The 72,089-nt window shown below is 37.6% G+C and overlaps 1 protein-coding gene and 2 long non-coding RNA genes across 3 annotated transcripts in view; all 3 read left to right on the top strand.

Annotated features, from left to right (window-relative positions):
• The window catches only part of LOC18430778 (protein neprosin), an 8,311-nt gene extending 6,183 nt beyond the window's left edge, over positions 1 to 2,128 (top strand). Inside the window, exons 6-7 of the mRNA XM_011623776.3 lie at positions 760 to 906; positions 1,458 to 2,128. Coding sequence (XP_011622078.2) covers positions 760 to 906; positions 1,458 to 1,835 — 525 coding nt within the window. The 3' untranslated portion in view covers positions 1,836 to 2,128. The remainder of the gene's footprint in view (positions 1 to 759; positions 907 to 1,457) is intronic.
• Positions 2,129 to 45,025: 42,897 nt separating this feature from the next.
• LOC148782760 (uncharacterized) lies at positions 45,026 to 66,444 on the top strand. Its single transcript, XR_016053115.1, has 2 exons — positions 45,026 to 45,522; positions 65,729 to 66,444. It is a non-coding gene; the product is annotated as an uncharacterized LOC148782760 (long non-coding RNA).
• LOC148782761 (uncharacterized) lies at positions 60,866 to 62,918 on the top strand. Its single transcript, XR_016052215.1, has 3 exons — positions 60,866 to 61,402; positions 61,495 to 61,784; positions 62,141 to 62,918. It is a non-coding gene; the product is annotated as an uncharacterized LOC148782761 (long non-coding RNA).
• Positions 66,445 to 72,089: the final 5,645 nt, after the last annotated feature.

Raw genomic sequence — 72,089 nt, 5'->3', positions numbered from 1 at the left:
ACACCCCCAATTATAACATCTTCAAAATGTAACTCCCTAATATATTACCAAGAAAAACTCATTATTAAAGTGAATAAAAAATTTTAAAAATAAAAAATCCTTTAAACTACTCCTTTGGCCAAAGGAAATAAGTTCGTGCTCCTGCCCGAGTTTACATACGTGCTCCAAACAAAAAATAAGTTGTTCGTGCTCCTGCCGGAGTATACATATGTGCTCCATACAAAAAAGGCTGCAGATACTCTGTGCTCCCTTAAAAGGAAAACTGTGTCAGCACTAAATGGACCAAAACTGCATTTAGAAACTCAAAATTTAAAATTTTTCTCTAAAATACCCATCAGTGCTTATAATTATGATGCCAAAATTTAAGATCCATAAAATAATCTTCAATTCATTTATAGCTTGAGTAAGTGTAGGTTGCACTCCAACAGGAATTGGTGAGAATCGGGCTTGGTTTAGTTGACGCCAAGCAAGTGCTGCATTGTAATCTATAGCAGCTTGCTGGCCTTTTCGGTCAGATGAGCTATCGGAACAGTCAAACAATATTGCATTTGATCCTATGCTGTCGATATACCTAGAAAAAAGAAAAAAAAACAGAATGTTGGGTGTTTTCTTAACATCAATCATTCATGTTTATGATGGGTGATAAGGTTGACTATTTAAAACAATCATATTTTAGGTTTTTGCCTTTTATATAACTTAATTATCTCTATTGATACTCAAAATATAATTTTTTTATTCTTTTATCTTCATATGGTACAGACTGATGCATATCAGGCGACTGGGTGCTACAATTTGCTCTGTTCGGGCTTTGTCCAAACAAACAACATGGTCGCCATTGGAGCGGCAATTTCCCCGACTTCGTCATATAATGGTGGCCAATTTGACATAAGTTTATTGGTTTGGAAGGTATTTCAAATTGATTACCTTAATAAATAAACTCTTTTCACAAGTAATTAAATGAAAAACTAACTTTCATAGAAGGTATTTATTTCTTGTGTCACAATTTTTTTGTGCTCACATTAACTCTTATGTGTGCATTATAGAAACTTCCTAACTCTTAAACCATTTAAAAAAATGGGCTGGGGCATGTCTTCCCTACTAAATTACCCAAAAAAAAAGAAAAAAGATGAAGCTCATGACTCACCAACTCTTTTTTTGCACTATTTAAGAAATCAGCCGGAGCACGTTTTATATGCGTGGAAATACTTTCACACGAAAGAGCTCTACTTTCACACGAAAGAACTCCCCCATAACTTCCCTGAGTCGAACAGGGTGACTCAAGCTTTGGACTCCTACAAGCCCGAACCCGAGCCCTTGGTTTTAATGAGTGACCATAACCCTATCAATGAATTGACTATAAATTGGTACTTAAAAAAAAAAACAAAAAAAAAAACAAAAGAGAAACCTATGGGTTGTTGTAGATAGAGAAAATGACTGGTGGATTTCGAATTTTGCAGGACCCCAACCATGGGAATTGGTGGCTAGAGTTTGGTGCAGGGCTCTTAGTGGGGTATTGGCCTTCATTTTTGTTTTCCCACTTGAGGGACCATGCGAGCATGGTACAATGGGGAGGAGAAATAGTAAACTCTCGCCCTAATGGCCTCCACACCACAACCCAAATGGGTAGTGGCCATTTTGCGACTGAAGGCTTTGGAAAATCCAGTTATTTTAGGAATTTACAAGTGGTTGATTGGGATAATAGCTTGATACCATTGCCAAATCTAAAGCTACTGGCGGACCACCCTAATTGCTATGACATTCAAGGTGGGGTCAATAGGGTTTGGGGCAACTACTTTTACTATGGGGGACCAGGAAGAAATGTAAGATGCCCCTAAACTAACTCTCTCTCTCTCTATCTCTATCTCTATCTCTATCTCTTTCTCTCTCTAAACAAATACAAGTGGTGTATTCTATTCATCTCATCCCTCTTTCTTAACCCTCTTTATTTTCTTTTAAGAGAGGGATCTCTCATACTCCCTGGGTATTGGGTTATTTTATTTTATTTTTTATTTCAAGTATCGGATTTGTCATTTTCTTTTTATTTGGGAGATTGGTTGATTTATACCTCCTTTTGATGATGTGTACATTTGAGAAAGAAAAATAGTGAAAATACGGTGGTTTGTGGCTCTCTCTGTCTCTTGGAACCTGTGTTTGACAATCCCTCTCTCTCTCTCTCTCTCTCTCTCTCTCATGGAACCGGTATTTAGAAACCGAGCAATATTTGAAAACCCAGCATTACGGATTAGGGATTGCTGACCGTGGTTAGGAATCTGCCGGGACCAAACTAGTTCTGGATAGAATGGGTATTGGCCCTGCCCATATCTTCCCTCCATGAACTCCATTTTGTATTTTTTCATTATTTTTAATATTTTTTGGGTCTCTAATGAGCCTGTTTCGGATCAGATCCGACATGGAAAAATCGTAGGAGAATAGACCAGCATTATTCATTATAATACAAGACAACAAATAAGAGGTAGGTTAGCCTGGTTTGTTCTTTATGGGCAAGTTTTTATTTTGGGGTAATTCAGTGGGGAAGATAGCTTTATCCGTTTTTTCAAGTAGACTAGAAGTTTGTTTTTTGAAGAAATTAATAAGCTGGTATTAATGGTAGGAATAGAAACCACAACGTGGTGACTAGGTGTGGGGGTGTTATCATCACGACTCGAACCCCTTTCTCTCTTTTTAGGCAATCTTGAGGGTGGAACCCTTGACCTCCCTCACGACGTTTTTTTTGAAAAAATTCAAGGAAGAAACTACTAAAATCCTAGATCTTATCATCCGTTGAGGGGATGGTTCAGAGACACTATTAATGGGAAAATCAATTTTGAGCATTGTTATATCTACAAATCAATTTTTATTGGAAAAATAAATCTTACGCATGAATAGGAGATGATTTTAAATTTTTGAGAGAAAACAAACTCCCCAAACAATGCATTGAGGAGCTGGACCATGTCCTGAAGGTGGTATTGTGAGACCACCAAATCTTTCCCCTTGATTAATTTGTACAATCCAATAGGTGCATGAACTTTAAGGGTAGAAACGGGCTGGGCCTGGCCTGGGTCCTCCCCTTGTCCCCTATAGGACCAACCCAAGCCCAAGCGGAAATTTGTGAACAATTTTTTAGATAATGAGAATTCGAATAACTTGGATTTCAAGGTTTACGCAACATTGTCACCAATGTTTGCAAAATGGAACTGGAATGGTTAACCGGTTATGAGGCTGGGAGCGGTTCGAACCGGAACCGAACTAACCGGTTAAGTGGATTTTTTTAAAAATAAATAGGTCAAAATCTCAAAACAAAATTAAAAACAAATATAAAAACTTAGATTTAATATGCACCATCATATTGCATATATTTATCTTATAAAAAAATTTGATACAACTTTTTATATAATTAATATTTGAATATTATGAAAATATGCAAGACAATTTATAATTTCACATAAATTCAATGGGTGAAGTTACAAAGTCCAACTAATATTGGATAATGCAACAATATATGCTTCCATATTATTTTAATGTTGATGTTGAGAAATGTTGTTTTAATGTTGAAAAACCCTTTCATAAGGTTTAGAATATATTATTTTTTTCTCATATTCATCACAAATTTCATATTTTTATAAAAGCAAAAAGTAATTTTATTAAAAAAAATTTGTTTTAAGAACCCTAAATCGAGCCAAAGAATACAAAAACTTTAGAGTCGAAATCAACTCCAAATCTTCCATTTTTTGAACAAATTGATATGGGGATATGATAGATACTTCAATTAAGATTCAAATGCTCCAAATTTCATGAAAACTTATTCACTATTGAGATCTCTATTAAAAAAATTATGAATTTTTTAATTCACAAAAATTTTAGGAAATAACGCAGCAAAAAAATATCGATATAAAAAAATTTAATCAATACAAAATCAAAATAACTAGTATAGTTGATAGATAAGGACTTTATGATCATTTTTCAATGATTAATTCAATAAAAATCGATTATCTGATCGATCAGAAATCAATTTGTTTGGATAAAAACAGTTCTTCGAGCAGCAGTACTTCGGGCCCAAAAAAACCTCAAATCTTCACTGTTTTGGAAAAATTAAAATATGTAAACATTGAATCCTTCAACAATCAATCAAAGCCCTCCATTTTTATGGAAATCTACGAGGTATTAAAGCTGCATTTGATAGAATGGCGGAAATTTCTAATTTTAAAAAATCCCCATTTCAATCCGCCAAGAACTCTTTGTTTTTCAACTGTTGATTCAATAATAGATAATCTATAGAAACTTTACCGTGTATAACATCAATATTTGACTGAAAAAATAAAAAAGAAAGTACAAAATGGAAGGGAAAAAAACTGCAAAATCTTGATCTATGAAAATAACGGGCTTCTGTCAAATAACGACTGTTATTTGATGCGTTATGACGACGTTATAACACACGAAAACAACAGTAAACCGGATTGGTTAGGAAAACCGGCCGGTTTTGAAGGAAAACAGCCGGTTCGACACTGAACCGGCCGGTTTTGGTTCCGATTCTTTTTAGAGTTCAGTCTTACCATGTATACCGCAAAATCGGCCCTAACCGGAATCGCCACCCCACCGGTAGCGATCTAACCGGCCAGTTTTGCGAACACTGATTGTCACACTTGTCTACCTATTGAAGTCAAGATATAGGTGCATCACTTCATTTTTCTTGGCAGAAAAGGCCTTATTGTGGATAAGCATTTGAATTTCTCTCTCTGTCTCTCTGTTTTTATTTTTTTTGACAAGACCACTAAATATTATTATTAAATTTCTGAAGCTATCATAATGACAACACTAAAACAAAGAAGTCGAAATAAACAATGAAGCAAGAAACTCTCATTTCTTAGCCAAGTCATTGGTAATTAGATTCATTTCTCTGTAAACATGGTTGAAAGTAACATTGCTCCCTAAATATAAGTCCAAAATTTTCAGCTATAATGATTGAAGACACCACAGGGGAGACACAACTTCACCAATTGATAACATTGATAGAATCCCCTTCTATGATCACAACATTCTCCAAATTTATATCCTTCCAGATCATTAAACCTTGTAACAACACGAACATTTTTGCATTATGGGCTGGAGCCTCCCCACACGGTGCAGCATAGCAAAAAATGATATTACCTTCATTATCCCTACACACACCACCCAAACTCTGCCCTCCCTGGATTACCATTAGGTGAACCATCAAAATTAAGTTTAAAGCATCCCAAAGGTGGTGCAGTCCAAATACATTGGGGTCTAACCTTAATATATTTTGAAGCCACCAAATGAAGTGTGTTATATTCAACATCGCTCCTAGATACTCCCCAGTCCTCCTTCGTAATTCGAAACCAGCTCCCAGTTTGAAACATGATTTTATTTTTTCAATTCTACCAAATCCATTGGCACCCCGTCATATGTCTTGTGGTTTCTTTCTAATCATAACTCCCACAAAATCGAACTCCTAAAGATGTTCGACAGCATACCTCGAGTCTTCGGAACCCCACATAACTTCAACAACGGCACCATAAGAAACACCGAGGCTAGTACAAGGCAATGCACCCTTACCTTCACCCTCGTTCAAGACCATAATTGTTGAGTATAGGGGTTAGCACCGCACCCTCTTCATCACTTTTGCAAAATAAGCACACATTAACATGATCTTTTCTTTTTTTCGAAGATTATCAATTGTTAAAATTTTGTTTTGAACGAGTACCCAAATAAAAGCCTGCACGTTATGGGGGATTTTCCACTTCGACACCTCGTTATTTACTCTTTATTTAAATAAAAGTTGATTCCTACGTACACGATCATGAAATAATTACTGATAGACAAATTTGACTGAAAAAACACAGCCTGTCTCAACAAAATTGGAGGTGAGTAAGAGAGATTCCATACTTTACTTGCCCGTATGAGTTATCCTGTCTCTATCCCAATGCAAATAAATATTGCACATCTCACTCTTTACTTTACTTGCCCGTATGAGTTATCCTGTCTCTATCCCAATGCAAATAAATATTGCACATCTCACTCTTTTTCTCAGACAAACCGTTCTCACTTATTATAATAAACTCTCACTTACTTAAATAACATTTACCACTTATACTAAATAGTGAATACTATATAAGCTGCCTCATTTCAATTCTAGAATAAAATAAACTCGTCTTTCTTTTAGGGGTGAGGTTTGCATAAGTTGCCCCATCTTATACTATAAAAATAAGGTATGCCTCTAAATTTTGCCGAAAGATATAATTTCAGTGTCAAATACCGTACAATGGTTTGAAACTCCATATTCAATTTTAATTATGAAATTTTAAATTTAAAAATAATACACATAAAACATAACTATAAATATTTGAAAATCTTGAAAATAAACGGTTCAAAAAACTTGTTACAAGATGTACTACTTTTAAAGCATCAAATTATCATTTGTCTTTATATCCATAATCTCGAAGTTGAGATGATGTTTTGTAAATTTAGAATACCCTTTTCTACTAGACTTTTGAGGTTCACACTCTTTCTACCGTATAAGGTTGCAACCTCACGTAAAATTTTTTATTCTTTTAGTTTTGTTTATTATCTTAATGAATTTCGCACTTGCTAAAAATAAAAGTAAAATATACTCGTGTGTTAAGTGGATACTAAACCATGAAACTCGCCCCAAATAAACAAGTTATATTTGGTAAGAATCGAGAATATATTTAAGGGGCTCTTTTAACGTGGACGGCAAGGTTGACTCGGCTTACAAAATCGAACTTGAAGAAAGATTTAACGTTTCGATACTTAGCGTGGTAGATAAGAAATGATCAAAGCCTTTATTGCAGGACAAGTGGCACTTGGTAATTGGACATTTTTTGTTTTTTCGACGTTAACCGTTCCGATGGTATTTCTTTCTCTATTCAACAATGATAATAGTCCGAGAAAGCATATCGAGATAATCAATGCGTACGTGGGGCGTTTGGTACACGTCATATCTTCACATGACTATAATAGTAGGTATAGTAGTGGCCGGCTCATACTGATTTTGTTTTTTTTTTGACAAATATTTAAATTTTATTGACATGGAAGCGATTACAACATACTTACATCATTGGAAATCAAAAGTGAAGGCAAATAAATGCTCCTGTTGGCAAGAGTATCAGTCAAAAAATTTGCCTCAATGTAAACATGGTTGAACGAAATCTTTAAAGAATTTGTCAAATCTAGAGTTTGACATCAAATGGATCTAAATTCTCAAAGTAGTCTTTGCTCGTTTTTACACCATTTAATTACATTTATAAAGTATCCTTTTACCGCACAATATACCCCCAAATCTTTGTCTTTGAAAGTCTTTAGACCTTGAAGAACCGCTTCAAATTCAGCATGATTGGCAGTTGCTGAACCCAACGTGCCAGCATACAAGAAAACCACCACGCCATTCCAATCCCTAACAACTCCTCCTATACCAGCTTCACCCAGGTTACCAACATAACTTCCATCAAAATTGAGTTTGAAACACCCTTGCAGTGGAGGGGTCCATCTACCTACCGGCCAGCTTTTAACAACTTTTAGATGAAACAAGTTAAGAAGATTAGGCAATACATCCACTTCCAAAACACCCCAACTCTCTTTAGTAACAACTAGACAACTATAACGATAGTGATTTATGTTATAAAGAACTCTATCAAAGGATAACACATCCGCATAAAAAGTTATGCTATGGCGTTTCTTCCACACCTCCCACAAGATGGCCTCCTCTCACTACTTTCTTGATTATACCACCAACTTCGGGCAAGGTAGGGAAAGGCAATTGAGTTACAATACCCATAACATCTTGAGACATAGCCACTCGCATCCCTAACTGCACAAAAAACCAATGCCATATCCTGAAAACAAAATGGTAGTGCACGAAAAGGATGTGCCCAAGACTCCCCATCCTCTTAACACATTAAGCAAATATTTGGCGTAATCTTTCCCCTCTTAATAAAGTTAGTAAAAATTTTATTTTGGACTACTAACCAGATAAAAACTTGAACCTAGTGAGGAACTGGACATTTCGAGATTTGTACAACTTGTGGCAAAGACCACCACCAACGATTATGAAACAAGAGGCCATATAACTACTTCACGGAGAACTGACCATCACTGTCAGCATCCAAACAATCTCATCTTCCACCCCTCGAGCAATGTTCATCATATTTAGCCTCTCCATCGCAGAACTAAATTGGGAAATCAGTCCATCCTCAATTATATTATATTAGACGCTCAAATTCCAGACCACCTGACTCCTAAAAAATTCATAAACATCAGCCACCTTAACGTTAGGTTGAAATTTTTTATCAAATAATTCTGAATAGGTAATTTTTAACCGACCATCCCCCACAATTTGTGATGCCAAAAAGATATTTGATTGCGCACTCCCACATACCATCGAATATTATTCACAAGTAGAGGCTCACACAAATAAATGGCCTTCTAAAAAATAGATCTACTCGAGCTCGCTCTACCCCTCGAACCCACATATCGTGCTTATTGACTCATGTTGGGTGTGTTTTTAGTCACCATGTAAGACCAAATATATTTTAACAGACGTTACATGAGTTAAAAGGTACAATTATAAGTTATGTCTAACGAACGTTGGAAAACAGTCTTAGCAAACAATGGATAAGATACCACAATTCAATAAGCATATTTACAAATGACATGCTCCAGATATTATATGAAGGATATAATATGCCGAGAACTCATTCAATGAATGCCCCAATAAGCCTTTAGAGCCTTGCTTCATCAGTCAACCCCTATATGTCTTGACTTACAACTAATAATAATGAGAGTTGTCAACCCATCTCAATATGGGACAAGTTCTAGGATACATATAATTCTAAGGCTCATATATGCCTATTAAGAAGATATTGAAGGAATTTGATGTTGTTTGATATGCTTTCCAATGTGACATTGGTCAAGTATATTCATCTTGACTTATGATTGAAATGATAGAAGATATTATTACCATCTCAATACATGACAGATTATGAGATACATAACTCCTACTGTCGATAAACTCCTCTCCAAATGATATCGGGGGAATCTGATGTGGAATGATATACTTCTTTATCCATCGTTAGTCACATATGTGCATCATGAAGGCCCATATATGCCTCTCCATATATGAGTGTTTGACAGGCGGAGCATAAGGAAACCTCGCCATGTGATGTCATAATGAGGTATATCCGTGCACACATATTGCATAAGTCCTTAAAAGTCTGTAGTCCAAGAATTATACAAATTAGGCATCATTCAGAAGTAGCTTAACCCCATTGTCCATATCCATTGACAATCAAGATATGCCTTGACTGATACCCCAAAACTGTGTTTAGGATTGAGCCGAGACTTCCAGGGAATCATGTTTGAGACATTATATCCCTCATCATGAAGTTTTATATCATTTGGAGTTGGTTTAACACATCATCTGTATCCATCGGTAGTTAAAAGCTTTATATGCAGTATGTTAAAGACAGAATGACCCTTGGTCACCAAAATTGATAGTTCTCTCTCGATATGAGGAATTTTCTTATGGGACTAAGACCATTGGATTTCTAACTTGATGCCCTATCACCTTTAAAAGTACGACATTATGATAATCTCTAAGGTGGAAGCGGTTGTATCTGCAATATCCTAATCCTACTGACGCAATTTCTAGTAGAGATGGGTCAAATCCAATGGATCAGACCTCTCTAATCTGTGGTCTATTTGAAGTGAGACTTGGACCATTGTATTTGTCTCTTAGTTATCTCTCATCTCTTCAAATTTCATGATCAAATGATTCGTTATAAAAAATGGTTGACGAAATACGAAGACATGCCAAAACTGTGCTACAGGAGCTTGACCGACGATGGATAAGCAGTAACAAAATCTGTAATTTTCTCACACAGTATTCTTGTTGGATTTTGGAGCTACGCATTCAAATTCAAATATTAGATGGATAAACATTGGCAAGAATTATGATTATCATCAAAACTACTTGTGAATGGATTTTAAATTTAAATGAAGTTGCACGATTATCATTTTAAATTGGATCATGGAGATACAGATATATGGTCATCAGATGGATAACGATGAGGAGTTTTATGATTATCAGTTGATAATGGTTATATAAACCTCATTCCTTGATGAGAGGGAGGTTAAATTTTAGTTCAATTTCTTTTGTGTGGTACTCATGATAGTACTTCTGTGTGGTACTCATGATAGAGAGATTGAGACTGACTACTTCTGTGTGGTACTCATGATAGTAACTACTTCAATGATGTTGTTGTCTTCTAAACTTTAGTGCAAGAATCTGACAGAGAGAGAAGCTAGTCGACTTAGACTCACTTGAAGCCCGATATCGAAGAAGGAGCATACTATACAAACAGTACCCATGCGTTTAAGTTCGGGTATATGGGCTCCTATTTCCCTTGGTATTGTCTTATTTATGTATATCTGTACATTTTCCTTTTTTAGAATCGTATGTATAGGTTTCAAGGCCCAAATCAAAGGTATTCAGTGTGGTTTTAGGCTAATGTAAATTGTAACAGAGGATTAAACATTTGGAATTCTTTCGTTCTCAGTAATGTATATGTAAAACCTTTGTTTTTGAAAAGCCCTAATAAATGTTTTGAATCATAAACAAAAATTTGAAGATCAATTTTTAGTAATCTCTTAGGCAATTTTTTCAACCGCTTATTTCTCAAATTGTTTTGTAATATTAATTCTTTTATTTTGATTTGACTGATGCCTTGTATTATTTGAAGTCTAATAGTTTGATTTCAATGTTCAATTTTTTTATTTTTTCCTTTTCCCCCTTATTTCTTTTTTTTTCTTAAGATATTGTTCGAGCTAGCTGTCAGCCTAGCCGACTCGGTGATTCAATGAGTTCAAAATGGACTGAAGGGTGGCTTATTCATCCCACTGGTTTGAGTTTTTAAGCAATGATCTAGAACATCGAACTGTTGGGGCTTGTACTTTGCAACCCCTTGCCCAATCCTTTTTATAGGCCATGGTATTTTAATTCCCATGGTATTTTAATTCCCAACAACATGGCTCATTTTGTCAGTGTTATGATAAAAGGGAAAATTCTTAAGGGCAAGTTTGAATATTGGAACTTTGAGCTCCAGAAGCTAGAATTTTCAATTTACTGTAACACTTCCTTGTTTGTTAACGGGAAGCGCCACAGAAGATTGGCTTAAAGGAAGTTCTGGGTTCTCTTTTTTTTTTTGAGAACCTACAGCTTCCATCAATCTATGGAAGTTTATTTATCTTTTTTATTTAAGAAATTTGCCTCTCTCATATTTACCATGTCATTTCTCTCTCTCTCCTTAACTCTCTCTAATTCATGCATCTCTCTAACCATTCCCTTTCTCTTTTTAAGTCTTCTTTCATTAACAATGCCATTTCTCTTCCAAACTAATCTCTCTCTAACTCTAATGCATTCATCTCTCTAACTATGCCCTTTCACTCTAGATCATCTATCAATGTCATTTACTCTCTCTCTAAACATGTCATTTCCTCCTCTAGCTATGTCATTTTCACCTCTTTAAATCCTCTTTCTCTAACCATGCATTTTCTCTCAAACTCTCCCTATCTCATTTTCTCTAACCATGCTCGTTTTTTCTCTTCTCCCTTTATAATATTGTCATTTCTCTCTCTAATTCATTTCTCTTTGTTGCACATCTCTATCTTTCGAAATTTCTTTTCTTTAATTGTCTTTGTTCGCTCTTTAAATCTATTCCCTCTCTGAGTGTATCATTTTCTATCCAACTTTTTTCTCTGTCTCTCTCTCTCTAACTATGTGTTTTTTGTCTTTCTAAGTCCTCTCTCTAATAGTTCTCTTTGACTCTCTAACACCTTTCCCTCTTAAATGTGCATTTTTTCTCTATAATTGTGCTCTCTCTCTCTCTCTCTAAGTCCTTTGTTTATTATCATACAATCTCTCTCTCTCTCTCTCTATATATATGAAGCCTAATCTTTGTGAAACTTTGTGAAGTCACTATGACGCATGTTCTCTATATTTGAGGACTCCCAAAGTTCTCAAACAAAGTACCGAAAAACTTCCAGTCATCAACAATTCCTTCCAGAGAACAAGAAAATCTAGTTTCTAAGGAATCTCCAACTTCTAGTTATTGAGTGTGCCCTTAGCAAAATTCTTGAATGGCCATGCACCCGTGCTAAGGTACTCAATGGATGATGGAGATTGGACAAGTCCCACATTTAAGCATGTCATGTATCGTTGCCTAATGAACATCATAGAGTGGTAGGCACAAGTCGTGGATGGTCAGTTGGAGTAGATTCAACTAAAATTGTATTGAATATAATATGAAATCTTATTTTCACAAGCATCTTGAATGAAGTTTACAAGATGTCATTATATTAAATGTTTTATATGTTACATATATTCCTAAGGCAATATATGTATGTTCATATGACATTGGAGGAATTTGATGCGGTACTACATCTTCGCAATCTGACGTCGGTCAAATATATGCATCTTGGCTAATAGTCGATGATAGAACATATGATATCATTTCAATTTGAGACAAACTATAGGATACATATACTCCTAAGGCTATTATATGCCTCTTCAAATGATATCTGATGAGTTTGATGCAGTACAATATACTTTTCAATATGTAATCGGTCACTTATATGCCTTGCTAATAATTAATAAGAGACCGCCAAGCCATCTCAATTCGAGACATGCTCTGGGATATATATATTCTTAAGGCTAATATATGTCTCTCCACATGATATTGGAGGAGTTTGATGTGGTATGCTACATCGTTTGAATCCGTCGTCTATCAATGATAGAGTGTTTGATTGACTAGGTATAAGAAAACTCATAATTTGACATCAGAATGAGGTATATCCTTACAGATATGCTCCATGAGGCCTCATATACCTCTAGTTCAAGAATCAAACAACTTGGACATCATTCGAAGTTGGCTTTACTTATTGTCCGTATTCAGTGGTGGTCAAAATATGCCTTGACCGACAATCCCAAAACCTCATATTTTTGACATTGGTCTGAAACTCTTGGGAGATCATATTTGACGTATTATATCCCTCACCTCGAAGTTTCACATCATTCAGAGTTGGCTTAACCCATCGTTCATATTCATTGGCAATCAAGGTATATCCTAGCCAATAATCCCAAACCTTGATATTTTGGGATGGACCTAAAACTTTCGAGAAATCATATTTGAGGCATTATATCCCTCACACATCATTCGGAGTTGGCTTAACCCATCCTCCGTATCCATTGGCAGTCAAGTTCTTATGCGACGTCTCCCATAAAATAGTCAGGACAACCACCAGTCACCAAAATTGACATTTCTCTCTGTCTATAAGAAATTTTCTCATGGGACTAGACCATTGAATTTCTAAATTGATTCCCTATCACCTATGAAAGTAAGCATCATATCATTCTCTTAGGAGAAAGCGGCATGAGGTCCAAATATGTGTCATAGTCCCCTCCACAAGATTATTGTATCCCAAGGGTCCATGATCCCCTATAGTGGAAGAGGTTATGCCCACAAACCTCTGATTTGGTCTTGTAATCAGCAACAAAAAATGGTTACAATTGACAGACCATATCTCACTAGTTTGTGACCCATTTGAAGTTAGGCTTAGACCACTATATTCATCTCCGAGTCCTCCATCAATTCTATAAATTTCATGGAAAATAGACTTGTGATCAGGAAGATGTAAAAGAAATACGAAGGCATAACAATAATGTATTGCAAATTGACCGACAGTGGATTAGGAATAATAGATTTCCTTATTTCTCTCACGTAATATCATGATGTTATGGTGGATCTTGACAGTTGCACATTCAAATTCGAACACCAGACAAGATTAAGATCAATCAAGGACATGGTTATCATCAATTCCACTTGTGAACATTTTCCAATTCAAATGAAGATATATACGTATCACTTTGAGCCAAATATGAGAGATAAGTACAAGTGGTCAACAGTTTGGCTGAGGATCACAAATATTCATACTTATCAATTTGTGATGCCCATATAAACCTGTTTATACTAAAAAATGCATGTAGGGAACTTAGTTCCCTGCCATGGTTTCGGGTGCAAATGTGTCGAAAGTTAGTAGAGAATGGGTCCTATCAAATTGTGTTCCAGATGAGAATCGAGCCACAAGGTCATATCCAGCTCTAACCCCCGGCAAAGTCGGCTTCCTGTACACCTTAACCTTGGAGTTCAAGAGATATTTGAATGAAAAAAGGGGATATTTAATGAAGGATATTTAGAAATAGAAAAGGAGAAATAAAGTAATAAATGAACTAAAGAAAACAAAACTAGACTAAGAAAGCATTAAACAAAGCTCATAAACAACTACAAAGCAGTCTAAGTAAAACTAAATGAGCCCCATAAATGATAAGGATTGAAAGCAAGTGGAGAAGAGACGATATTTGGGTTTTTTGAAGAACTTTAATGAGAGAGAAAGAGATCATAAATAGACATTAAAGAAAACAGGGATAACCTAAAAAGAATAAAAGAGGAGAAAGGGATGGAACGTTAGGCCGGGCCTCTAAGCCTGACGCCTGAAGTTAGCATCGATTCAGAGTAAATGGTTGCACAATCAATCTCGGTCTTCCGAGTTTTTGATCGGGCAAGTTAATATAGGAGGAAGAGGGCCCGAAAAATCTAATTATACAGACCGCCTTCGGATTAGAATGTGTTTTGGTAGTGTCTGAGTTTGGTTTTGGGTTAAGTATGGTTCGGGTTAGGTCTGACAAAGCTTTCGCACTTGATATCAAAACGTCCCTCTTAAATGAGAGTGGAATGGCTTATTTATAGACAAAATAGTCCTTGGATCACCATTGGATCATTTTTTAGACAATCTGGACGATCCAAATTGCGTTGACACCTTTTGGACCCACTAAGTTCGCATTAATTAGCATTTATGGTGGTCAAACGAATCGATTGTTGAATGATCACGTGACTCTGGCCTGGGTACAACAATGCGGGCGGGTGTCAAAGGCCTAATGCCCTTAGCAAAGGCGTTGGCGCCTGTTGGAAGTGCTTCACGACAGATTTTACCACATGTCATAATCTAGGCTTTCTTCCATACTACTCATCAACCAATCACAATTCATCTCATTTTCAAAGTTCTTTGGTGCCTTTTCCACTAGCATCGGCATCAATTAACTATTTCGGCTTCATCGTATGACCAATGGCTGATACGACATCTCCTCGACAAATCTGAGGATGGCACATCGATTTGTGCTGACATGTTAGTACCAACTGACACATGCCAATCCTCGTTGACATGCAGACAAGTCTGTACTTTCTAGTTCGTATCCAATTTTTTACTATCACAGCCACGACACGGCTCAGACTAGTGTTGGGCCTTTTCTTCTCTCCACTCAAGCTGCTGTGTCAAACTATAGTGCCTGCAGTCTCTAGGACCAGATGTGAGCTTGCCCATCGTTCGAGGCGGTCACTGCTAAGCCCTTCCTTTGATCGGTCGTAGGTCATGTCGCCAATATTCCAAGAAAGTCCGAGTTTTGATAACTAGGCGAAATAATTTAGATGAGAATGATAGAGAAATCACGATAAAATAGGCTATAAGCAACTTCATTCCCCATGTGTTTTTCTAAGCTTTAAGCTTGTGATGGTCTTAGGTATTTTGGCGTTTTTCTTTTTGTTTTCTAGATTGTATGGGGGTAGAGGCATATGTAGTATTCATTGCCAATGTCTTTACCTTCTAGATTCGGGTGACCATATGTGTATTTTGATCATCATTACCAGGGCTGATTCGACTCCTTTGTTTTTAAAAAAAATTTAGGAGAGTTTTTGGAATCAAAAGGGGAGAGATTTTTTGGAAACAAAGACTGACGTTGGGTTATTATTTGAACCAAAAAGATTAAAGTTTTTGACATTACATACAAAGAGAAATTTTATGAAATTCACGGAACAGGTTGCCCCAGTGTTCGGATTTTGGTAGGAAGGTGAGATTTTTTCCATCATGGGGCGTTTGGAAAATATTTTTTTAGAAAAAGGGGTGGTCACACAATTTAAGCTCATGCGACCATGGAGTCGACTAAGCAGTTTAATTGGGGAGGTCAATTATTGAACTTTGGTCAATAATTCTGTCATCTGGGGGATCTAGCATCCTTCCAATTCAGTTCCGGATTGGTTTAGGAGTTTTAGTTTCTGACGGCATTGTCAGGGGCACCAAAGTTGGTCCGACTATCTTCTAAGATGTCGAGGGTATTTTGGTCATTTGTTGACCTTGAGCCTTATGGAATCATCCTTCTTGGTCAAACTTGCTCCAACTCAGATTGGTAGAGCTCGTACACTGATTCCTTGGAAGTGCATGCGAGGGTGTACATATGTGAGTTTGGGCGGTATACGGATTAGATAGACAATTATCGATCGTACCATTTAGATATTTAGTTTGTATGTGAATCAAATGAATTGCTCACCAATCGCACCCACTTTACTAAATTGCTTATACATATGTTCGGATTGGGCCCTTAGCATGTATACTAGTCGACTTCTTACGGCACCGGTCACATTTGTGCTTTAGAGGCGAGTGATGGGTTGCGACCTTTGCTGGGTTGTTTCAGGGATATACCTACATGGAAAACGGGTCACCCCTTTTTGCCTTAGGAACATGGGCAAACGAGGGATCTCTTCGCAATAGTTGGCCTTGTCATTGGCGAGAAAATAACGTTTTCATAAAGTGGTAGTTAGCAGTTTAGAGTCATGCAACCATGGATTATGGATCCCATTTTTTAAAATAGTCTTGAAAATGATATGGAATAAACACATGAAAATCTTTCAAAACCTTTTTCTAAAACAGATGGGCCTTGCGGTTTAGTCATTGGTGGCCTCCTTGGTGGGAATAAAAATTAAGTGCAGTTTTGAGGTTCAATTTACCTAGAAATTAGTTAAGAATCCTAATTTTGGAAAAAAATTACCCCAAGGAAATAACTCTTAAGATGAATAAGTCTCTTCCAAAAAATTTTATTTTTAGAAAATAAAGTTTTCTCATTAGGTTGCAGTTTTTATCAGAGCCAGACCGATTCCAACTGGAACAAATGGACTCAAAATTCTCGAGTATCTCTCATTTTGGGGCCTTGCCCCACTCTTTGCACATCGACATATTTTCTTTGGTTTCTCTTCAACTTATGTTTTATAGGCCGAAGGGTGTCACCCCTAGCTTTTCAAACTTTTCTCTGATTCCCAAAGTGAATCTAGGAGGTCGCAGTCTTTGGTTCTGTCACGGGTCTTAGATGATCCAATCCCTTCCTCAAACGAGTTGTGCCTCAGATGCCCTTTTAAGGGTTTTTATCTGAGGCATGGGGTAATAGCGCTCTCTTCGAGTTTTCACTATTCCCCAGGTTTTTGTTGCAACTTTTTAAACCATAGTGCTTCCACCATGTCTATCGTTCCCTTTCTTACCCATGGCATCACCATGTCCAATTATTCCACCATTTTACCCATGGGCACTTTGTTCGGGTTTTCACCATGTCACTCGTTTCTTTCTTTTTGTTTCTTTCTTTTCTTCTCTTTTTTTTTTGTCTTTTCTTTTCTTTATGGTTTTTTTCTTCTCTCTCTTTTTTTTTTTTTTTTTTTGTTCCCCTATGGGTAGAATCTCTTAAGGTACATTGTGTTAAAAGGGTCGTTTATTTTCGACCCTTCTTGATCCTTTAACCTGTACGAGTTCCCGGGATGCATCTCGGTTCAGTCCTTCCCAATTAGGTTTGAATTTTCTCAATAGGTGCTGGTTGGCAAATGAATGGAATAGTTTCTTTAAGATCATGTCACCTATCTGAAAGTAACTTGGAATAACCTTTCTTAGGTATGCTCGTTCAACTCACCGATGGTAGGCCCCCATGGTATTGCAGGCTCGGAGCCTCCTCTCAGACAGGGTGATGAAGGAAGTTGAGCGAGCGTCATGTTGTTCTTTATCACTTGAGGCAAAGTGAGCAAATATCCTAAGGGAAGGTATGCCAATTTCAACAGGCATTACCGCCTCTATGCCGTACACGAGTGAGTACAAGGTCATACCGTTAGCTGTTTTTTCGTTGGTCTGATAGGCTTAAAGAGCATCATCCTGTACTTGAGAAGGGAGTTGTTGATGGCTTCAGCTTCGCCATTTCCTTGAGGATAGTATGACATTAAGAACATTTGGGTAACGCCAAATTGCTTGTATACTTACCAAGAAGCCATAACCTGTTCTGAAAAGAACAAATAGGTAGAATCCATGAAAGATGAATACTCTTTAATAAACCAAAACTATGTTTGGGAACTAGTATCCCTTCCTCGAAACCGTAAGGCAATATGATGCAAGTGGATTTTTATGAAAAAGCTAAACTATGGGAAGTTAGAAAATACAAAGCTAAGCTAGTAGCAAAGGGATTCACTCAAAAGGAAGGAATAGACTATGATAAAACTTTCTCCACAGTCGCAAAGTTTTAATCCATCCTTGTAGCCATAACAACCCATTTTGACTTTGAAGTTCATCAAATGGATATAAAGACAACCTTCCTAAATGGGGATTTAAAAGAGAAAATTTATATGAAACAACCCTAGGGATTTGAGGAAAAAGGGGAAATGAAACCTAGTGTGCAAACTTAACAAATCCTCCTATGACCTAAAACAAGTATAATAACAGTGATACATAAAATTTGAAGAGACTCTACATTGCCAGGATCCATCTTTAACCAAGAAGACTACTATAAAAAGGTCAGTGGGAGTGATGTCGTATTCATCACTATATATGGATGATATGTTAATTATTAGTAGTTTTATTAACCTTGTGTTGGAAACTAAAAAATTCATTGCACAACACTTTGAAGGATTTTGGGGAAGCTTCATATGTATTGGGCATAAAGACTATAAAAATTAAAAAAGAGAACCATTCAACTTTTCCAAGTAACTTACTGCAAGAAAGTGTTGGAAAAGTTTGATATGGATAAATGTAAGCCTATGGCAACCCTGATCGACAAGAAGACAAAGCTAAGTAATAAAATGTACCCTAGTGACGACGACAAAAAAAAAAGAAAATCATGGAAATAGTACCATATAAAAGAGTATTAGGATCCCTTACCAAGACGTGACTAGTCTTTCCTCACGAGCATGGTTAGCCAGTACCAATGCAACCAAAGGTTGGAGCAATAGAAAGTGATTAAGAGAATTTTGAGTACTTCAAAGGAACTGCGGACTACATGCTTACATATGGGGGATGATCGGAATCGTTCTTGAAGGATATTCCGATGCAAGTTACCAAGGGGATCTGGATGATGCAAAGTCTACATCCGGATATGTGTTCATGCTTGGGGGAGGAACTGTTTCTTGGAAGTCGAAGAAACAAGATGTGATTGCGCTATTATATATGGAGTCAGAATATGTGGCGTGTTGCTTGGCAACTAAGGAAGCTGTATGGATTAAGAAATATCTGAATCTACTTAATTTCAAGCCCATTCATGTGAGTCTGTGAGACTCTGTCGTAACAACATCGCCGCAAATATGTCTATCCAAAGAACCGTGATTTCATAAAAATTCCAATCATATAACGCCATTCTTCTATTACAGGTGTAGTGCGGAGAGATCGAGATCAACTATATACTCAATGGGGTAATGATAACTAGCCCACTTACAAAAGGGGTTAGCTCCAAATGTTTTTACCAAGGTTTAAAAAAACGGATCGGTGACCCGAATCGATCACACCCATACTAGTGTCAGATCGGAGAATCAGTCGAATCAGCAATTTTTGTCTCCAAATTTTTTCAAAAAATCATTATAAACGTTTAAAAATAGTGTTCTTTTAATTTCTAAACGTAACTAGAAGTAATGCATTATGAACTTTTATTTCTTTTTAAAAATATGTGAATACTGAGACACAATTTCCTGTCTAGATGTGTGTATAATTATTAATTTTAATATAATATTATAATATTGCATCAAAATAATTTAAATATATTATAAAACACTTTTATATTATAAAATAAAAATAATAATTTTCCAAGTGAAATTAGTATCACATCAAAATATCAAACATTTATTAATTCATTTGACTCACAAAATTATCATAAGCTAACTAACTATAATATTATATACTGATATTGAAATTGTTGGTTTATAGCTTTATATTTTATAATTATTTTACTATACAAAGAACAAATCTAAAATGTCTTATAATATCATTTAATTTAAAAAAATATTATTGGCAACTGCAATTATTAATTATAATAATATAATAAACATGATTAAAAAATTATTAAAAAACGTTTCCATATCATTGTTTTTGTAAATTATAAAAAAAAATATAAATATAGTTAATTTGAAAAATAATAATTTTTTTATAGACAATTTCATTTTATAGACCTCCTTCTATATTAATAAACATTTTCCCTATTTATAAAAACGTGCTTTATAAACCAATTCACTTTATACTATAAACGCTCGTTATAAGAGAGAGTCGAAGATATATTAGACGCCCCTTTGTATTTGAGCAGCAAAATATAATCTAAAATATTCGTGGGCCCAACATATATCGTGGACGTCCCTTGCATGAGAGAGAGAGAGAGAGAGAGATCCCTTATTTAAACACGCTCGTGGGGCTTCAAGTGGCGTGGGCTTTAAGTGAGAAACGCTAATGCCAACGGGATTTGAAAGAGATATTCTATGAGCTGCCCTCCCGCTATCTTCAAACGTTTTAAAGAAGGCTCAAAATGTCTCACATCAAAGATTCGTGGGAGAAGATGAGGCTATAAAATCAAAAGTCAAAAGTAATAAAAAAGGGCCTACATGCGAGAGGTATGGCTAGCGCTACTTATTAAAAGACAATAAAATATGTTGTGAGGCTCATATAATTTTAAAAACAATTCAAAAGATTGATATGATAACCGCTTTGACGTTGTCATAACCCGGTTAATAGATCCGAAACAGTCTTATCGATACGATGATAATCAACTCGGATGGGTCAATCCATTTTTCAAACGCCTACCACTTTGATGATGGGTTAGTAGATCCGAACCCCAGTTAGTAGATCCGGAACGGTCTTATCAATAAGGTGATAATCAACTCGGACGGGTCCATCGACTTTTCAAACACCTAGTGAGATGGTCACTAATTTTTTTGAGCACGGGGCTGAGTGAAGGTGTGGAAGGGGTCACAGGTCACCGATGGGGCTGAGTGAAGATCAGGAAGGGGGCACGGGTCACTGATGGGGCTGAGAGAAGGTGAGAAAGAGAGACCTAAACACTAGTGAGATGGGGTTGAGAAAAAGTGAGGGAGGACATGCGAGAGGTATTGCAAGTACTGCTGATTAAAATACAATAACATATGTCATGAGGTCTTATCGATACGGTGATATTCAACTCGGACAGGTTATTGATTTTTAAAATAACCGATAACTGATTCCGAATCGGACGGGTCAATCAATTTTTCAAACACCTAGTGAGATGATCATTGATTTTTTTGAGCATGGGGCTGAGTGAAGGTGAGAAAAGGGGTCACGGGTCACCGATGGGGTTGAGAGAAGGTGAGAAATGGGGTTGAGTGAAGTTGAGGACGAGGTCATGGATCACTGATGGGGTTGAGAAAAGGTGAGGACATGCGAGAGGTATTGCGAGTGCTGCTGATTAAAAGACAATAAAATATGACGTGAGGTCTTATCGATACGGTGATAATCAACTCGGACGGGTCACCGATTTTTCAAATACCCGATAACCGATTTCGGATCGGACGGGTCAATCGATTTTTCAAACACCTAGTGAGATAGTCACTGATTTTTTTGAGCACAGAGCTGAGTGAAGGTGAGGAAGGGTTCGCAGTCACAATGGGATTGAGAGAAGGTGAGGAAGGGGTCACAGGTCACCGATGGGGCTCAGAGAAGGTGAGAAAGAGAGATCTAAACACTAGTGAGATGGGGTTCAGAAGAGGTGAGGACATGCGAGAGGTATTGTGAGTGTTGCTGATTAAAAGACAATAAAATATGTTGTGAGGTCTTATCGATACAGTGTGATAATCAACTCGGATGAGTCACCAATTTTTCAAATACCTGATAACCGATTCCAGATCGGACGGGTCAATCGATTTTTCAAACACCTAGTGAGATAATCATTGATTGTTTTGATCACGGGGCTGAGTGAAGCTGAGGAAGGGGTCATGGGTCACCGATAGGGCTGAGAGAAGATGAGAAAGAGAGATCTAAACACTAAAGAGATGGGGTTGAGAAAAGGTGAGGACATACGAGAGGTATTGCAAGTGCTGCTGATTAAAAGACAATAAAATATGCCATGAGGCCCACATAATTTTAAAAAAAATTCAAAAGATTGATGACATGATAACCTCTTTGATGATGCCATAACCCGGTTAGTAGATCCGAAATAGTCTTATCGATACGTTGATAATAGACTTGGACGGGTCATCGATTTTTCAAATACCTGATAACCGATTCCGGATCGGACGGGTCAATCGATTTTTCAAAACACCTTGTGAGATGGTAACTGATTTTTTTGAGCACGGGGCAAAATGAAGGTGAGGAAGGGGTCACCAATGGGGTTGAGAGAAGGTGCGAAAGAGAGATTTAAACACTAGTGAGATGGGGTTGAGAGAAGGTGATGACATGCAAGAGGTATTGCAAGTGCTGCTGTTTGAAGGACAATAAAATATGCCGTGAGACCCACATAATTTTTAAAAAAATTCAAAAGATTGATGACATGATAATTGCTTTGATGATGTCATAACCCAGTTAGTAGATCCAGAAGGGTCTTATCGATACAGTGATAATCGATAATGATGGGTCACGGATTTTTCAAATACCCGATAACCGATTCCGGATTGGATAGGTCAATCGATTTTTCAAATACCTAGTGAGATGTTCACTGATTTTTTTGAACACGGGGCTGAATGAAGGTGAGGAAGGGCTCACCGGTGGGGCGGATAGAAGGTGAGAAAGAGAGATATAAACACTAGTGAGATGGGGTTGATAGACGGTGAGGACATGCGAGAGGTACTGCGAGTGCTGCTGATTGAAAGGTAATAAAATATGCTATGAGGACCACATACTTTTGAATTTTTTTCAAAAGATTGGTGACATGATAAATTTAAAATATGTCATGAGGCCCACATAATTTTAAAATATGCCGTGGGGCCTAATTTTTAAAAAATGTCAAAAGATTGATGACATGATAACCACTTCGATGATGTCATACCCACCACTCTATCTAGGAATCCAGTTAGTATATCCTGAACGTCCATATCGATACGACGATAACCGATTTTGGATAGAACGGGTCACCGATTTTTCAAATATCCGATAATCGATTATGTCATAACCACCACTCTGTCTAGGAACCCGGTTAGTAGATCCAGAACGGCCTTATCGATACGGCGATAACCGATTCTAGATCGGACCTGTCACCGATTTTTCAAATACCCAATAACTGATTCCGGATCAGAATGGCCTTATCGATACAGCGATAATCGATTCCAGATCGGACGGGTCACCGATTTTTCAAATACCCGATAACCGATTTGGAGCAGACAGGTCATCGATTTTTCAAACACCTAGTGAGATGGTCACCGATTTCTTTGAACACTGTTGAGATGGCGCTGAGTGAAGATGAGGAAGGGGTCATCGATGGGGTTGAGAGAAGGTGAGGAAACTAGTGAGATGGGGCTGAGAGAATGTGAGAAAGATTCAAACACTAGTGAGTTAGGGTTTAGAGAAGGTGAGGACATGTGAGAGGTATTGCGAGTGATGTTGTTTGAAAGGTAATAAAATGTGCCACGAGGCTCACATGATTTTAAAACAATTTCAAAAGATTGATGACATGATAACTGTTTTGATGATGTCATAACCACCACTCTATCTAGGAACCCAGTTGTAGATCCAGAACCGTCTTATCGACACGGTACTAATCGATTCGGACGAGTCGTCGATTTTTCAAATACCCGATAACCGATTCCGGATCGGACGGGTCAATCGATTTTTCAAACACCTTGTTAGATGGTCATTGATTTTTTTTAACATGGGGCTGAGTCAAGGTGAGGAAGGGGTCACCGATGGGGCTAAGAGAAGATGAGAAAGATAGATTAAAACACTAGTGAGATGCGGTTGAGAGAAGGTGAGGACCTGCGAGAGGTACTGCGAGTGCTGCTGATTGAAAGGTAATAAAATATGTCATGAGGCCCACATAATTTTAATTTTTTTTTAAAAGATTGATGACATGATAACCGCGTTGATGATGTCATAATCACCGCTTTGTCTAGAAATTCGGTTAGTAGATCTGTAATGGTCTTATCGATACAATGACAATCGATTTGGACGGGTCACTGATTTTTCAAATACCCGATAACCGATGGGGCAGAGAGAAGGTGAGGAAACTAATGAGATGGGGTTGAGAGAAGCTGACAAAGAGAGATTCAAACACTAGTGAGATGGGGTTGAGAGAAGGTGAGGAAGAGATATTGTAAGACCTTGAAAGGCCCAGTGATATCTGATTCTAGATCGACGTCATTGATAGGGCTAAGAGAAGGTGAGGAAGAGAAATTGTAAGGCCTTCAAAGGCCGCGATACCCGATTCCGGATCAAGGTCATTGATGGGGCTGAGAGAAGGTGAAGAAGAGATATTCAAACACTAGTGAGATGAGGCTGAGAGAATGTAAAGAAGAGAGATTGTAAGACCTTCAAAGGCTAAGTGATACCCGATTCCGGATCGATTCACTGATGGGGCTGAGAGAAGGTGAGAAAGAGATGTTTAAACACTAGTGAGATGAGGCTGAGAGTAGGTGAGAAAGAGATTTTGTAAGGCCTTCAAAGGCCAAGTGATACCCGATTCCGGATTGGATCACTGATGGGGCTGAGAGAAGATGAGGAAGAGAGATTGTAATATATAACGCCTTCAAAGGCCAAGTGATACCCAATTTTGGATCGTGTCACCGATGGGGCTGAGAGAAGGTGAGGAAGAGAGATTTTAAGGCCTTCAAAGGCCAAGTGATACCCTATTCCAGATTGGATCACCGATGGGGTTGAAAAAAGGTGATTTACTGATGGGGCTGAGAGAAGGTGAGGAAGAGATATTGTAATGTATAACGCCTTCAAAGGCTAATTTCCTTCGATCTCAAAGGGTTATATTTCATAAGTTGCAACACACGTATCTTTTTCTTCACAATTGATCTTCAAAATTTCTTGCACATTTGGACTATCAACATCATATTTTGCATTGAGGTTTACCTCTTTATATTCTTGTTCCTCTTGTTGTAATATACTAAGTCGATCTTGTAGATATTTTGCATTGATTTGTGAAAGTCTTCTATGTGTCCATTAATTTTGATGCAATTCTGCAAATTGATCCAATTGCTTCATATGGTGTATTGATTTTTAGTCTCAAGGCTCTGATACCAATTGATGTAGGGAGAAATAATTAAAATGAAAATGATAATAAAGGGTGAGAGAATATACCCTCTCTAGGTTTGCAAGGGAGTCCACCCCAAAAAGATCTTTTTACAAGACCCAAATTCTTTACTCAAATTCAATTTTGTTCTATTCACAATGAAGGGCTCTTCCTTTAAATAGACTTAAAAACGAAAAATACATAAATAAAAACCCATAAAAATTAATCTCTCTCTAAAAGTCACGTACAACTATATCTCCCTATCTTCTCTCACATGATGCCTCCATATCTCTTCCTTTTCTCCCTATTTTCTCTCACTTGAATATTTATTACTTGTCACGACCCCGTTCACTACCGTCCCCACCGGACCCACAAAGGGCCAGACCTGGGCCAGCAGGAGGACCGTAGGGCATGGGGTCACGACCATTGGTTGCGAGTGTCACTCAAAACCTTGAAAAAGAAGGAATTTTTGGTATCAAGTCAGCTACAAAAGAAACGAAAAATAAAACGCAATATACATAACCATAGTCTGCTAGACAAACAAGTCCCTAAATACATATAACTGTCCAAAATAGTACATATAGGTCCAAGGCACAAAAGGCCCAACATCAAGATATTACCAAATCAAAATGGACTATATGGCCAGATTGTCAGCCATAATATTCACTGCAAAATAGAGCTTCAACATAAGGGGGTAAGGGACCCCAAACATGACCACCAAGACATGCCACTCCAATCACGGCTGGCTATCACTCTACATGGAGGAAAAATTAACAGAGTGAGTTATAAAGCGGAGTAAATAAGATCTAAGTGCCTTATTTTCATGCTTACAAATATTTTGTCATGACAATAATCAGAGTTTTATGCAAGTAATATAAAAATTGAATCATTTGTCAAATTCAAATATAAACGTGTCATGCATGATTTATTTCATGGTGGAGTAATAACTAATCAGATTAATCAGATGTGATTGTAATAAGAAGTCGATCAAACTTCAGACATGAGCATCATAACAGATCAAAACATATAGGCATGTATGTAACATGCATAATCAAGATTAAGAGATACAAATTAACTCCTGAAGTAGAAGCCCCACCCATCGAGCCAATCAAATCCTAATGCGTAGAGCCTTTACTATCACAACCAAGAGGGAAGCACCACTAACGGGTAAATCTGTTGCGTACTGCCTCACACACACACATAACCCCATTGCAATGTGGTTCAGAAATTTATAGGCACTAGCATTACAAGACACGACCCTCTCATGTGCCTTTTTAGCGAGGGGGTGCTACACTACCAAAGGGGTCTCAATGACTACCTCACATAAATTTTGGGGGAGCAACCACCCAAACACACACTCCTAACTCTTATCCTATCATAAAGAGCAAGAAAAACTCGCATATGCTGGCACAAAGATCTCATCAGATCATAATAGAAGCATGTCTCCATGCGTACATATCTTATCAGAAGCATATTAGCATACATAGATCATATAACAGAAGCATGTCTACATGCAAACATATCTTATCAAAAGCATGTTGCCATGCATAAATCCTATAACAGAAGCATGTCTTCATACACACATATCTTATTGAAAGTATGTTACTAGTGTCATATTAGAATCATAGTAGAAACATATTGTCATACACAGATCACAGAATAGAGGCATATCATGAATAATTAGTGACATGTCACATACACATTCTTATCAAGAGGTATATCACCTAATTGACAATAATCACATTTCTTCTGCACACAAATCATATCAGAAGCATGTCATTTATAATAAGTATCGTCTTAGAGACGTGTCAAGTACAACAATTGGCATCTCACTTATGCACAATCATTATATCAAGATGGGACAAGAGTAGGGTCCATTCCTGCTAAATTTTCTAGATTTCCAGAGTTAGCACAATGTGCTTATTTGGACATAACTTTAAACTTACCCAACATTAAATTATGGGACTTGTTCCTAAATAAAATAAACTCAAGATTATACAACTTTTGTTCAAGAAGAAACACAAAATTATCGACCTAAGTAGGTCGATTCACTTGATCCTCAAGGAGTGAACTCTCTACCCAGCAGCAGAAACCACAGCTGACAACCCATCTAGTGAAAAGACCTTAACATTCAAAACATGTGGAATTTATTCATGAGGCATAGCTTTGTGAAAACTATACTTGGCAATGCACAACTTTCATTTAGGAAATAATACCAAAAAATGGACCGAGGTTGATCAAACTATATGATTCTTCAGGGGGTAACTTATGTTCTATGCAACAGAAGCTACAAAAGACATTATACTAGAAAAACGACCATAAGTCTTAGACTATAGTGTTTCATCATGATCCCGAACCAAAATTAATCTAAGCTCATTTATCTAACATTTCAGAGTTCATCTCATTTTAGTAAATTTTGGTTAGTCAAAAGCTTCACATAGAAACATGTCAAATCCCTGGATTTTCAGTTCACAGATCTAGCATACTTCCACAAATAGTTAATAGCTTTTAAGTTACATGGGATATTGACAATGGGTCTTTTTCATGTGGAAATACATTCAACATCATATTGACCCACCAAGATTCATGGTCTAATGCAAGGTTTAAGGTACCCTAACAATCATTCAAATAGGTACCACAATTCTGGGAATTAGAATACCTTTTAACATAATTTTAGTAAGCATGCACCCACACTCAGACACACACACTTGGATTTCACATTTGTTTTAAGTAAAGAAACATGTATTAACATAAGTATAAAACCATGTAAAACTAATTACTTTGCTCCAATCGAAATCTTCAAGATGAAATGTTCTACAAGCTAATTTCAGTTGCCAAGCTCCAAGTGGATTGGGTTCAAGCTTCAAAGGTTTAAGGCTTACGGGGTTAATAGGCTTGGTGGGGTTTAATGGTAAGGGGGAAGAAGAAGAACAAGGGGAAAAGAGGAGCACGTGAGGGAGTGAAGGGGTGGTATATATATAAGAATGGGGGAGCATGGTGGCATGTCGGTAGGGTTCATGTAACTTATGTATGTATAATATCTCATCATGTAGATATGTCATATGTATTAATATATTAATGTGAGTATGGTTGTCATTGCATGTATTATGCATTCATGTGGTCATAATTCATGAGGTCATACATGAGATCATTCATACATACATCTATCATGCATGGGGAACATAATGATGGGGGTCGAAGCATGTATGTACCACATAACACTCAAGTGAGTATGCATGGGGAGAGAGAAGGCACATGAGCATGCATAAAGAGAGAGAGCATGTGAGAGGAGAGAGACTGCATGTGTGTAATCATTGTGTGGAGGGCCATGCATGTTGTAATCATGTATATTGACATTGGGATGGGATTCATGCACATAAGGGTGGGATGCGTGCACAGTGTATTGGGATGCACACGAAAAAAAATAATCAGGATACGGATCATGTCTTTCTGACGGTAGCTCGGATTTGAGTGATTTTTAAACCGTCGGAAAGCTTGCGATCCCTACAAAAACATAGCACCACTCAAACTCCAGACAGAGGTTATTCAACAAATCGAAAAAGAAATTTGAGGTAAGCATTAGTATGAAATGATTTAGGATAAACGACCAGAAAAGTTCAGAACCTTACATCATCCCCCCCCTTGAAGCAGATTTAGTCCTCTAAATCATTCATCTCTAAGGGTACTTTTCTTGGATCTCATCTTCCTATTCTTAAGTCGACTCCTTCCTCAAATGGTACTACCACAATACACGGACTAGAGGAATCTCCTTATTGTGCAACTCTTGCACCCTCGTATCCAGTATCTGAACTGGCTGCTCAATTAAGCTTAGGTCATCTCTGATTGACATGGGATGAGTCGGGCTGATACTTTATCAAAAATGATACATGGAAGACATTATGGATGTTTGCTAACTCGGGCGGTAAGGTAAGTCGATATGCCATGCTTCCGACCCTCTCCAGGATCCCAAAGGGTCTGATGTAGCACGGGCTCAGTTTCCCTTTCTTGCCAAACCTCATGAAGCCCTTTGTTGGTGACACCTTTAGGAAGACTCGATCACCCACCTCAAACTCAAGGTCTCCCCTTCGGTTATTGGCGTAACTCTTATGCCAACCCTGAGCTGTCTTGAGACTCTCTTGAATCAATGTTGTCTTATATGAGCTCACTTGGACGATCTTTGGGCCCAAAACCTTCTTTCACCAATCTCGTCTCAACAGATGGCTGACTCGCATTTCCTTCCATACAGGGCTTCATATGGTGCCATCTGAATATGGGCTTGGAAGCTGTTATTTTAGGCAAACTCAATCAGGGGTAAATGGTCATCCTACCCTCCCATAAAGTCATTGATACAAGTTCTTAACATATCTTTCAAGGTCTGGATGGTCCTCTCCAATTGCCCATCATTCTAGGGGTGAAAGGTAGTGCTAAAGTTGGGTCTTGTTCCAAGAGCTGATTGCAGACTAGCCCAAAATCTTGAAGTAAACCGAGTGTCCCTATCAGACACGATACAGACCGAAACTCCATGCAACCTCACTATTTCCTTGATGTACAACTGGGCAAGTCGGTCCAAAGTGTAGGTTTTGTAGATCGACAAGAAGTGGGTAGCTTTGGTAAGTCGGTCCACAATGACCCAATTGTTGTCATGCCATGAACTCGTTCTAGGCAAGCCTGAGACAAAATCCATAGACATGTGCTCTCATTTCCATTGCTGCATGGGTAAGAGCTGCAACAACCCAGCTGGCTTTTGATGCTCAACTTTCACTTGCTAGCATGTTAGGCACTTGGACACACATAGTGCCACCTCTCTTTTCATTTCATTCCACCATAACGTTTTCTTCAAGTCCGGGTATATCTTAGTACTTCCGGGATGTATAGTATAACGGGAGTGGTGTACCTCTTCCAAGATAGCTTTCTTCACACCCTCATCATTCAGGACGCAAACCCGATCTTTGAATCTCAATAAGTCGTCGCTGCTTAATAGAAACTTCATCTCTCTTTCCCTGCTTCATCACTTCTACAATCTTCATGAGTTAAGGGTCCCTCTTTTGTGCCAGCCGAACCCGCTGAATTAGTTGGGGTTCTACCCTTATGTTAGCAATCATACCTTCCATACTACTACGGGGCGGAGCTGGATGCCAACCCACTATATCTTCTAACAACTTCATCTCTCATAACATTAGATGAGCCACTGATGCGATGGGCTTGCTACGCAAAGCATTTGCTATCACATTAGTCTTGCTCGGGTGATATTGGATGGTACAATCGTAATAGTTAAATAGGTCCATCAATCTATTTTTCCTCATGTTTAACTCCTTTTGAGAGAACAAGTACTTGAGGCTCTTATGGTCCGTCAACACCTCAAATTTAGCTTCATAGAGATAGTGTCACCAGATTTTCAAGGCAAATACTATAGCCACAAGCTTCAAATCTTGAGTTAGATAATTCTGCTCATACGGCTTCAGCTATCTGGAGGCATAGGCAATGACCTTCCATCGCTGCTTAAGTACACATCCGAGCCCTTTGTGAGAGGCATCGATGTAAACTGCAAAGTCTTCATTTCCTTCGAGTAAGGTCAGTATCAGAGTCATGGTCAGCCTCTTCTTTAGTTCCTGGAAGGTCTTCTCACAGTCATCCGACCATACAAACTTCACACTCTTCTGAGTCAGTCGAGTTAGAGGGAGCGCTATCTTCGAAAATCCTTCTACAAAATGCCTATAATATCCTGCTAACCCCAGAAAACTACGGACCTCTGTAATATTTGTCGGTCTTCCTCACTTGATCATGGCCTCAATCTTAGAAGCGTCAACTGCGACTCGGCCTTTAGAAACAATGTGCCCAAGAAAGGCCACACTTGAAAGCCAGAACTCACACTTGTTCAACTTGGCATACAACTTTTCTGACCTTAGAGTTTGGAAGCACTACTCTCAGATGTTGCTCATGCTCCTCTTAGCTCTTCGTATACGCCAAAATACCGTCAATGAAGACCACCACAAATCTATACAAGAAGGGTCAAAATATCCTATTGATCAGGTCTATGAAAACAACTGAGGTATTGGTCAACCCAAACGACATTACCAGAAACTCATAGTGACCATATCGAGTTCTGAATGCAGTATTGGGAACATCTCCCTCCTTGACACGCAATTGATGATGACCTATTCAGAGGTGAATCTTAGAGAACACATGAGCCCCTTGAAGCTGGTCAAAGAGATTATCAATCCTAGGTAGACGGTATTTGTTTCTCACCGTTACTTGATTCAACTGCCTATAATTGATGCAAAGCCTCATGGATCCATCCTTCTTCTTCACAAAAAGGACCGGTGCACCCCAAGGAGAGACACTGGGTCGAATGAACCCCTTCTCTAACAGTTGCACTTTCAACTCTTTCAATTCAGTTGGGGGCATCCGATATGGGGCCTTAGAGATTGGAGCAGTGCCAAGGGCCAAGTCTATCTCAAACTCTAGATCCCTTATTGGGGGCAAAGAGGACAACTCGGGAAAAACCTCGGGTTACTCCCTCACTACTTGGATCTCCTCCAGCTTGGACTGTATGTCTCGATTTTCTACCACATAGACTAAGTACTAGACACATCTTCTAGCCAGAAGACGATAAGCCCGAAGAGCTGAAATAAAATGTATCGGGGAAGCATCCTTGATACCAAGAAAGTACAGCTTAGGCTGGGTAAGGGCTCTAAAGGTCACATTCTTATCATAACAATCAACAATGGCATGGTGTGTGAACAACCAGTCCATATCCAAAATAACATTAAAATGGCATGATGTGTGAACAACCAGTCCATGTGGCACATGCATGCTTCCTCTCCCATGTGGCACATGGGGAACACCATCATGCATGACTTTTGAAGCTTGAAGTTTGAACCCAATCCACTTCAACAAGTGGATTTGACAACCATCATGCTCTCTCTTGTTATGTGTTAAGAGAGAGCATGGCATAATGCTCTCTTAACACGTGAACCCAATCCACTTAACACATGAACCCAATCCACTTAACACATGAACTGTTAAGAGAGACCTTGTTAAAAGAGAGCTTTTAACAAGCTCTCTCTTAACACTGTTAAGAGAGAGCTTCTCTTAACAAGCTCTCTCTTAACAAGAACAGTTCATGTGTTAACTGGATTACATGTTAAGTGAAGCATTGTAATCCACATGTTAAATGAATTACATGTTAAGAGAGAGCTTGTTAACACACTCTCCCTTAACACTATTATCCACTTAATATGTGGATTACTGTAATCCACATGTTAAGTGGATTACAATGTAATCCACTTAACATATAATATAAGTTTATTAACAAGCTTATATTACAGTGGATTACAGTGTTAAGTGTAATCCACTTAACACTGTAATCCACATAACAAGCTCTCTCATAATATTGTAATCCACTTAACAATTGTAATACAAGCTTATTAAGTGGATTGCAAGCTTATTAAGATATTACAATGTAATCTCTTAATAACAGTGGAATCTCTTAATAACAGTGCAAGCCTATTAAGAAATTACATTGTAAGTGTAATATCTTAATAAGAGATTATACTGTTATTAAGAGTGTAATAGCAGTAGAATCTCTTAGTAACAGTGGAACCTCTTATAAAGATATTACAATGGAATTTCTTATTAAGAGATTTCACTGTGGAATCCCTTATTAACAATGTTATTAAGAGATTACACTTAATAAGAGATCCCATTGTTATTAAGGGGTCATTTGGATACCTAGAAATCCATTACAAGAAAACATATTACACGAAAATCTAGTATTTTCAGTGTTTGGGTACACTTAAAGAGTAAGGAAATAAAAATAGATTATGCATCATTTCCCCATATAACGTAAAGACTATTACGCATGGGAAAGCTAAGAAATCAATTACGGGGTGTGACGGGTAATTGTTTACACACCAGTTCCCCAAATTCCTTTATTGCTTACTCAGCCTCTCTTCTCTATCCCTCTTCGAGCCTCCCTTCTCTATGCTCTCTCTCTACAAGCAAGCCATGCGGGTAACCGTTGCAAGCAAATTTCTACCTCTCTCTCGTGGAGCAACAAGCTTAGAGCACCCTCGAACAAAACTGCTACCTTTCTCTCCCTCTTCACCCTATTTGAAGTCAGCGTATGTCTCTCTTATTGTATCCTAAGCAGTGATTCAAAATGCGGACTGCCCAGCGGCCGCTTAGGCGATCAATCCCTGGGAGGCCGCCTAGGAGGGTCGCCTAGCGCCGAGCCCTAGGGGCCGCATAGGGCCTGCACCCTGCTTAGGGGCAGAAAAAAAAATTCGTGAGGGAATTTTATGTCATTTTATTTTTGTTCTTAAGGCCCAAAAATTAGGGTTTTAAGTTCATTTGAAACCTAAACCTTGTTTGAGCTAAATTTGTGGTGAATTTTTAAGATCGAAGGGTTACTCAAAGTTAACCAAAATTGATCAAAACGTCACCCATTGGTATTATATTTACTTTTTGATGTTTTGCAAAGTTATTAGGGGGTGTTTTAGATGATTTTGAGTATTTAGAAACATCTTTGAGGTGGAAGTTTGAAGATTGAACAATCAAACTCAAAATAAGTGATTTTTTTATTGCTTTAGTTATTTATATTATTTTTTAGATGTCTTCTTTGGAATCTTATATGAGTGGTGGTCCCGGTTGAAAGTATGGCTGTGACCTAGATTCTAATGATAAAAATTGCATAAGATGCAATTTTTGTGAAAATGATATAAAAGGGGGCATAAACCGGTTCAAGAAACATCTTGTCGGTATCAGGGGGGATGTTGACCCATGTAAAAAGACTCCTGATGCTGTTAAAGAGGAAATAATGAATTTTATGAACTTGGTGAAAATAAAAAAAAGATGAGAGATTTGCCTCCATAGCAGAGATTAGGTCTGGGGTTCGAGTCAATTTTGATGATGATAATAATGATGAGGGAACGATTGGGGAGGGATGTCAGGAGGTAGAGCAATCCATTATTAGGGGAAAGGGGAAGGGAGTTGTAATTGCTTTTGGTTCGAGGACTAAGAAGCCTCGGATTAGAGGCCCTATGGATAGTTTATTACCTCGGCCTGACCCCTGAGATTGCAGCAAACCACCATTGAAAATAGAATCAAGCAGGAAGAGAGAGATAGCTGCATATTATTTGGCTACATGGTTTTATGAGGCGGATATTCCTTGCAATACTGCATGCTTGAGGAGCTTTTATATTGCATTAGAGGTAATTGGCCAATTTGGCCCTAGGATGAAACCCCCAACCCCATATGAGCTTTCAGAGACTTTTTTATAAAAGACAGTGAGTGCCACGAAGGAAGCTGTAGAACTTAAGAAAGATGCATGGGCTCAGTATGGGGTTTCTTTTATGACTGATGCTTAGAGTGATAGGAAGAGAAGAAGTCAAATGAATTTGCTTGTGAATTGTCCAGTAGAGACTGTTTTTTTTAGGTCTATTGATGCCTCTGATCATGTCCATGATGCCCATTACATATTTCAAGTGAGAGATAAGGGAATTAAGGAGGTTGGAAAGCATCTTATTGTACAGGTTGTCACAAACAATGCTGCTCCTAATGTTGCTGCATCTAATTTGTTACACAAAGCTTATCCTATAATTTTTTGGACACCATGTGCAGCACATTGTATAGACCTCATGCTTGAGGCTCTTAGTGGTTTAACCAAGATATCAGGTGCAGTGAAGAAGGCCAAGTATGTTACGAATTTCATTTATAGCCACCATATCACCCTCAGCATGATACGTAGCTTTATAAAAAAGAAAGAGATTGTGAGGCCTGTGGTCATGAGATTTACGACCTGGTACTTATGCTTAAATAGCATACATTCGAAGAGAATGCAATTGAGGCAAATGTTTACCTCGAATGAGTGGAGCATGGAAGTGGTCTAAGGCTCAAGTTGGGAAGAACGTGAGAGATATTGTACTTTCTAAGGCTTTTTGGCGACGGGTGAAGGGTACTCTTAAGGTATTTTTTCCTATTATCAAATTCCTTTGCATGGTTGATAGTGACAAGCCTTATATGGGCTACATATATGATGTTATGGAGAAATGCAAAAGAAAGATAGCCCAAAATTTCAAAGATGAAGAAACCCTCTACAAGCCTGTTTGGGAAATTATTGATGAGAAGTGGGATAATCAGCTATATCGGGCATTGCATGCAGCTGGTTATTTTTTAACCCAGTTTTGTTTTATTTTGATAAGGATATAAAGAGAAATGACACAATTATGGATGGATTTAATGAGTATATAGAGGTGTTAGTCCCTAAACTTGAATGCAGGATATTACATGCGCTGATGAGCTGATAAATTACAAGTGCTCATTAAAGTCTTTTGGGAGTCCAATGGCGATGAGGCAAAGGACCAAAATTAATCTAGGTATGAAATATTATTATATTAATAAATAATAATATTCTTAAGTTCATCTTTATCAAGTTCAATTTTTTAGATAATCAAGTATTTCTATTATTTATTTATGATTTTTTTTATTTCTTTGTAGCCTATTGGTGGAGCCAACATGGGCGTAGTTCTCCAAATTTACAAAAGTTGGATATTCGGATCTTAAACCTAACCACTTCTTCATCCGGTTGTGAGCGCAATTGGGGTACTTTTGAAGGGATAAGGCCATAAGGGTAATTTGTATAATTTTATAAATAATACATGAACCATAGATATTAGATATTAATTAGTTTATTTTTATATTATTTTGTTAGGTTTATACAAAGAAAAGGAACAAGCTTGAATCAAAGAAGCTCAATGACCTTATCTATGTCAAGTACAATCGATTTTTGAAGGACATATTTGCTAAGAGAGATAATAGAGACCCCATCAGATCAAAAAATATGGATAATGTTATGGAGTGGTTAGTTGATGATGATGAGGTCGAGGGGCATGAAGGATTGACACTGGGCCATGGTCATGGATGCTTCAAGGATATCAGCTGACCATCTTAGGGCCACTAGAGCTTTTGCACAGAGAACATGGGTGGTGGTGGAAGAGGAGGAAGAAGAGGCAGATTCACAAGAGACGAAGGAAGACGAGTCACAATATGTCGAGGAGGGTGACGATTCCGTCAACTCTGATGAATATGATGCCAATGCAACTGACCCAAGATTTTCTGATGATGAATGAATGTTGATTGTTGAATAATTATTAAACTTTGAGTCTTTGATTGAAGTATTGTGTATTGAATATTTGAACTATTGAAGATTCTTTTGAGTCTTCAAGTATTACTTTCATAGTTTTATAATTTGGTTGGTTGGAATATTTTAAGGTTTAATTGGATATGGATTATGGCATATGATCCGACTTATGGATTATGGTTATGCTTATAGAATGTGTGCTAAATGCTAATATGCAGTATAATTTGAATATAACTGATAGTCTAACTGCAGAATCCTTATTTGGATTCAAGTGGGCCTCCCAGGTTCTAGGCGCCCGCTTGAGCACCCGCCTAGGCACTAGGCAGCTTGGACCCCCCAATCCGCTTAGGACCCGCCTAGCGCTTTTTGAAACACTGGTCTCAAGTAAGAAAAAGTTTTCTCTCTCTCTCTCTCTCTCTCTCTCTCTCTCTCTCTCTCTCTCTCTCTGTGAAAAAATTAGGGTTTTACCTATTTTTCTATGACACAAATCTGCCCTAAAAAATTTAGGGCTTTCATTTTTTTTAATGCCCTATCAAAGTAGGGTTTGGTGGGTAAAAGATTATTGCAATAGTAAACATTTTACAGGCCAAAGGAGTTGATTTGAGCAGTTAAGATTAAGTTGATTTGGTTCGTTGTTTGTTAATCTAGTTTCCATAAAATCAATAAAGTTATAGGTTGATTTGACTCATTCTTGTAATTTTAGTTTACATAAAATCAATAATTATGAAAGGTTTCAAAAATCTTGATCATGGGGTTATCACACAGTAGTTATCAAATTTATTTCATACGGTCAATCTTTTTTTTTTTTAGTTTTGTTCATATGATAATTGCTTTTTGTATGTGGGTATCTCTCTGTGGATTTTTTTTTGAGATTTTTGTATGATTCATCATTTGGGAATCTCTCTCTTGAGTTTTTCGAGCTCTTTTTCTGAATCATGATATGGGCTCTCTCTATACAATTTAGAAAATTTATTTGGAGTTTAGGTTATACCTTATATGAACAATAGTTGATTATTTTGGTACTCTCTTATATGAATTTCAGTGCATTCTTTTTATAATTAATGTGAGCTATATGCTCCTAAAATTATTAGAGTATGATACATGATTCTACTAAAATTAAACAGAGAATGATACATGCTACTTAAATAGATGTCTCTCTCTCTCTGTACTTTAATTGACCTGTAAAATAGAGTGAAATCCACATTTTTTTATTTGGGTTCCTCTCTCTCTTTATTTGACCGAGATGGTTTTTGAACTTGGGAATTTTTGGTATTTACTCTCTAACCGACACACACATACATTATCTCTCTCTCTCTTTTGATGGATGATCATGAATTTCTCTATCAGTTTCTATATCGATGATAACATTAGTAAATCTTGTTGGAACAATGACAATTTTATTTCACGTTCTCATTCTCTCTTTAAAATGGTGATGATTAAGATCAATACTTTGCACTCTCTCTACCTTTGAAATGGTGATTATTAATTCCTTTATTTATCTCTCTCTTTTACTCTCTCTCTAGAATTATGATGATGTTATTATTAGAAAATCTTTTTAGAATGATGACTTTAATTTCTCATTTCAGCGGAATTTTGTGACAAAAAAGAAAGAAATGATAGTTTATATGTTGGCAATGCATTTCCCAATTTTCTTCCTGACATAGCCAAACAGTAGCAATGTATTTCTCAAGTTACATCTAAATACTACCCCAATAGTAACAATCCATTTGCAGGTAATGTATTATGTCAGTAATATATTTCACAGATAATATATTCTACGTATCCAAAAGACCCCTTAAGCGATTACATTGTAATCTATTATATTACATTTAAAGTATAATCTCTTAATAAGCTTACACTCTTAATAAGAGATTACATTATTAATAAGCTTATTAAGCTTAAGAGATTAAACTTAATAAGCTTATTAACCTTACACTCTTAATAAGCTTACACTCTTAATAAGCTTATTAAGTTCTTATTAATAGATTATTAATAAGCTTATTAATCTCTTATTAAGAAATTATTAATAAGATTGTTAATAATCTCTTAGTAAGAGATTATTAATAAGCTTATTAATCTCTTATTAAGATATTATTAAGAAGATTGTTAATAATCCCTTTCTCCTGTGCCCAGTCATTCGCCCTCTCTCCTGCGCACATCCATTTCTACTTTCTATTTCTACACTCTACTGCGGACATCCATTTATCCCCAATTTGGGTTGTAGCCCTCATCTGAAGCCATCAGCTCTCATATAAAGACAAAAGTAATAAAAATAATAATTGGTAATCAATGAGAAATTACACAATACAATCATAATAAAAAATTTCACACAACATAATCCTTGTAAGAGATTAGTAAAAGCTCAATTGAAATAAGATACCTCTTTAGTCTCCTCCAATGTCTCAAAATTTTCTATTACAATTACCAAACCTTTTAATTTACTAATCAAACTTCCTCCCATTGTACCATGAAGATTTTGAATTTGGTATCATAAATTTATTGTTTATTTGAAAATATATAGAAAGACATTTGAAAGACTTCTATAGAAAATAAATAAAATAAGGCTTATTACAATAACATCATATTATTCCAATGACTTCACATGTTGAAACCAAAGTCTAATCATGTTAGAAGACATGTGATTCCATGTAAGTGCCAAAGGCATGCAAAATAAGTAGGAAATGATGTCATGGTGACTTTAGAATGGTACAAGTTATTATTAGAAAATATTTTTGGAATGATGATGATGCTATTATTAGAAAATATTTTTGGAATGGTATGATGATGACTTTAATTCTGCATTTCAGTAGAATTTTGTGACAAATGCATTTCCCATATTTCTTCCAGAAATAGCCACGCAGTAGCAATGTATTTTTCAGGTTGAATCTAAATACTACTCAAACAGTAACAATCCATTTGTAGGTAATGTATTACACAGTAATATATTTCACAGACAATATATTTCCACGTATCCAAATGACCCCTAAGAGATTACACTCTTAATAAGCTTACATTGTAATCTCTTAATAAGCTTGCATTGTTATTAAGCTTACACGGCTATTAAGAGATTATACTTACAGCGGAATCTCTTATTAAGAGATTACATTTACAGTGTAATCTCTTAATAAGTTACTTAGTAATAGTGGAATCTCTTATTAAGAGATTATATTGTAAGTGTAATCTCTTAATAAGCTTGTTAATTATAGTGGAATCTCATAATAAGAGATTCCACTATAATCTCTTAATAATAGATTCCACTGTTAATAAGAGATTCCACAGTGGACTCTTAATAACACTTAAAGTATTATTAAGATATTACAGTGGACTATTAATAACACTTAAAGTGTTATTAAGATATTACAGTGGACTCTTCATAAGAGATTATAGTATAATCTCTTATTAAGACTATTAAGAGATTAGATTTTAAGTGTAATATCTTATTCTCTTATTAAGAGTGTAAGTTTAGTAAGACTTAATAAGCTTATTAAGATATTACACTCTTAACAAGCTTATTAAGTGGATAAGCTTATTAATCTCTTATTAAGGGATTATTAATAAGCTTATTAATCTCTTAATAAGAGATTATTAATAAGATATTATTATTAAGAGATTATGAATAATCTCTTAATTAGCTTATTAATCTCTTAATAAGTTTATTATTATTAAGAGACTAATAAGAGATTGTTAATTAGTAATCTCGAATAACAATCTTTTATTAAGAGATTATTAATAATCCCTTAATAAGGGATTAAGAGATTATTAATAAGGGATTAAGAGATTGTTATTAATAAGGGATTAAGAGATTATTATTATTAAGAGATTGTTATTAATATTAAGAATAATAATAATAATAATCTTAATATTCTTAATAATAATAACAATCTCTTAATAATAATCTTTTAATTAGAAGAGATTATTAAGATTATTATTAATAAGGGATTATTACTAATAAGAGATTACTAATAATCACTTAATAAGAGATTATTAAATTAATAATTCCTTATTAGTAAGGGATTATTAATAGTTAATAAGGTATTATTAATAAGATATTATTAATAGTTAATAGTTAATAGCTTTCAAATTATATGAGATATTAACAAGGGGTCTTTTCCATGTGGAAATACATTCAACATCCTACTGACCCACCAAGATTCATGGTCTAATGCAAGGTTTAAACTACCTTAAGAATCGTTCAAACAGGGACCACAATTATGAGAATTAGAATACCTTTTAATAGAATTTTAGTAAGTATGCACCCACACACACACACTTGAATTTCATATTTGAATTAACCAAAGAAACATATATTAACATAAGCATAAAACCATTAAAAACTAAATCTACTTACTTTGCTCCAATCGAAATCCCCAAGATGAAATGTTCTACGAGCTCCACTTCGATTGCCAAGCTTCAAGTGGATTGGGTTAGTTCCTAATCTATTCCACAAAAGCCTCCTAAAAAGAACAACTCATATCAAATTTGTCTTTCTAAAACTAACCAACTCAATTGCTACCCTAACATCACAACAACTCACGCACCGAAAACTCACACACCACAATTCTACCACCTAACTTATCCCAACGCACTTCCTATTCCTAAGAAAATCAAACAAGAAAAACATTAACACTAAAATTTTGAATTTTCCTAATTTTTTATCTGCATCAGGGTTCTACTTTGTGGAGTAGAAGTAGATCCGTCAATCGGGGTGAGTGTTGAAAACTTGGTGGAGTCCGAAATTACACAACCCCTTTTTTCCTCATTTCTCTTCATTGAAGCATCCAATAGAGCCGAAAATTTTGGTTGCATGATCATTTTGGCAATATTTGTCTATTGAACTGATCAAAGTTGAGGACAAATGTTAGATTTTGTATTTTAGAGGTCAAAATATTTAACCTGGGTTTTAACCAAACTCGAAATGTTACGATCTCTTTGCAACTGTTACCCAATCTTGGATGAAAAATTGTCACCTTAACATATTTTTTTGCTTCATCAAATTATAGGCTTCTTTCTCACAAAAAATCACTAAAATTCACGGATTTGTGAATTTTGTATTTGGAAATACTATTCACCCACAACTTTTAGGTGGTCGAGTCAACTAGATCTAAACTTGAACCCCAAATCTGGTTTGGGGCTTTCATTTGAGATGTTTAAGGACAACCTTTGACAAAGATTGGAAGGAGCGATACGTACTCGAGAAAATAACTCAGTGTCTTAAGTAACTGTCATTTTTTTTAGAAGAAGAAGAAGTGTAACTGTCATTTTTTTTTTTCAATTTAAATTCATATAGTTGATTTTTTTTTTACTGCTATCGCTTCATCTAGTAAATTTCAGTTATTGTTATATTTTAAATATTTTCTGTTTTTTGTTTTTCATTTGTCCTAGTTCTCTATTCTAAGAATTTGCCCCCTTTTTGAGGATTTTTAAGGCCATCTTGGCCATTGCATTGGAAACTTTGGGAGTCCGCTCGGGACTTGCTTAGCTGACTCGTTTAGGGTAGGCCCTATGTTCCGGAGCAAGTCAGATTAACCTGGCAAGCAGCAGCTTCATTCTCCGTCATTAGATGGTCATGGTGCGCAGTAGAGGTTGGAGACACATCTATTTGGACTGTTTGATTCGGACTTTCCGTGCCTTACCTTTTCGATTACTAAGTCTTTGAAGTCCAGAAAATTGGTGGTATGGCTCTTTGGTCAATGTGTATGACTTGGATCTCTGGTGGCATCCTTGGTTTGGTCTACTCAAAACATATTGCCAGCATGTTTAATGTCCTTGAACTGCTTCCCGGAACCCCTATTTCTCTGATTTTCCTCTTTTCATGGTATCATTCTCTGCCCCACATACACTTCTTGGACCTTGTTGCTGCAACAAGCTTCCACTCCTGGTCAAAGCATGGTTTCTGCCAGGGAATATCTACCCTGATTTGGGCATGTTTTGTATGAGGTCCTTGATTTGGCTTGGGTTTTTCACATGTCGGAGTAGCATGCATGATAGATCATCATCATCATCCAAGCCGTATCCCAATTATTTGGGTTGGCTAACAGGCATGATAGATCAATATCAAATTCCCACAACAAGATTATGTATTCTCTATTAGCTATGATGAGCAAAATGAGCTTAGGGATGGAGGCTGGATGAGGGTCTCCATGTTGATGATTCTGACCACTCTGAATGTTCGCCTGGTATGGACTTCGAAATTAGTCGACAATCCATCCATAGGCATTGCCCACAACTGTACGGAATGCCGGTGGCCTTGATTCATACGTTAAGATACTGCATAAGGGAGTTTGACATCTCCCTATTCCATCAAAAGTATCATATGGAAGAGAAGATAGTATACTCACAGTCAGTCTGCCTTGGATTCAATGAAACGTATGTAATGGGGTTTTCGGCAAATCCCAGTGCTGAGTCTTGGATCATAAAATCCAAAACATCCTTACAACAGTTTCCTCAATCAGGGGCGAGTATCGAATATATGGACTAACAGCCAACTATGTATATAAGCCTAATTGCCTGTCAATATGGAACGTGACTTTATTGACTTTAGATCAAGATGAAATTTATAGAGCTGATCAAAATATGGGCATTATAAGCACATGACCCAAATTTCATGCAAGTCGGATTGTATTTGACCTGGTTATGAATTGACAATGGTCAATCATGGCTCCGTCAGATTTTTGATCCTCGGTCCATTACAAAACTCAGTATGGCCAGTCCAGATGGACATGAAAATCATGGGCAATAGGAACGACCCTCCCATAAAACCTACATATCAGGTTTTTGAACTTTGACAATGTGGATGTGCTCAATCATTTTGTTGGTCAAAATATACTCTTGAAAAGCTTGACCCCTTGTAAGCCCAAAGCAAAGAAGATTTGGCCCCTTGTAACCCCTTTGAACGACCCCTTGAATCAAATTAGAATAAAATACTATAAAAACCCATTGAATCAAAAATCCCCAAATTTTGAATGGTAAAATTCCACCAAAAAATCCATCCAAATTAGGGGTTAAAGATCCAGATTATTACAATTTGTACATCTTAAATCCCTAAAACAAAAGCTTAAAAAAAAAAAAAAAAAAAAATTAGAGTTCAATACCCAAACCAAATTCATGATTGGAAATCTTGGATTAGTAAATCCCTAAAATAAAAGCTTAAAAAAAAAAAAAAAAAAAAAAAAAACTTGATTAGAGCTCACTCCCCAAACCTAATTCATATCTGGAAATCTTAGATTAGGGTGTATGTCCACCGTATTCTTCATCTTCTCTGAGATTTTATGTCCATCTTATTTCTATGTGCCTATGCATGCTCCCTCTCTCCCTCGGTGTTTCTTTATGGAAGATTTTGTGTTTACTTCTCTCTCACTTTACGTAATGCTCGTCCACTTGTTTTGTGTTTCTTCTTGGTCTACTATGTTTGTTGCTCATCTAACCAAAAAAGGTGTACATCTTCCCATTGCTTAACTATGGTTATAAAGGGACAGTCATCATACGGAGAGAGAAATGAATATACCCAACTCAATTCTACTTATCTCACATTGCCCTTTTTTTTTTTTTTACGTTATGTACTAAGTATGTGTGATTTGTTAAAGCATTTAATGAGAAAATGCATATCGTATATTTATCAACAACTTATTATTTTATTTTTTATTTCAACTTAATTTTATTTTAATTTCTACTTAATTGTATTTTAAACATGTCCATTTTTTTCACTCCGATATTTTGAGCCTAGTCTGATATATTTGCAATATGTTTACATAAAATATTTTTGCCGATCCGTATTTTGACTCGATTTTTCATCGAACTTTTTACAATAAAAACGATTTATTTTCGATTTTATGGTGAGCCGATATATTGATCTTCCCCGACTTGCTAACTATGGTCATAAGTCGAATATCGCTGCTTCACGTCATTGAGTTTATCACTGAAAAATGCAATGGGTCCATTTTCTTGACTCAACACAGCTCCAATTCTCACATGAGAGGCATCACACTCTACCTCGAATGGTTTATTGAAGTCGAGCAAAGGAAGGATTGGTGCATGGGTCATCCTCTGCTTAAAATCCTCAAAAGCCTTTGTAGTTGCAGGAGTGCACCAGTAGCCATCGAACTTTAAACACTTAGTGATTGGCACCATGACAATACTGAAATTTCGAATGAAGCTCCTATAATATGGGGCAAGTCCATGATAACTTCACAATTCAGTCGTATTGGCTAATCAACTATTTCCTAAACTTTCTCGAGATCCACCTTAGCACTATCTGAAGAAACCACAAAACCCAAGAACACCAAACTGTTCGTCATGAAACTGCACTTCTTAAGGTTAACATACAATTTCTTAGCCCTCAAAACAGTAAACAATTGATACAAATTATCGAGATGTGCCTTTGAATTAGTGCTATACACCAAGATATCATCAAAATAAACAATAAAAAGTGATGAACCCTCTATTAATACAGATTAGCTCAGCCCTTCCTCTTTATAACCACTATCATGAATTCATTGACCCCTCTAAGCCTCCATGCCCTTTACCATCCTTCAGCAAGACTGTCTCGGGGAAATCTTAAGTTCAGACTTCAGCAACAAACACTCCATCCACCTCACTTCCTCCCCCCACACCTCTCCCCTGGACAGTTTCCATCATCACCATGCTGACCATCAGTTATTGAGTCTCAATGGTTTACTTGTTATCTCCTTCTCATTTTCCGGTGAGATCCAAGATAGATTGTCTTTCCTCTGCAACTCCTATGTAGCAACTTTCTTCCCGCAACGAAACGATTAGCGAGACATCCTAAGATGGTTTCATTCAGTTTTCAAGTCCAAGCCTATTTCTTGCGGAGCTCTGCATTGGGGCAGATATCTCATAATGATGCCAAAAGACTTTGCTGCTCCAACCTCATCCAATAACTTATCGTTCGGAGGAGGCCGACTAGCTTTGAATAAATAGAAGGAATCTTTGGATGCTACACCCTCTACAAAGTTCTGGTTTTGAGTTGAAGGTATCTTGTTGCACCTATGGACTCAATTTTTTTTCAAAGCAATAGGCAACTCTTGTGGGATTTTATTTCAGTTCATTGGAAGCCTTTTGGTGAATATCCCTTAGATTCTCTTATTCTCCTGGTTGAATCTCCTAATGATAAGGCTATTCCTACCGCCTTTCTGTTATATTTTAATGGATTTCTTGTATTGTTACAATCTCTATCCAAAGCACTGGTTCTCTAGTGTGCCATGAAAGCCCTCCCCGGGATCTTGAAAGATGGTCTACAGTAGTCCACGAGAAACACCCCAACTCCACTCATAACCTTGATAATATGGTTACACCATCTGTGTACTCCGCACCCCCTTACTCAACCCTTGCACATCGCAATCCTGATCTTGATCCACTTGTCCCTCGAATTGCCAACCTGCGCCACATGCACCTCGTGCATTTAGCCAGCAAACACCTGTCCTTGGTCTCATCTGAAGCTACATAGGCAGACCCGTGCCAAACAACCCATCTACTCTGACTTCACACCTCATCACACCATTCATCATCCGTCGCCTATTCCTTCTCGAAATAACCAATCTGCCTCCTTTCCCCATCACTCCCATCCTTCCTCATCCTATCAGTCGCTTGAACCCTCTTCCCAATCCTATCCATCTCAGATTTGTTGGCTCCCCACCTCCCGTTTGTTCCACAACTTGTCCATATCTGCCAAGTTCAAACTCTACAGTTTGCTCGGCCCTCCTCCTCCCCTTTTTTATACTCCACCTACTCATCAATTCAGTCGCACCTCTTCCTAGCTTACATCCCATATCTCAACAACCCAGATCCCTTCCAGGTCCTCCCTTCCTCTTCTTTTAGCCCTTCTACCTTCGCACCCCTACCCTCAACCGCTTCCCTCTTTACCCTATCCCCCTTCCCCTGTTTCTCTCTTTCTGTCCTTTTCTCACCCAAGCTCCCAGTCTCCTTTCGTCGATGACCCTGTTTCTTCGCCTCCCCCTTTACTCCCCCATGAGCCCTACCCCTCCAACCTCTCTCTCTCCTTGGCTGACAAAGATACCACCTCACAAAGCACCCCAAAGCCCCAACTGGTTTCCTCCGCGGTTGCTATTTATGACCATGTTTCTTCGCCCCTCCCTTTACTCCCCCATGACCCCTACCCCTCCAACCTCTCTCTCTCCTTAGCTGACACAGATACCACCTCACAAACCACCCCAAAGCCCCAACTGGTTTCCTCCGTGGTGCTATTTACCCAAAGGCACCCGAGGTCCCTCTTGGAGCACACGAGGTCCCTCTTGGAGCACCCGAGAACCCTACTGCTCTCGAGAACTCTATGGGACCTAGTTCCCTTGAGGCACCCGAGGATCCCACTGTGCCTCTTGAAAACTCAACGGCTCCGTCTCCTTTGCTTAGGTCGTTGATGACTCCATAGAGGGAGACAGTGACGGGAGGAAAAGAGAAGAAAATTCAAATGGGACATTTATGGAAGAATAAGGGATGCGAAATATGTATAGACTCATGGGGTTCGAATATGACGGTCCAGAAGGACCTGCTAACAGATTCATGACAACTGACACTCAGAGCAGGATGCAGTGAGATTCAAAGGTTAAAGAGAATTCTGTAACCTCTTTTCCTCCTTACCTTTTGCCGGAAAGCGTTTAGATTGCCCTCCCTCTTCTTCCACTGTTGACCGCCTGAGGAGGTCTCCCAAACTAGCCTCCTCCTCTTTATTTGTTTCTAAAAAATGAAATTACTCATCTGAAATGTGAGAGGGCTAGGACAAACCTCAAAGAAGGACGCAGCCAAAGCCTTCGCCTCCAAGCTTACTCCGACGATTCTTGCTCTATTAGAAACCAAGTTAGCATACCCAAATCTCCAACTCATCTGCCGGGTATAGCGCAAAAGACCATGCTAGTGAGTCTTATTACAGGCGAATGGGGCCTCTAGAGGTATTTGGGTGGTCTGAAACCCCTTTGATCTTACTCTAAACTCCCACTTTTTGGGGGGAGTTTTCTGTCACCCTTCTCCTCTCCAACATATCAGATGGGACCCCTTGGAAATTCTCAGTTGTATATGCACCAAATTTACAATCACTGTTCCATTCTGCTTGATACAAATATTATTACTAGGGGTCCCAGACCTGTCAGATTTGAACTTCATTGGCTTCAAGAAGAGCCCCTTCATACTCTTATCCAAACCTGGAGGAGATCCTTTGCTTCCCAAGTTACGGGTAGAGCAGGTTACATCCTGCAGATCAAACTCCAACTCCTAAAATCAGCCCTCAAAAAATGGGGAAGCTCCATCCCTTGAAACTTCTCCCATGCCACTGTTAGAAACTATCAAGAATTTGGATATTCTCTAAGAATCTAGATCTCTGGATGCCTCAGAGCAAGAACTTAGATCCAAGTCTAAACTAGAATACCTTTCTACTCTCAAGAAAGAAGAGATTTACTGGTTCAAGAGATCAAGAGTTTCGTGGTTGAAAGCGGGGGACCATAACACGGCCTTTTTTTATCCGATAGCGAAGTGTCGGAGAAGAGACAACACTATCTCGATGATCAAAGTTATCAACACCTACCTTACCCAACCTGGAGACATAGATCAGCTATCATAGAGTTCTTTCAAACTCTATGCTCTGCTCCCTCTGGCTCGAGACCGAGAATGAGATTTCTTAACTTTCTCTGAAGACCAAGTTGTTTAGTTAGCCCCTTTACAGAGGAAGAAATCTTACAAACTATCAATGCTCTAGCCAAAGACAAGGGCCCAAGACTTGACGGTTTTCCAATTGCTCCTTTCAAGGCTTTTTGGGAAACCTTATGTCCTAATCTCCTCCTCTTTTTTGAGAAATTCTTTCAAAGGGGAACCCTCCACAAAGCCTTAAATTCCACCTTCTTAGCTCTGGTTCCTAAAGTCCTTGCCTCTAGGCTTCAACTTATCCCCCCCTCCATCAGCTCCTCCTCTCAATCTGCTTTCATAAGAGGTAAACGGATTCTCGATGGGGCTTTAGTGGCCCACGAGTGTATTCACTCGAGACACCTGTCTAAACAACTAAGCCTTATCTTCAAAATTGATTGGGGAAAAGTTTGACCATGTGGACTGGTCAATATTGGACGAGTCCATGGCAAGAATGGGCTTTGGGGAAAGATGGAGAATGTGAATGAGAGGTTGTTACTCCCATCCACACTTCTCTATTCTCACCAATAGAACCCCAAAAGGACTTTTCCCTTCCTCGAGAGGTCTCTGTCAAGGAGACCCATTTTTTCCCTTCCTGTTTGTAATTGCGGGAGAAGTTTTCAGCCACTCTATCTCCAGAAGTTACCAAACAAGACTCCTCTCTGGCTTCAAAACCAGCAAACATGGCCCAACGATGTCTCATCTTCAATACGCGGATGACACCCTGGTGTTTATGAAAGCCTCTCCAAGCGAAGTCGATACCCTCAAATTGTTCCTCAATTGTTTCTAGACAGCAGCAGGGTTCAAAGTTAATTTGTAAAAATCCAAAATCTTGGGTGTGACAATGACAACCATAGAGGTTAGATCTCTTGTGCCAAGCTGGTGGTGTTATGTAGACGAACTCCCTATCACCTACCTTGGTCTGCCTCTAGGACTTGGGAAAGCAAAAGAGACAATGGTCCCATATCCTATATAAGGTAGATAGGTGTCTGGCAGGGCGAAAGGGCAGATTCCTTTGAACGGTAGGTAGAACGACTCTGATTAAAGCTACTAGCAAGCTCCCCAATTTACCTCATGCCCCTCTTCCATATGCCTGCACAGATGGCTAATCATCTAAACCAACTGATGAGAAACTTCTTATGGTCGGGGCAGGATGAAAAGGAGAAGTTTCATCTAGTAGCTTAGGACAAAGTTTGCCGACCCAAAAATCAGGGTAACCTAGGTATCAGAGTCCTCCGAAAACACAACCTGACTGTCCTCAAGAAATGGTGGTGGCGCCTTGCCACTCAGCCAAATTCTCTTTGGACACATATCCTAAGGCATAAATATCGTATCGCAAAGGGTGCTTGGATTCCTGAGAGGATTCAGCGGCATAACGCTTCAGGAGCCTGGAAATCATTCTCAACAGTCGTCACTTTTTTCAAAAGGTCTGTAAGATTCCACCCAAAGTTCTGATCAGCTTTGTGATTAGGACCTCCCCCCCTGCGTGAGGAGTTCCCAACACTCTACTCACTAGCTCGAAACAAAGAATCTTCAATAGCAGAGGAGATGACGACCATTGGAGGGCGAAGAGCTTGGAACCCCTCTTTCCGAAGGAATCTAACATAAGAGGAAACCAGCCACTTCCAGGCTCTCTCAACAACCCTACACTCTATCTTAATCCTACCTCAAGGTAACAATGATATTGCTTGGACCCTAGCCTCTTCAAGGATCTTCTCAGTTGCCTCTTTCTATAAAAGCTTAACCCTTTCACCTACCCTCTCGAGATCTTACAACTTGGTACAGTCTAGAGTTTGGGCCACCATTGCTCCACCTAAAGTCTAGACCCTTAATTGGCTATCCCTCAAACCACAAGATCTTTTCAGGTATCCCAGGGAGTTTCTTCCCAATGGCATAACGTCCTTCTCCATCAAACACAAATGGTCACAAGGCCAAATAACTGGCAACCTCCTCCTGAGGGAAAAAGCAAGTTAAATTTTAATGGGTGCATCCTAGGTAATCTGGGAGTGCTAGACATAAGGGAAACACCATTTCTTAAATTTTTATTGGGCCCCATACATTTTCCCAGCCGGCCGAGGTCAATAGGCTCTTTGTTAGATATTTCAAAAATACTTTCTCCTCACCTACTTCTCTGAAACCTTCCCTAGAAAAAAATCTTCTCCTAGACTCTTTTTGCGGCATGGCTTGAAAGACCATTTTCCATAGAAGAGATCAGGATAGATATCTTTGACTTAGGGTGAGACAAAGCCCCAGTCCCAAATAGTTTCCCGGTTGCTATCTACCAGGACTTTTGGGATACTATGGCTCCTAACCTCACTGCTTTCTTCTCGGAGTTCTACTATAGAGGTCGTATTAACTCTGCTATCAATTGTACTTTCCTTGCTCTCATTCCTAAAGTCGAAGGGGCATAAAAACTTAGAGACTTTTGGCTTATCAGTCTGCTTAATTCTTCTTACAAAATACTAGCCAAAGTTCTAACCTCTCATCTACAGGCAGTCCTTCATTCCATTATTTGACCATTCCCAATCCACCTTCATTGCTAATAGGCAAATTCTAGATGGGGCTTAGTCTTTTCACGAAGCTATCCACTCTAGATTCCTTTATGAAGAGAATGGCACGGTCATTAAGCTTGATTGGGAAAAAGCTTGTGACCATGTTGATTGGAGTCTCCTTGACGAGATTCAATCTCGAATGGGATTAGGTAGTAATGGAGATCCTGGATCAAGGAGTGCATCTCTAAGCCCCATTTCTCTTTCTTCATCAAAGGCTCCCTAGTGGGCTTTTTCTATACCTCTGTAGGCCTTAGACAGGGAGACCCTCTCTCCCCTTTTGTGTTAACCCTTATTGGGGAACTCTTCATCAAATCCATTCCTAGACTCTTTGATCACAAAACCCTCAAGGGTTTCCAAACATGTCCCACTGGACCCATCCTTACTCACCTTCTCTGTGCCGATGACACCCTTGTTTTCTTAGACGTCGAGATCTCCCAGGTAGATAGTCTTTGGCTCTTCCTTATGTTTTTTGAAGTGGCCACTGTCATGAAAGTTAATCTCTCTGAGACCAAAATCTTAGGCATCAAGGTCTGCATCATTGAGCTTTCCATCCTTGCCCAACGTCTTGGGTGTACAATTGATTCCGTCCCTCTACTTACTTGGGCCTTCCTCTCTGTTTTGGGAAACCTAGAAAACAACTCTAGGACGACAACCTTATTGAAAAATTCACCAGGAAGTTTTCTAATTTGAAGGGTAGCTTCCTATCATTGAGGGGTAGAATCACCCTCATTATTGCCACCCTCTCCAACATCCCCATGTATCAGATGTCCATTTTCCAATGTCTTATTTCAGTGGCTAATCGCCTAAAGAAACTCATGAAAGACTTTATGTGGTGTGGTACTTCAAAAGATTTCAAATTCCATTTAGTTTCTTGGGATAAGATATGTTGCCCTAAAATCTTTGGTGGCATGGGTTTCAAAAAAATCAGACTTCTGAATCTTGCTCTTCTTGGCAAATGGTGGTGGCGTTTCACTTCTCCCCCACCCTCTCCTTTAGAAAACCATTGTTCATGATGACAATGAATGGTTACCCCACTCCCTACCTTTCAAGCTTCCGGAGCCTGTAAATCTATCTCATCTGCCAAATCCTATTTCTTAGCCCAAACTAGATTCAACTTCGGTAATGGATACAAAACTAGATTCTGGAAAGATCTTTGGTTAGGAGAGCAACCTTTCTACCATCTCTTCTACCCTCTACTCCTCCTCGCATCTGATCAAGACGCCATCATCGCCCACTACGTTGAACGTACAAGCAGCTCTCTCATCTAGACTCTCATCTTTAGAAGCAACCTTCTCGACTCTGAATTGCCTCTGTTAAGCTCACTCCTCCTAAATATTATCTCCCCCCCCCCCCCCCCTATTTTTCCAAGGAGGATTCTTTAATTTGGGCTCCAAACCCATCTGGCTTCTTTTCTATCGCATCTTTCTATGCCAGCCTCCTCCCTAACTTAAATCCTTGCCCTCTCCTTAATAAAATCTGGTCCATCCCAATCCCTCTTAAGGTTTAGGCCTTCCTGTGGATCCTTTGCCAAGGTAATGTTCTTTCTTTAGACCAACTTCAGAGGAAGGGTCTCTTGCTTTCTAACTGTTGCATCATGTGTCCTCAAAACGAGGAAGATATATCTCATCTTTTCATCTATTGCCCCTTTTCTGCTTCCCTTTGGTCCAATATTATTCAACGCTTTAACTTATCTTGGGCTACTCCTCAAAACATCCCTGACCTTTTCTAGGCTTTCTTTTCGCCACCCTTTCTCCCTAATGCCATAAAGCTTTGGCACATTGCTTTTACAACCCTGCTTTGGTCGGTCTGGCTGGGGAGAAATGTGAGGACTTTAGAGGTATAGCTAAATCTATCCCCTCTATCTCATAATCTTTAACCTCTCTAATCTCCTTTTGGGTCTTTATTAACCATTTCTTCTCTTGTATTCCAGCCTCGTTTTTATATGGTAGTTGGTTAAGTTTTTTCGATTTGGAAACCTATGTTCCTAGTATTAGAGTCTCTTAGAGTGGGCCTCCATAGGGTACCCTCAAGCTTAATACGGACGATTCATCCTTTAGCAACCCTGGCCCCTCAGGCTATGGGGGGGACATTTTTGGCTCCTTTTCACCCCCCCCCTGGGAGTTACAGATTCCATCTTTGCAGAAACAAGAGCCTTGTTGAAAGGACTCAAGAAATGTGTACTACATGCTGTAAATTTTTCAGTTGTTCAAGTAGATTGTGACTCACTAAGCGTGATCACATGGGCATCCAAACTAGCACCACTGCCATGGAAACTGATTTCTCTCTTCGATCATATCTACTTCTTGTGCAATAATCTCCCTCATGTCACCTTCAAGCATATCCTAGGGCCGCAAACTCTGACAAACATAGCCTTGCTATAGAAGGAGTTCATAATTCCTTTCCAGCCATCCACTTCTTTAACTAAGTACGCTAGTTTTTTCTCTTTCCACTTCCTCTCTCTTTTAACTCTCTTGTCTGCTTTCTCTCTCCTCCCTTTTTCTCTCCCCTATCTATCCCCCCCTCCCCTCCCCTCTTATCTATGAAATAAATAAATAAAAAAGAGAAAAAAAAGTAAAAAACATAAAATAGAAAAAGAAGAAAAAATAAAAAAGCAAAAAATAAAAAATAAAAGAAAATAAAAGAGAAAATAGAAAGGGGAAAATACAAGTTTTCATTTGTTTTTTTCCCCTGCTGTTAACAACTTCTCATTCTTCCCCCACCTTTCTCCTGTTTTTGACTTCTCATCTCTTCCCCCATTCTCTTCCTCCCCCCTCCAGTTTTTCGACAACCTCTCCACACTTTAACCTCTCTATCTCTCAGTAGTCTCCTTGATCTCTAACCTCCCTCTCGCTTTATCTTATTTATTTTTTCTTCCTTGCTTTACTTGCTCTTTTCCCTCCTGAAACCTCTACTTAAACTTCTTTCCATTTATCTTCTTTGTCTCCTTTCCATCTTCATCTTAAGTTTCTTTCTCCTCCCACCACCTCTACTCCATATTCTTGAAGCCCTTCTCACTCTTCTTTTTTCACTCTATCTATCCATCATTATTGTCCTCCTATCTATCTTCCACCATGTCTCTTGAAACCTTGGGTTTCCTTCTAGCCCCTCTCACGCTTCTGCAGCAGTGGTCAATGGGATAGTCCCTATCACATCTCGTTAGCACAGATTTTCCTGCTGTCTCCTGGCAGAAGGGGTGTAGGGGCAGCTCGCGCTCACGGTAGCAGGGGTCTCCCTTTGTGCCTTGGCATACTAGTTTCAAGCAGCAGCTCACACTCATTTTTTGGTGACAAAATACAATCTATCTTGGTCATGTCCTGCCTCAGTAACAAGATTCTCCTACTAGCCTCTGGCAACAGGGGTCTAAGGATCAGCTGGCACTCATCTTTTGGCCATTGTATACATTCCAAGCTGATGGACACCCTTTGTGGACTTTCAAAGTCGATGCTTTCCACTTCTTTTTGTTGACAATTTTAGTTTTTTAATTGCTCTTGTATATGTACTTTATTTTCTTCTGCTCTAGGTTTGCTTCTTCTCTATCCTCTCTCTTGGAATCTGAGCACCCATTTTGTGGGCTGCCAATTTTTACCACTTCAGTGGCAATGTAACTACAGTTTATTTATCTATACAAGTCAAACAGTTAAAAAAAAAAAAAAAGATACCATCAAAATACATGACTACAAAGTTGCCAAAGAAATCTCGCAAGACTCGAGTCATTAAGTGCATGAAAGTGCTAGGTGTGTTGAACAATCCAAACGGCATGAGAAGCCACACATACAAACCACTCTTCGTCTTAAAGGCTGTCTACCACCCATCCCCCTCTCGAATTCAAATATGGTGAATATGCACTCCTCAAATCTATCTTCGAGTACACCAAAGAGCCAACCAATATATCTAACATTCATCAAGTCTTGGAATTGGAAATGGTACTTAATGGTAATATTGTTTATGGCTAGGCTATCAACACACATGCGCCATGAGCCATCTTTCTTAGGTGTGAGCAGTGCTGGGATAGCATACGTGCTCATACTTGGTCAAAACAATCCCTTAGACAACAATTCATTAACTTGGAGATGTAACTCCTCATGCTCCTTAGTAATCATTTGATATGTTGGTAAATTTGGCAAACTAGATCCCGGAATGACAATACAATGTTGTATACTCTTTACTGATGGTAATCCAGTTGGTAATTTTTCCAGTATAAGGTCAACAAATTCACTCATTAGAGGCTTAAGGGTTTTGGGCACCATAGAACACTACCCCAAGTTATTTTAACCATCATGAAAACTTTGTCCATTTCTTCACTAGCTTCTACAGATTGTTGATGCGAGAGCAAAGCCACACCCTCTTCATTGATGGATTTAGGTGATACTTCCTCTTACAACGGCAACAAAACAATCTTTTGCCCATGTTTCAAAAAATTCTAAGTGTTATGATCACCATTATGAAATGTCTTGCGATCATATTGCCATGGGCGACAAGGCAATATATGGTATGCATTCATTGGTGCAACATCACACCACTTCTCAGCTTTACAAAATATTTCAATAAAAAATTTACCAAGACAACGGGAATTAAAGGGTACCTGAACTCCTCTTTTGAACCAAGCAATGTAGTAGGGCCGTGGGTACTTTACCTCCTTTAGCTCTAACTTGTTTACGGCCTCCTTTGACACCACGTTCTAGCAACTGCCATTGTCGATGTTTAGGTTTCACACTCGCCCATCACGATTACACCTATTGTGATAGATATTTGATCTCAACAAACCATCATCTTGTGAGGCTTTAGGAAGAGAGAGAACCCTTCGGACCAGCAACATCTCTCATTGGTCCGCAGGCACCTCCTCTCCTTGATCATTTTGACCGACCTCATCATACACCGGCTCTCTAAAATCAGCAACTGCCTCCTCTTCTATCTCACCAATTTCCTCAAACTTGGCAAGATTAACATACCATTGGAGCCGATGGGCACTCTGCTGCCCTATGACCCACTTCATTATACCAGAAACACCATACACCGGATTGCTCATTTGTTCGGGCTCGCAATTGAGTGTTGTAGGGTGGTGTAACATCTAATCGATCACTTGACATCTACTAGGGCCAAGAACTCCCTGGGTTGGAGGCATCACCCTCTTGGGTTATGATGTGCCCACACATGCCCTCCAACTAGTGCTCCTTTTTTGCCTCTCCTCTGCTCGCAATGCCTGATATGCCATTTCTATTCGGGGCACGTGTTGCAAGGAAAGTTCACATGGTATTTGAAGCCGCAGATCCGAGATATACCTTACCACCCATTGGTCCTCTGTCTCATCCAACCCCATGCACAAGGACAAGCGATGGAAGTCTTTCGCACACTCACGGAATGACTTCAATCCTTGATGCGATTGATGGAACTATTTATACATGGTTTTTACAGAGTTTGGAGGAAGAAATTGCTCATACAACTTTATCATCATTTTTGCCCAGGTTCGAATCTTATATTTTCCCTTTCACAATCTTGCTTCCTTAACTTGATCCCACCAAACACATGCTCATGCAACTTTGCCCTCATTTTTGTTGAAGTTCGAATCTTAGCTTTTCCTTTTTGCAATATTGCTTCTTGAACTTGATCTCACCAAATGGATGCAAGTCCCCACCGCTTAATTGCAACTAATTTTACTTTCTTTGAATCTGACAAATCCTTCCATTCAAAAACTCTTTCTACTGTGCTCAACCAACCTAAAAACTCTTCTGGTGATAAACTACCGGAAAATTCAGATAAGGCAACTTTAATACATGAGTCATCTTTGCGGCGTCATGCTCGCCTACTCCTCCCATTTTGGATACTTGAGTCACCATCCGACTCATGCCTTCGCTGAGACCTTTGTTTACCAACAATTTTGCTTGAATCAGTCCCCAGTTCTGAGCTAGAAGAAGTCGTCTTCACCTCTGACTGACGGTGTTCACCAAACAAGCCCTCATGTATGGGATCTATGACCGGGGATCTCACATTTTGCTGATTTCTATCTTGCAAAAGTACAATCATCGACTCCATTAGATTGTGCACAGTCGCTACCGACCTATTGAGTTCACGGCCTACATTTCTTCGAGCACGACCCTTACCTCGAAGCAGCCATCATGATTGACAAAGCCCACTGACTGTAGCATATATACCAAATGGTGCAAAATCAATACCAAAAAGTATAGATTCGAGGCAGATTAGCCCCGGCTTCCTTGACCTCGATCAAGGGAATGAAGAGGAAGCAGCGTTTTAAAAAACGCCGAGTCGAACCGGACTCGCCCGGTTCGACTCGAAAATCGAGAAAAGGAACCGGATAAATTAAAAAATCGGAAATCGTCCGGTTCTAGAGAGAACCGGACGATTCCGCACAGTGACTCGCAGATTCACTGTGCGGAATCGGCGAGTCCGTGAAGAACACGGGTTGCACAGTGTTCTTCACGGGATTCTTTGAAATTTGTCATTTTTTGATCATTTTTCTTGTTTTTTTTGGCATGTGATCTGACTTGCAGGCTGTAAATAGCTTTATTCAGCTTTTTCAAAGATTAAATGGTGGAAAAATTTGTTGTTCTTGGATCACGAAAAATTCGGTGTTTAGGGTTTCCGCCTTTTCTGAAATTTCATGCCAAATAGGGCATGAATCTTTCAAAATTTGTAGGCATTTTGATCTTAAAGCTGTGAATCAAAACCTTTTGTTACTAATTTGTGATAATCGTTGAGAAAAACAGAGTTTTTTGGAGATTGAAGGCTTCGGTTCACAAAATCAGGTAAGAACTTTGGGTTTTTTTTTTTTCCGCCATTTGATTTATTTCACGGCATATTTTGAACGTAATGAGTTCAATAATTATGGTTTTTAATCTTTATTGTGTCTAGTATGATTTAAAATTTTCAATTTTACGTAATCTGGTCAATTATAGCAAGAAATTTGATATGAACACTGAGATGCCTGCGGAACCAAATCCCGCTGTTTTTTTTTTTTTTTTTCCCGCCTTTTGATTTTGTTTTCATGATATATTAGAAATAATGTGTTAAAAATTTAGGGTTTTGATTCCTTATATTGTTGTTTATCAGAAAATATACTCAATTGGATGTAATTTATTCACTTAGAGGTGAATTTTTGAGTTAAAATCGCTCATGTAAAGCGACTCTATGAAGAACAGAAATTTTTTTTTTTTTTTTTTTTTTTTTTTTTTTTTTTTTTTGTAGCCCATGATAGAATTTTTGTAATCCATGATCGAATTTCTTGTAATCCATGATCGAAATGTTCGTTTCTTTTTCTTGTAATCCATGATCGAATTTTATTTTTTATTTTTTATTTTTGTAACCCATGATAGAATTTTTTGTAATCCATGATCGAATGTTTTGTAATCCATGATCGAAATATTTGTTTTTTTTTGTAATCCATGATCGAATTTTTTGTTTTTTGTTTTTTATGTAACCCATGATAGAGTTTTTTGTAATCCATGATTGAATTTTTTGTTATCCATGATGTAATTGTTTTTTTCTTTTTTTGTAATCCACGATCGAATTTTTTGTTTTTTTTTGTTTTTTTTTTTTGTAATCCATGATCGAATTTTATGTAATCCATGATCGAATTTTTTGTAATCCATGATAGAATTTTCTGTAATCCATGATCGACTTTTTTGTAATCCATGATCGAAATGTTTGTTTTTTTTACTTGTAATCCATGATCGAATTTTTTGTTTTTTTTTTTTTTTGTAACCCATGATTGAATTTTTTGTAATCCATGATTGAATTGTTTTTTTCTGTTCTTGTAATCCACGATCGAATTTTTTGTTTTTTTATGTTTTTTTTTTTTTTTGTAATCCATGATCAAATTTTATGTAATCCATGATCGAATTTTTTGTAATCCATGATCGAATTTTTTGTAATCCATGATCGAATTTTTTGTTTTTTTTTTTTTTTGTAACCCATGATTGAATTTTTTGTAATCCATGATCGAATTGTTTTTTTCTGTTCTTGTAATCCACGATCGAATTTTTTGTTTTTTTATGTTTTTTTTTTTTTTTTGTAATCCATGATCGAATTTTATGTAATCCATGATCGAATTTTATGTAATCCATGATCGAATTTTATGTAATCCATGATCGAATTTTCTGTAATCCACGATCGAATTTTTTGTAATCCATGATCGAATTTTTTGTAATCCATGATCGAATTTTTAGAAAATTTGTGATTTTTTTTTTTTAATCCATGATCGAACTTTTTGAAAATTTGTTAATTTTTTTTTTTAATCCATGATCGAATTTTTTGAAAATTTGCTGTACTTTTTTTTTTTATTTCTTTTTATCCATGATTTTATTTTTTGAAAAATGATGATTTTTCGAAAAGATGTGAAAATCGTGATAAAGATTTGATTATCATGATGTATTAAACCCAATTTTTAATTTTTATTGTTTGAGTTTGCTGTAAATTTTTTTTTTTTTTTCCATGATCGAATTTTTTGAAAAATGATGATTTTTCGGAAAGATGTGAAAATCGTGACAAGGTTTTAATTATCATGAGGTATTATATTTTAAATTTTTATTGTTAAAGTTTTTGTTGAAAAAATTGTATGTTGATGGATTATTTATGCAAAAAAATGCATGTTATTATATTTTTAATACAAAACTGTATTTTTTTTATCTGTTGTTCATGGATTTTTTAGTTGGAATGACTGATGTTAGCCGGCTCTTTGAAGAATTGTTTTTATTATTAATTTTTTAATGCAAAAAATGTATGTTCTTGATAATTGAGTTGTAGCCATGTTTGGAGCTTGCATTTTGTATTATTCTAAATGTTTGTAATTGATATGTATGAAAATATTATTGTCAAAAAATGTATTTTGCAATAACAAATAACAATGAATATGACTACATGAACTACCGCAACATATTATCACTACATATGGTGATTATTTTTCTTTTTGAACTGTCAGGTTAATTTAAACTTTTTACATCTTAAAACAGTTGAATCATGTCAAGATCTACAGAAGACCCTGCATGGCAACATGGGGTCAGACTTGATCCCAACAAGAAAGACAAAATTATTTGTAATTACTGTCAAAGAGTGATAAGTAGTGGGGTACATAGGTTCAAGCAACACTTGGCAGGGGTTAAGGAAGAAGTTTCTGCATGCACTAGTGTCCCTAGTAATGTAAAAAAACAGATGGTGGCAATTCTTAATGCTAGCAAAGGTAAAAAAATTGCCAAACATAGGATGAATGAGGAGATAGCTAGTTTATATACCCCATCAAGCAGGAATGATACAGAAGAGCAATATAATTATAACCTAGAAGAGCAATATAATAATGAGCTGGACATGGCCACAAGATTGAGTTTACATGAACAATATCAGAGGGAATGTGGGTTTAGAATGCCTGGTGGGTCTAGCTCAGACATGCATGGTGGGCCTAGCTCCGATATGCATGGTGGGCTTAGTTCAGATATGCATGGCGGGTCCAGCTCGAGCATGTATGGCGGGCCCAGCTCAAATATGTATGGAGGGGTTGGTGGCAATATGTATCAAGGAGAATCAGTTGTTGAAGAAATTGTTTCTAAGTTACCTAGGAGTGCCAGTATTGCAGGTCATGGTCGTAAAGACCCATTTCTCTCAAAGCCTAAGTCACAACAGATGACCCTAAAAGGCATGGTTAAAGGTACAAGAAACATGTTAGGGAGATATGTTGGTAAATGGTTCTACGATAAAGGGATTCCCTTTGATGCAGCCAATAGCCCATATTTTCCACCTATGATTAGTGCAATCCAAAGAGTCGGGCCAGGGGTAAAACCCCCGATGAAGAGGTAGAGGAAGTTAAAAAGTGGATTGAAGAATATAAACAGAGTTGGCCAAGGATAGGAATTACTCTCATGAGTGATGGTTGGTTGAATAAAGTTAGCAAAAAGGAGTTTTTAAACTTCTTAACCTATTCCCCAAAAGGTACAGCTTTTTTGTCTAGCAAAGACGTATCAGGGACGAAGAAGGATGCAAACTTCTACGTACGACTATATGATCTGATAGTGGAGGAGGTGGGAGATAAGCATGTAGTCCAGTTTATTATGGACAATGCGCGTGCATGTGTTTCTGCGGGCAGCAAGTTGATGGATAAGAGGAAGCATCTAGTATGGACCCCGTGTGCTGCACACAGCATCGATCTTATGTTAGAGGAAATCGGTGAGATCAAAATTGTGAAGGAGACTCTAGATGAAGCAAGGTTGGTGTCGAGATTTATATACAACCACTCTAAAATATTATTTCTGTTTAGAGAACACTCTAAGAAAAAAGAGATAATCAGGCCTGCCATAACCCGCTTTGCGACCGATTACTTAGCTGTGGACTCCATTCGACAATCTGAAGGTGCATTAAAGAGATTGTTTACTTGTGAAGAGTGGTTAAATGACCGCTTCTCGAAGTCCAGTACCGGTATAAAAGTGGATAACATAATCTCAAATAGGTTGTTCTGGTCTCGATGTTCCAGTGTTGTAGAGGCCACTGCCCCTTTGGTCACGGTGTTAAGAATGGTGGATGCTGATAAGAAAGCTACCATGGGTATCCTTTATGAAGGTATTGAGAGGGCGAAATCAGCTATTGGGGAGAAGTGTAATTTTGCTAGCAAAGTGATCGAGATTATAGAAAAGAGGTGGAACACCAAATTTGGACGTCCAATTCATTATGCTGGTAAATATATATTTATATCATTACAATGTTTCAGTTTAAATCATTTTTTTATGAAATTGTAAATGACATTTTTCTACCTATATATTTTTTAGGTTACTACTTCAACCCAAAATTTTTCTATTTGACACCTGAACAACCCCACAAGATTATGGAAGGGGTCAGATACATTATTGCAAGGTTGGAGAGAAGCCATCGAAACCAAGTAGCAGCAATACAAGAGGTATTATTTAATGTTTGGGTAAGAACTTCATTGAGTTGTTATATTTGTGAGGAATAATGCACTAAAACGTAATATATTTGTTTTAGCTTGCTATGTATAGGGATGCTATAGGATCCTTCGGAACTAGACTTGCCAGAAATTCTCGAACTATGATGGATCCAGGTTATCCCCTCGCTAATATTTTGATTATTCATATATTTAATCTTATGAATTGTTCTTGCCCTTACAATGCTTTTTACATTTTAATCCAGCTGAATGGTGGGAGATATATGGTACTGATGCACCTCACCTAAAGAGGATAGCAATCAAGGTGCTCTCCCAGACATGTTCTGCTACTGGCTGTGAGCGCAACTGGAGTACGTTCCAATGGTTACACACTACGAGGAGGAATCGACTCGCTTCTGAGAAGCTTCATAAACTAGTCTACGTTCATTATAATTTAAACCTCAGAGAGCGACAAATAAGAAGGAAGCTTGAAGACTATGGGTCGATAGACTTAGACACAATATTTGTCATAGACACAGCAGACCAATGGGTAGTAGAAGAGGAGGAGCCAGTGTTGCACAAGAGAGCGTTCCTTGAGGCTATCGGTGATGAAGATATTGAAGAAAGTGATGAGCCGCATGAAAGAGGAAGCAGCCAGCCAATGTATCCACAATATGTCGGTGATATTGCACCTAATGAGGGAGAGTGGGAAGGGGGTCTAAGAGAAAATGAGAGAGATGATGATTCTGAGGCCACCTTATCCCAGCCATATTATTCACATATCGAGTCCCAACAGCAACAGTGTAGGGATGAGCACGACAGTGCAGGTGAGCATGAAGGATGGACAAGCTTCGGGGATTTTGGATTGGGAACACAACAAAACACTAACACTCAGGGATTTGGGAATAGTCAGACGCCCGCGAATATCGATGATTCGTTTTTAGATCGAATCAATGAATTGTCAAACGAATTCGATCAATGGCACCAGCGTGACCAAGAAGAACAACAACGTCGTCTATCATTTTATTTTTAGATCGTATGTTACTAATTTTATGCTTTATTGTAGTCCATGTATGTTGATATACTTATTCCATGATAATTCTATGTTTATCCTTTTGTGTGATGTAAATTAAATGTTGAATGGCGGTTCATGCAGGGAAAGAACATATCAATATTCGCATATTCATTCAAAAACATGAAAATTCTTAATGGAGTACCCTCATTTCTTATTGACTTCCTAAAAAACAATATTTATAATGAATTTTAATAATTTTTTCGGATTTTTTTGAAGCTTTATTCTGACCGATTCACCCGATTCCCGATCCGGATCGCCGATTTGCCGATCCGGATCGGTTTTTTGAAAGCCCGATCGGGGTCACCGATCCGGTTTTTAAACCATTGAGAGGAAGGGATCTTTAATTGTTCCCACTCAAGGTACTCCCGTTACCCAAGGATCATCCAACTGAAGGTACTCTCAATACACAAGGATGAGAACTCTCTCTTTCTCTCTCTACACAAAGGAGGAAGAAAATTTCATTGTCAAATTTTTAACAAAACCAACTAACTGTTACAACAATGTTCCATATATATAAACCAGTTTGCTGGAACTAGAAATGACCAAAAGACCCCTAATTAGGTGTGAAATTGACTTGATTACCCTTGTGTCCTATTTCCCCCACTTTCTTGCAACTCCTTGAACCCAAGGTCCCGTGCATGAAGCCAAAGTCCTATGCATTAAAACTACATAGTTTTAACTTTTGGACTCATGAAAACTTTCACACAATAAATTACTCATCTCTACACCAAATTCCCTAGACCTTAACAAATCTCAAAATGACTAACTAACAAAGAGAAAATGACAAAGTCATTCCGGGGCTGAAAACAATGAGAAAATCACAAGTACATGCCATTGACAAAATAAGATGCTAAAAATGACAAGCTCGTCCTGGTAACCAAAAAGAACTAAAAAATGACAAACTCGTCTCGAGAACCAAAAACTCGTGGATGTGATTGTATCAGTATTACTACACTAGTTAGTGCTCTTAACAGCCTCGATTTTTTTAACAAAAGGGAGCTCAGTCTGGTCTTGTATAATTTATCATCCGGTCCCAATGAAGTTCTAATTGAGCTCCCCTACATATTTGGATCGAGATCCTTAGATTTCCAGCATGTGCGGACAATGATCCCTCCCATACGGAGTTTTTTACTTGTCACGATCCTAATCCCAATCCCTATCCTTGATCTAATTGATATTAATATTGATAACTATGATTTAACCCCTAGTTATTGGGATCTCTCAAGGAGGTGGTCCCTCCAGCTCCAAAAGCTTGATCACACTCCAGGATAAGGGATCGTGATTCTGGGGTTTCTTTTATTTATTTTAGGGACCTAGATCCTTCGTTAATGGGATCCAGATCCCTCTTAGCCAAATAATGTATAAGTGTTTAATTAGAATAGATCCTCCACCTACTTGGAACTGAGCTTCTTCTATATACAGAGTGAGGTCCATCGACCCACTTGGAGATCATTTACAATGGGTCACTAGCATATTTTAGTTATTGTGAATGGCAAATCTTTTGTCCGAACTATGAGCTCAAGAAAATTTGACAAATTCCCTGCTTAGGGAGGTTTTTTATTTTTGTACGAACGACAATTTGTGCATGAAAAAGTGTTTTATGCATTAGAGAACGCAGTTCTACATATACGCCCCTTGACGCATCTAACATCCACCTTAAAGATGAATGTAAAAAGGTGGTGGTCCACCAGAACCCAAACATCGATGATGTAAAAAGAGAAGTCAAGAAATTATTACTTTTTATGTTCAAAATGCTTTTTTTTTTCCTTTACGTGTAAACCCCGAAATTTTTTGGTTCTAAAATCCATTTCTAAGATGGATTTCGGAGGGACGATTGATATGAATAGTTGAGTCTGCCAACTCATAAAAACGTCGTCCTTTATGTGAAAGCCTTGATTTCTTATATATTTTACATTTATAGTGTACACACCTTGTGAGTAGTAACTTTTGACTAGAGAGAGAGAAAGAGAGGGAGAGAGACCAGAATGTACAATGTACCCCCTGAGAGACAGAGAGAGATCTTCACCACTTGAGAGAGAGAGAGATCACTAGCCTTGTGAATCAGGATCAGTGATAGCATACCCAACTACTGTTTGAGAGAAATCTGAAAGTAAGTCGAGAGTACAATTGTTTTTTTTTTGTTTTTTTTTTTTAGCATTTACAATATAAAGGAGGAGAGGGGAAGAGTGAGTGAAAGATAAAATACCTTTGCCCTCTCGTTGACCATATCGCCCATTGGAATCTTAATTAAAAGGACCCAAACGAGGGCAAGGATATTGAGAATTAAGGTGTTCTTTGAATATTTAAAAATAAAAATAAAAAATGAAATAGTAGCGGATTTGAACCCATGACCTTGCTTTTCTAAAAGGCAAAGTATAGCCAAAATAAAGTTCCAAGTGCTTTTGACTGTTTTTGTTTTTATTTTTTAACATTTTTCCATTTTGCCGATTTAGACGATTTGGATTGCTGATTTAGGTGATTAGGATTGGGATGAGTGGGTGGAGTAGTGGACAATTCACCCTATTGATTATTTTTCTTAAAAGACTGCTTGAAACTAATTTATAAGGAGTTTGCCCATGAAGTTTGTTGGAATGTTCTTCATTGGTTCCTCTAAAAGATTATAAAAGTTTGGGTCGATAACTAATTTGTGAGCAGTAGAGCTGGATAGATAGAGTCAGTGTGGCTCTTCTTGTGACTTTGACAACATTTATAGCGTTGGGATCATGGGATGTATTATATAGTTAAAAAACAAATCGTCACACCAACGACCGTCTCTTGCCCTTGAATTTTTAATGTGTTTGTGATTGCCACTGGGAAATAAGTTTCTTTGTGAGTGGATTGCTTCGTTTATCATCATTTTTTTTCCTATCAGTCTGGTTTTAGTGTCCTTCTACACTCAGATCTTGATGGTTAATTGGTATACCAATTGAAAAGCATTGATATAGAGCCATAATTTTCTACCAAGTTTTTTGCAGATAACCAGCTTTTGCAATCTTAATTAGAGGCACTTCATCGCAATAATGTATATATATTTATGTGATTGTAGAGTCTTCGCAAGCACCTTCTTGAGGAACTGGAGCAGGCGTTTCCTGAAGAAGTGGATACATACAGAGAGATACGAGCAACTTCTGCAGCTGTAAGTTTTGGCATAAAAAAGATCTCTTTTAACTATCTCCTCTCCCTTCTATTTCATAACAACCCTGTTTTTGCTATTTTAATGTCCATTTGTCTTGTGAGTTATTTTTCTTAAGCAATTTCTGCAAACAAGAACTGAGAAGGCTAACCCAACATTCTACCGAATGGAGATATGAAGGTGAAAACAGAGCATTAAACCATATATGGCTGACTCTCTCTTCAACTCCTGGATTTCTTTTAGTAGTGCAGATCGCCATAGCCACACAGATGTGCGCATGTGCTTCTGGCACGAAGAGAGAGATTTTCAAAGGACACCACTGTGATCAGAATTGAAAATTGACTTTGGAGTTTTCGTATTCAGAAGTGGTTTCTAAATTTCTATTACTACGCTACATGATGCTCCCCGTGTTAGAGTTTTTATGGCCAAAGCTCCCACCATTGGGAGCAAGTTTTTGGTGATTATTATGCCAACTTTTTATGCATGCCACCCACGTGAAAATGGTCCCTATTTTTCATCAACCTTCTCCTTCTTTTTCTTTTTCTTTTTTGAAATGTTTATCAACCTTTATTTTATGTTCGTAAATTTGGTTCTGGTTAATTAATGCTCCATTTTTGTGGTTGGTGTTCTCTGTTTTTATCATATACTGAAAGCATTGGCTGTCCGCAAGCAATATGAACGTTAAATGCTAGCATTTATGCGGTTCTAGTGCTACAAACTCTTTTAAGTGACTTGAGAATAAGAAACTTAAAGCTCCATAAATAAATAGTGCAAAGAGTAGATCTATTGTTGGGGTGGCAATCGCCCGGTCGAGCCCACCCCGCCTTAAAAAACTATGGGCTGGGCAAGGGAATGTGACCTGAGGACCGGGCAACCACAGCCCAAGGGTAGGGCTGAGCTAGCTCTAGAACAAGGGTCGACACGCCCTGGTCCTCTTTTTACTTTGATTATTTCTTTTGTTTTTTGCCGATTTTATTTGTCTCGACCAAGCCTGGCCTGAATCTGGTATGGCTAGGGTTGTGCCAGGGCCTAGTCCTTTTTGCCCCGGTTAGTATTGGGCCAACCCTCAACCGGCCCTATGGGGACTGCAGCTGGGCAAGGGCTAGAGTTGGCCCGGGCCATTGCCAACTCTAATTCGTCAATACTTTTGGCATGTGCAAAGGCTCTTCATAAATGCATATGTGGTACATCAAAGAAACTCGCCCTCCAGAAGAGACTATAATTCTTGAAGTTGCCTATGTATCCGCCAAAAATCTCATTGATGTAAAAATGAAGTGATTGTTAGAATCTTGAGGTACTTTTACCATTGTTTGGAGTTCTCATTGCCATTTTAACGAAAAGCTTGTTTTATTTTCAATGTAAATAGGATTATAATAAGAATATAATGTGGGTAGTGTCGCTGTTTCAATAAACTAAAGGAAAAATATCTCATTATCCCCTATTTTTAACTTCCATATCAAAAATTGAAAACATTAGTTGTAAGCAAAAGGTATCTATCTTTTCTATCTTACAACCCCTTAGACCCTTTTGATCATAAATTTTTTACCCAAATAAACATTAAAATGACACCCTACTCAAACTACTTCTATCTCTCTTCACTTCTCGATGAGTTTACCAGCCAAAGGGTTTAGCTTGAGCTCGAATACGAGCACACTTTCTTATGTGTGAGAGAGAGAGAGATGGAGTTTGGGTTTTAGAGAGAGAAAGAGATAGAGTTTGAGTTTTAGTGAGAGAGATAGAGTTTTGAGTGAGAGAGAGAGAGGGGTGGAGTTTGGGTTTTAGAGAGAAATGAAGTTTTGAGAGAATAACGATGACATGAGAGAAAGAGATGGAGTTTTAGAGAGAGAAAGATATAGAGTCATTTCATAAGTTGTTGAGGTCAATAATACATGGTCAAAAGGGTTTAGGGGGTTGGAAGATAGAAAAGATGGAGTTCTTTTGCTTACAAGTAATATTTTTCAATTTTTAGGTCTGATGAGATATAGAAGTTAAAAATAGAGAATAATCGGATATTTTCCCTAAACTAGAATTATTTTTATGATTATAAAAAAAAAGAGTGTATACTATGAGAGCATTTATTCGGTACAAGGTCAATCATTCGGAGCCATTAGATATGAAATACGACAAATTAAAAAGTATTATAAGATTCAAGCAATTTTATCTTGGATTTTATGTTGTCACTAGCACATCCCTGACTAACAGACTTGACAATTAATGGTAAAGAACGATTATGACTTTTTTATATAATAAATAAATAAACTTACTCTACAAATTTCCTATAAGAGTATAAATTTCCTATAAAAAAAATAATGCAAGTTAAACATCTAACATAAATATTAGAAAAAGTGAGGGGTTATGGAAACTCGGGAAAATGGAAACATCTTTTAATGGATAAGTGCTTAAATGAGTTAGGGGGCGGATATGTTCCCTTGACCATCAAACACCATCTTTGAGATGGGAGGTCTTAGGGGAAATTCAAGGCTAATTGGGAATGACCATATGTCTTAACTCAAATTCATCTAAGCAATGCCTACAAACTCAAAAATCTTAAAAAACAAGAATTGAATAACCCTATCAATGCCACACACCTCAAGAAATATTATTCCTGAGAAGAAGAAAAGAAAAAAAGGGACTATGTAGATATATATATTGATCCCAAGTCCTCTTAGGGTTCTTAAATGAAAAGGAAACCAAAATAGAATAAAGTGAACCATCCCCAAGTGCACTGAGGGACCTAAAAAGGATAAAAATTTGATCTCGGAAAGAAATCAAGAGGAAAAAGAGATGTTGGTCAACAAAAGGATAAATAAAAATACACATATGGAACAAAAATAGAGGGAATCTCAATCTTCATCCCTTGAATCGGCCTGGAAGTTGTTGGATGCCTCGTGCTCACTCGTCCTTGGGCACACTCTACACTCAACACTCAAAAATAGATTCTTAAGAGGAGCCTCATTTCTACGTGAACTCAGAGAAACTATGTCCAAAACATATTTTGGACAAAAAGTATCAAAATACCCTAGTCTTTTTTATTTAAAATATTTTTTAATATTTAAATTTGGTGCGCTATATAAAAATGAATGTAAACCCTAAGTTTCATATAAAAATAATTTTTAAATAAACATAAAAAAATATAATTATTTTGTGGCCCTTGGATGAGGCTCAGTTCAACCTAAATTACTAAAGAGTAATTGTGCATCCTTTAAGCATCCACCTGATCTGGATGACGCCATATTTTTTAGCCATTTAGAAAAGGGAAAAGTTTATATAGAGCCAAGGTTCTAAACAATCAAATTAGTGCACACATCAAAAATTTCATTAGGAGAGGTTGTTTTGATGCCCAAATATCCCCAAATTGATCATCTCAATATCAAGATGCATGGACCTAAGAAAAAAATTGATTTCAAGGTTTGGAAATAGTGCATCTTGTAATGCATTTTTGGACCACCAATTTTTCGTGATTTTCAAGTTTTCATTGATCTACTCTATCTACATTATTTTTTAAGCTTTAAATTTTATAATTAGATATAAAAATATATTTTAAGGCTATCACAAATATTTCCAGTATTGAAACCACATTTCTTGACACTATTTGAATGTATACTCTACTTTGATTGTTTAGAGCCTCGGCTCTATACAAATTGCACCCTTTAGAAAATAACTTACAACATCCTACCATTAAAAATATATATATATTAAATAACAAAATTTTAATTTTATTCATTAGCTAAATATATAAAGGAAAACGTTTATATAGAGCTGAGGCTCTCAACAATCAAATTGGAGCCTATCTCAAAACTTTCACTAGAAGAGGTTGTTTTGATGCTCAAAAATCCTCAAATTGATCATCCCGACATCAAGATGCATGGACATGAGAAAAAAATGGATTTCAAGTTTTGGAAATAGTGCTTCTTGTAACGCATTTTTGACCGTCAAGTTTCAAGAATTTCAAGATTTCATAGATCTGCTCGATCCACACTATTTTTGTAGTTTTAAATTTTTGTAATTAAATATGAAAATATATTTTAAGGCAATCACATATATTTCCAATATTAAAACTACATTTCTCAACTATATTTGAAGGTATGCTTTACTTTGATTGTTTAGTGTCTCGACTCCATACAAACCGCATCCATATATAAAAGATAAGTTTTTTTAACTAGAATATATTTTCTCTTTTAAAATGAAATAATATATAACATTTTAAACTTTAATTCTTTATTTCAGCTTACAAAGACAAAAGAGTTTAATTTGAATTAGAAAAATTATCACAAATATATCTTAATTTTCATCTATTTAAAAAAAAAATTCCAATTTTTGTAAACCTGATATACATCATTTTTAAAAAATTTTAATTTTTTTTATAAATAAAATAACTTGTATTATAGTCACATTTCCGTAATAACTTGGATAAACATTACGGTAATTTAAATACGGTAAAACCTAACATATTATACCGCATTTTAACCGCTAACTTTCTCGTGTGGTTTTGTTTCTCAAGCTTTTCCTAAGCCCAAGGCCCGTAAAAAGACACAAGAGGGAGACAGAGCAGCGGAAACCCCTCTCCTCCAAATGGCCTCATCATTCATCATTCCCATCAAATTTTCTCTCTCTAATTCTCAGCACTCTCTCTCTCTCTCGTCGTCTTCTTTCTCTGTTTCATCATTCCCATTAACCCACTGTGTCTCTCCCTCTGCAACTTCCTCCTCCTCTCTCTCATACGTCTTCTCTCTATGTTTCCAAATTGCAGTTCTCTTTTTGATATCGGATGAAGCCTGATGGTTTATCAAATGACGGCCATATATATATCATGAATTTGAGTTCAAATTAATGCCACCCATCAAGCTTTCAAGAGGCAAATGTGTTGTGACGCAGAGTTTGCTCTTTTATGTGTTTTTTTTCTCGGGTTTTACATTGATTCATGGCTACTGTGAAAGAGTTCAGAGTTGCAGCCGTGGTTTCCATTCCTTTGGGTTCTCAGCTTTATGATAATGGAAATCGCTCTTGGATCTCTGAAAATGGGGTTTTTGAATTTGGGTTTTTCTCAGATTCTCAGAGCAATGGCCTTGTCATTGGTATTTGATATAACATGATACCTATAGGTGGAAAAATGCTTGTTTGGAGTGTTGGGGGTGGAACTAGGGTTTCTGAGAAGTCTATTATCAGGCTTTGTATGGATGGAAACCTTGTGCTTTTGGATAATACCGATGGCTTTCTCGTCTGGAGCAGTAAAACCAGTTGTCTGGTGTCAAATTTGCAGGTTTGATGAATAATGGAGACCTTATGCTTTTGGATAATACCTATTGCTTAGTAAAAGCTTGAGAAACAAAACCACGCGGGAAAGTTACACGGTAGTTAAATTGCTGCAAGGTTTTATGGTATTTAAAGTACGACTAATGATCATACGAGGGCTAAAGATTTATTATGAAATTTTTCACAAATTTAAAACAAAGTTAAATCTTATATATATAACTTTTTCAAAGATCTGTATCAAATTTAATAGTGATTTTTCGAAGTGTTACCCACATACATATAAGAGGGTCTCAAAAATCATTACTCATTCCCAAAATAACGTAAATTAATAGTTTTGAAAGTAAAGATATCTATATTTTTTATAATAAAAGGTGTTTTAAATAAGGGTATTCCTAAAATAACAAATTAAAATATGAATGGCTTAAAATCTGCACCAAGCCACTGCCGCCCTCAGAAGGCCTAGCAACGAGCTCACCCAATTGTACACGGAGCTCTAGCCTAACACGAAGTGGGACCAAATTAAAGAGCCCCTCTTCTAGCTTAGCCCAAGCACAAGCCCTTAGTATCCTAGTTGGCCAAGTTATAATTTAGAGATGAGGGCTGGGCTGGGCCAAGATTTAAGCCAGAAACACAAGGCCTAGGCTTGACCATTGGGCCACTAGGGCTGGCCGGGGCTCGTCATTATCCAAAACGGGCCAAAATTGTAACCCTACTCCTTAGAATCCTCATTGATTGGGGTAGTGTAGCTCTAGGACCTCAAATCAGGACTTATTGTTCTAGGAGTCAATGATAACCAATTAGCCCAAGTCTGGTGTGACCAACCATGGTCTGAGCCTGGTCCAAATTGGGCCAAAAGGCCCTAGACCAAACGCCCCACAAAAAAAAGTGTGTTAATAGTTAAAAGTAAAATTTTCATATGCATGAAACTCATAAAAAAATTAGTGTTTGGTTATAAGTCCAACTTTCAAATCACCTACAATGCAAAAGGAATAAGCAAAATACAACGCATCGTATAGATGAA

Source organism: Amborella trichopoda, chromosome 3 (genome assembly GCF_054954075.1).
Source record: "Amborella trichopoda isolate Santa Cruz 75 chromosome 3, AtrichopodaSantaCruz75HAP2 v2.0, whole genome shotgun sequence".
Lineage (NCBI taxonomy): Eukaryota > Viridiplantae > Streptophyta > Magnoliopsida > Amborellales > Amborellaceae > Amborella > Amborella trichopoda.
Note: the sequence above shows the minus strand (reverse complement) of the source record. Positions and strands in the feature narration are given on the sequence as shown.